Source organism: Vigna angularis, chromosome 6 (genome assembly GCF_016808095.1).
Source record: "Vigna angularis cultivar LongXiaoDou No.4 chromosome 6, ASM1680809v1, whole genome shotgun sequence".
In the NCBI taxonomy this organism is placed as follows: domain Eukaryota; kingdom Viridiplantae; phylum Streptophyta; class Magnoliopsida; order Fabales; family Fabaceae; genus Vigna; species Vigna angularis.
Window position 1 is genome coordinate 30,066,502 of NC_068975.1, and position 69,996 is coordinate 30,136,497.

General features: G+C 32.4%; 9 protein-coding genes across 14 annotated transcripts in view; 8 read left to right on the plus strand and 1 right to left on the minus strand.

The window, feature by feature from the left end:
• Nucleotides 1–519: 519 nt before the first annotated feature.
• LOC108343016 (cysteine desulfurase 1, chloroplastic) lies at nt 520–10,131 on the minus strand. 4 transcript variants are annotated; one of them, XM_052879044.1, is made up of 12 exons: nt 10,021–10,122; nt 9,907–9,927; nt 9,444–9,691; nt 8,077–8,210; nt 7,763–7,922; nt 7,287–7,473; nt 4,928–5,073; nt 4,784–4,856; nt 4,297–4,360; nt 3,453–3,552; nt 1,143–1,301; nt 520–983 (listed from the first exon to the last, which is right to left on the minus strand). In XM_052879044.1, the coding sequence occupies exons 2-12, from the start codon at nt 9,911–9,913 to the stop codon at nt 813–815; spliced, it is 1,449 nt and encodes a 482-aa protein (XP_052735004.1). In that variant the 5' UTR covers nt 9,914–9,927; nt 10,021–10,122; the 3' UTR covers nt 520–812. The 4 variants fall into 4 exon arrangements, with proteins under 4 accessions (XP_052735004.1, XP_017436510.1, XP_017436509.1 ...); XM_017581021.2 differs by lacking the exon at nt 9,907–9,927 and having other exon boundaries at nt 10,007–10,131; XM_017581020.2 differs by lacking the exon at nt 9,907–9,927 and having other exon boundaries at nt 9,995–10,131.
• Nucleotides 10,132–13,004: 2,873 nt separating this feature from the next.
• On the plus strand, nt 13,005–16,682 carry LOC108341929 (uncharacterized protein At4g37920). The gene is made up of 6 exons (XM_017579615.2): nt 13,005–13,247; nt 13,331–13,605; nt 14,598–14,766; nt 15,236–15,480; nt 15,743–15,930; nt 16,011–16,682. Exons 1-6 carry the CDS (start codon nt 13,112–13,114, stop codon nt 16,168–16,170), a joined length of 1,173 nt encoding a protein of 390 aa, XP_017435104.1. The 5' UTR covers nt 13,005–13,111; the 3' UTR covers nt 16,171–16,682.
• A 618-nt stretch (nt 16,683–17,300) lies between these two features.
• Nucleotides 17,301–18,849, plus strand: LOC108342462 (uncharacterized). Of its 2 annotated transcripts, none has more exons than XM_017580244.2 (3): nt 17,301–17,552; nt 17,969–18,038; nt 18,611–18,849. In XM_017580244.2, the coding sequence occupies exons 1-3, from the start codon at nt 17,430–17,432 to the stop codon at nt 18,643–18,645; spliced, it is 228 nt and encodes a 75-aa protein (XP_017435733.1). In that variant the 5' UTR covers nt 17,301–17,429; the 3' UTR covers nt 18,646–18,849. The 2 variants fall into 2 exon arrangements, with proteins under 2 accessions (XP_017435733.1, XP_017435732.1); XM_017580243.2 differs by lacking the exon at nt 18,611–18,849 and adding an exon at nt 18,171–18,410 and having other exon boundaries at nt 17,307–17,552.
• A 5,993-nt stretch (nt 18,850–24,842) lies between these two features.
• Nucleotides 24,843–28,635, plus strand: LOC108343105 (BTB/POZ domain and ankyrin repeat-containing protein NPR1). Its single transcript, XM_017581171.2, has 4 exons — nt 24,843–26,774; nt 27,033–27,786; nt 27,930–28,133; nt 28,229–28,635. Exons 1-4 carry the CDS (start codon nt 26,226–26,228, stop codon nt 28,492–28,494), a joined length of 1,773 nt encoding a protein of 590 aa, XP_017436660.1. The 5' UTR covers nt 24,843–26,225; the 3' UTR covers nt 28,495–28,635.
• A 3,352-nt stretch (nt 28,636–31,987) lies between these two features.
• LOC108343520 (putative E3 ubiquitin-protein ligase LIN) lies at nt 31,988–36,375 on the plus strand. Of its 2 annotated transcripts, none has more exons than XM_017581853.2 (7): nt 31,988–33,185; nt 33,299–33,437; nt 33,529–34,472; nt 34,572–34,716; nt 34,884–35,138; nt 35,457–35,769; nt 36,057–36,375. In XM_017581853.2, the coding sequence occupies exons 1-7, from the start codon at nt 32,158–32,160 to the stop codon at nt 36,185–36,187; spliced, it is 2,955 nt and encodes a 984-aa protein (XP_017437342.1). In that variant the 5' UTR covers nt 31,988–32,157; the 3' UTR covers nt 36,188–36,375. The 2 variants fall into 2 exon arrangements, with proteins under 2 accessions (XP_017437342.1, XP_017437341.1); XM_017581852.2 differs by having other exon boundaries at nt 31,989–33,185; nt 34,569–34,716; nt 36,057–36,374.
• Nucleotides 36,376–42,247: 5,872 nt separating this feature from the next.
• Nucleotides 42,248–44,708, plus strand: LOC108342013 (O-fucosyltransferase 23-like). Its single transcript, XM_052879755.1, has 3 exons — nt 42,248–42,600; nt 42,791–42,945; nt 43,021–44,708. Exon 3 carries the CDS (start codon nt 43,072–43,074, stop codon nt 44,362–44,364), a length of 1,293 nt encoding a protein of 430 aa, XP_052735715.1. The 5' UTR covers nt 42,248–42,600; nt 42,791–42,945; nt 43,021–43,071; the 3' UTR covers nt 44,365–44,708.
• Nucleotides 44,709–48,698: 3,990 nt separating this feature from the next.
• LOC108341601 (protein argonaute 2) lies at nt 48,699–53,304 on the plus strand. The gene is made up of 3 exons (XM_052879308.1): nt 48,699–49,273; nt 49,686–50,892; nt 51,700–53,304. Exons 1-3 carry the CDS (start codon nt 48,832–48,834, stop codon nt 53,141–53,143), a joined length of 3,093 nt encoding a protein of 1,030 aa, XP_052735268.1. The 5' UTR covers nt 48,699–48,831; the 3' UTR covers nt 53,144–53,304.
• A 5,471-nt stretch (nt 53,305–58,775) lies between these two features.
• LOC108340991 (O-fucosyltransferase 23) lies at nt 58,776–61,733 on the plus strand. Its single transcript, XM_052879378.1, has 3 exons — nt 58,776–59,248; nt 59,507–59,561; nt 59,727–61,733. Exon 3 carries the CDS (start codon nt 59,970–59,972, stop codon nt 61,293–61,295), a length of 1,326 nt encoding a protein of 441 aa, XP_052735338.1. The 5' UTR covers nt 58,776–59,248; nt 59,507–59,561; nt 59,727–59,969; the 3' UTR covers nt 61,296–61,733.
• Nucleotides 61,734–65,063: 3,330 nt separating this feature from the next.
• Nucleotides 65,064–69,996, plus strand: part of LOC108343247 (E3 ubiquitin-protein ligase RSL1) — a 6,062-nt gene continuing 1,129 nt past the window's right edge. The window contains exons 1-2 of the mRNA XM_017581401.2: nt 65,064–65,845; nt 66,539–67,299. Of these exons, the coding sequence (XP_017436890.1) occupies nt 65,444–65,845; nt 66,539–67,299 (1,163 nt within the window). The 5' untranslated portion in view covers nt 65,064–65,443. The remainder of the gene's footprint in view (nt 65,846–66,538; nt 67,300–69,996) is intronic.

Here is a 69,996-nt window from a genome sequence, read left to right on the forward strand (position 1 = left end):
CTTAGTCTAATTACATCAAGCATGACTCTTGATTTTCCTTCTTGTTTTTTAACTATAAATAAAAGGAATTATGTACTATAATAACGGAAAAGAATCACAATCAATACTCACGTTTAATCGCATCAAACTTTTCAGAAAATGATTTTCATATACAACCCTATTTATTTACCATATTTTATAGCTATCATTATACCACAAAATAGGAAGCAGAAATTATGTTTGAACCAGGGAATAACACCACCATATAGTATCAATAGAGAAACACCCTTGTTGACACTTAAATCACCAAGAAATTTATGGCCCTGGAATCTGAGAGGTGTCACAAGCACAGTCAGAAAGTTCTTCACAGTCTGCAGACCAAAGTCTGTTTTTTAGAATTATCAGAATGTTCTGAATTGTCTCCGCATTACAAGTCTTTGATATTTCCTTCTTTTATGCACACATTTAAACATGGGCCCTTCCAAACTATGTTCAGTGGTTTAAAATTAATTCCACAACTTTATTTAAATTTAAAACAAATGAGCACTAGACATCATATTATTCCATCAAAAAGTAAAAATGGATAAAACATTCACCTTCCAACATGATGAGGGGGAAAAATTTAAATGCTTAAGGGCATTCTCTTTAGGCATAAAAGTTTAGCTGTAGATAGGTTCTAATACTGCAATTAATGGATGCCTGGTTCCTACCATTGATATCAATAGAAGGAATGAAATTCAAAGACATTTAATTGACGCAGCTTTCCTACCAACTGAGACAGCCCTCTCATTGGCGTGTAAACAAAATTTAATATACATTAAAATACATCCTGGTTACTTGAATGAGTTGAAAAAGCTGACTGTGTCGTTGAGGGCATGGATAAAGTAGTCCACATCTTCCTTTGTGTTGTAGAAGTAGAGACTAGCGCGTGCACTTGAGCTGACTCCTAAGAAGCGATGGAGGGGTTGGGCACAATGGTGACCTGATCTGATAGCCACTCCATGCTGAAATGATACACTATCAATTAATTACCTAACAACTTCAACAGCCACCAAGTTTCTTCCACAGATTCAAAGTTCAGGCTTTATGACGATTAATTTATATATAATAAACTTCCCAAGACCAAGATAATCATATCTGGGGATAATCATTTATCCTCTTACCTGTTGGTCCAGAAATGTTGCAAGATCAGTGGGGTGCAAATTCTCAACATTGAAAGAACAAAGAGCTGCTCGTTGGACATTTTCTGAAGGCGCTGGCCCATAGATACGAATATTTGGGACTGAAAGAAGCCTTTCGTACAGATATCTACCTAGCTCCACCTATGAAAATTTGATGCTTAGTGATTGTTCACAGAATACAAATATAATCTATGTCACTACTAAAAAACATTACAAATTGATATGATATTAAGGGGGTCAATATAATTTTTGGTTTTCTTTGTAATTTTTATCATGCTTTTAATTCCTACTAATTGCATCATTATTTCCCACCATGAGAACATGAATGATTCCCCTTCTTTGACTATTCAACCTCTTAAATAAAAGCATTTATGATTGACTTTATTCGTTAATTTGAGTTTCAAATGTATATATAATATTATGTATTCTTTGCAGTATGATCTTGATAAGCTGATTTGGGGTTGGAATGAGGAATGAGGAACAAGAAACATGGGAGCCAAGAAACAAATGTGAGAATGTAGATTCAAGGGTGGAATGAAAGAACCTACATGGGGGCGAAGAAACAAAGTTTGGTGCATTAGAACTCATACCAAATTTAGTGAAAAAAAATTAGAAATAAGGTAGTGGAGAGGGCATCAATGGTGAGGAAGAAAAAGAAACAAAGAACAAGGGTAGTCATTCAGCAAAAGAAGTGATTAAGAACAAGAAAAACCTTAGCTTGATAATGGAGGAGGAAGATGTGAGAAACAGTAAGGGTTGGACACTCAGATTTCAAGGATTCCAAACCACCGACCACCATCAGAACCACTGGACTCGTATTCACCCAACACCACGCAAGTAGGTCATAATCAATGATTTCTGTTGAAGAGCTCTGGCATATATGCATCGGAACCTACAACTTGAACTCTTCCATTGAGGAGGATGCATCATCACTCAGGGACATGCCCGACAACAAACTAGATTTCGTCACCAGAATCACAAGGCCCACTCAACCACGAAGCATGTATGGTTGCTAAGATAGAGAAGGAAATGGGTTCTCTCTTGCATAGCCAAAGCATTTAACATGAGGGCATCGGTTGGTTTTTGAAGATGAACATGGGTAGAGAAGTGGTTGATGTTCTCTATTTCGTCTATGAACTGCAAATATAGAGGTCAAGGGTGAGCCTATGGTGGCCAACCAACGAGTGTGGCAAGGTCAAGAGACGAGGTGTTGCTGTCCAGCAGCCCGATATCAGTGGCATGCATTGGAATGCGTAAAGAGCTGGGGGCAAGAATAGGGTTGCAGACAATGGGCCAATTTGTTACCCTATTTAATCAAGTATATTTGTTTCATTGATCCGTGCCCAATACAATGACAGTAGTTTCTTTATTTCCCGTGCGTGCAAATGGAGCTTGCGGGATGAAGACATGCTAATTTAACGAGTCAAACCCAACAGAAGGAAGTGAATGATTACCATACTCATCATTCGATACCACTTTCTACAGTGCTTTTTGAAAGGGTTCCACGGAATCTCAGCCCAGTTGCAAAGACATTGTTTATACTTTGTTTGTATTTTACCGAAGGTTTGATGATATTTTGGTGTTGTTGCAGTGGTGGGATTTGGATTGAGCATCATGCCTACCCCAATTGAACTTTGTTTGCTGCTGCTACAGGTGAATGTTTAAGGGAGGCAGAATTGTTAGATAAATCCCATTAGAAATTAATTATGATAGGTCAGTAACCCATTAGTTGCATAATTACAGCATTGAATCACTTGGTAGGTTAGATAGTTTGAATAAGGCATGGGTGCATATAAACAAGATAGGAGAAGGAGAGACAGGTCATTTAGTTTGTGAGACAACTCGTACCTTTGGGCATTGGAAGAAGCAAACCGTTAAAATTTGCAATGTTTTTATCATTTTAATCGGGGTTTAGCCAACTTTCTTCTAAATAAGATAGAAGGTTTCTGCAATGATTTAAAGAGAGAGATAAAATAGTGATGAGAAAAGGAGGAGCAGATTCTTTCTGCAGTGTTTATTTCTTTGAAACAAAGTGCATTTTTTTCATTTTTTCTCTCATCTGCATTTATCATCCATATCAGTAGTAGAGAGATTAAGCTTTGATATAAACAAAATGGAACTATGCTTCTGGTGCCATATCACAAACTCATTAAATGAGGTGTCAAGCATAAACACAAGATTGGATATGGTGTCAAAGAGTTTTACACTGAGAGTACATAAAAGTTAAACTCCAGAAGTTATGCATCCTTGAACAAATAATAGTGCTTGTTATAAGATTGAATCTCAACTCACCTCATAATCATGTATAGTTTGCATACCAATCCCAGATAAGTAATCAATTGCTGCTCCTAAACCAATTGCTTCCCCAATAGCTGGTGTTCCAGCCTCAAATCTAGGACAGTCAAAATACCTCAAATAATAAGATACATGTAATGTAACTTGGTATGCAACAATAGTAGAGAAACTATCATAGGAGGGTGGAGAAAAACATCTAGGCATGAGGCCAGACATTGCTATTGGCTATTCTAAAGTTAGAAAAAAAAAATCATCTGAGTATGACTCCCTTGTGGCAAAACCTGTTTCTATCCCTTGACTATTTTATTAATAATGATCACTTAAATGGTTGATGCAATCATTTTCCAGGTCACAGAATTTTTTGAGTTTCAAAACACCAATAATCAAAAACCAAATCATAATAGTCTAGCATCAAGTGCAGACAAATTTAAATGAGGAAGTGAAAAAGATTAACTAAGATTGAAATGAAAAATAGACTCACAGAAAGCACATAGGATAATATCACTCAATGTGAAATTTCTTCTGAAGTAATTTCTGTGTATCCGTTTTCAATTTTCAAATTTTAATCTCACACATATCATCTCTTAAGATATATGATAATTTCAAGCGAACTTGCTAGTCAATAGAATAGCCTATGAATAAATTTGGTAGTGATGGACTGTAATTGCAAGTTAAATTTAAAGAATATAAGAAAAACAATGATAAAAAGTAGTACAACCACTAACGCTCTTATACTTTTTTAGTATATTGGGAATCAAACTTAAGATCCCTACCCAAGCCAATGTACATTGTCTACTAAGAAAAACCAAGCCTTGGTCAAACCAAAAACAAATCCACAAACCTGGAAGGAGGTTCGGCATAAGTTGAATGATCAAGATATACATCAGAAATCATTTCACCACCACCTAATCCAATTAAAGGTAGAGATTAACAGCAATACATTACTTCAAAAGTCAATCTTATTAACATGGAGCTAAACCAAACAGGAACTTTTAGGGGCTGTTTAATGTGAGAAAAAGTGCCTATTTTTATTTTCTGCTTTCACTTTTAATTACAATAAAAAAAATATTATTTTTACTTCGTTTTCTATTTTCAAATGATTGAATAGGAAAAACTGAAAATAAAAAAAAACAAACAAAAAATTCTCATTGTTTCTTATACAAATATTTGAAAAAGACAACCAAGCAAAAACAGCATGACATTTTCATAATTAAAAATGCAAAAGAAAATGCTTTTTCAAACCAAACAACCCCATTTTATTTTATTGCATTTTAGTAGGCTGTTCCTATTTAATGGGAAGATATAAGTAACTACATCTAATAACTTACCTAAAAATGGAGGCATGGAAGATAAGAGGTCTATTCTACCATATAAGAATCCAATTCCCGTGGGCCCACACATCTGAAACACATGTTTGATAACTTATTACTATTTGGTATACTTACAGTGCAAAAACATGTAAGCAATCCTACCTTGTGAGAAGAAGCAACAAGAAAATCAACATTAAGGCTCTGGACGTCAACCACCATGTGTGGAACACTCTGACAAGCATCTACAAGAACTTTTGCTCCAACATCATGTGCCCATTGTGCTATATCTCTAATAGGAAGGACAGAAGCTACATAAAAGCAGAGTACAAAATATATGAAATCTCACTCATTTCAGCTACACATTCTATTGTAAATACGAAAAAATTATAAAAGGGCAAAGAGTGGTGAATTGGGGAACTGTTGTGATAATTCATATATGCACTAAGTTCTAATGTTTTGTTGTCATAGAAGGTCTCAATAATATTCATGTGGTTTATTTGGACCGGACATGTGACACTGATTTTCTTGATCGACAGTAAGGTCTGATCTAGCTTTCAAAACTATAAATATCAGTGCCCAGTTTGTCCACATTGTGAGAATGGGATGGAGTGTTCTTCCCAACCAGATGGACTTATGCAGGAACACAAGTTTCAGGTAAGATGTATGTGAAATACAAGAATTAATAACAAACCTCCAACTGCGAATGGTTATGTCAGAAGGAAGAGGGGTACAACAGGGAATCAAAATACTGTGAATTCTAACGGAATAAATAATGGGAGTTTTGCTAGTTTGGAGGACAGAATTTAAATACGAGTGGTAGGTACAGGGAGGGGCATTAGATTGGTCAGTTTATATCAGGAGGGTCTAGGATCCTCAAATTACTTGGAAAACTTTTTTTTCTTTCATTTTCTTTAAAGTCCCCTCATTTTCTTCCCCTGATCCAAATTGTATCACAAATGCCCAAGGAGAAGCAGGCCCGAATAATTATTTTTTTTCAAACTATTAAGCGATGCCATTGGAGATCTACTCTCTTGGACAGATAAATAAAGCTGCTTACATCTTTAACTTACGTTTCATTAAACCTACTCAATTTGTCAATCATTAATTAATTTTCAAAGGCACTGCTAACAGTAATAGTACATCAATATTAAACTCAAGAACAGATGCAGCATTAACGTCCTAAGATTTTGATCTGTGTGAACAAGCAGAGATATTAGCAGACATGATCACAAAAACCAGTACAGTCACACAAGAAGAATTTGGAGAATAGATTTCTCATACATATTGTTACCAAGGAAACTATTACCTTAACTACAACCTACGAGTGCTATTAAGTTTTTATCCCAAAACCAAGGGGAAAGCTTTCACAATCAAGAAACAATATATCATTAATCTTTCAATTGTGTCTGGGAAGGCTACAAGAGATTCCTGTTTATAGGCTAAGCTAGACAATCCTTAAAAAAAAAGAGTAAATTTCCACTGACAATCCCACTAAAGATTTTTTATCCGCTAGCATTTTACTTCGACTAATATTTACTCCCCACTAAATATTCAATTCCCACTAACCATCACAATGGCTCGTTCAGTCCCAATAATCATCATCGTAATGGCTTAGGATATCTAAAGACACTGAAAACTAACCTCAAAAATATGAAAATATATCTGAACATATTCCAAGAAGAATAAAAACGAAATTACATGGAAAATAGGAAATGGGCAATAATTGGTTCTTTCGCCAAAAGGACCATAAACTTATACAAAGCTAATTTGAAATTTCTCATATGGAGAAATTAGTCATTCAAAAAGAATATTAGGTTCACATTCAAAGTGGACAAACACTCAAATGTTTATTAAATTTTAAAACATATTGAGAGTGAGATCTCACATCAACTATATTTATGATCAAAGTAGACCTTACAAACTCACTTCATGAAATAACTTTTGGGATTATGTTAGACTCATCACCCCAAATTCAAAATAGTTTCAGGGTCACCCTCAACTGTCTAAAACTTTACCCAAACGCACAATTTCACCCTATGGCTTTCTCAATACAACATAAGAATATCCTACAATCTCCACACTTGTTGTCCAATCCTTGGTGTGCAAGGGGTTGTTCAGATGTCATGTCACATTAATTAGACCAAAGTAGAGATTATAAAAGTTTGGACCTTCACCTCCTAGACTAGTTTTTGGGGTTTAGTTGGCTCCATCCTAAATTCAAGAGAACATTTAGCATGATATTATAATAGGTGCCAATTCAAGCACTCATCATGTTAGCTCGGAGATCAGTATAAATTCAAGGCAGCCAAATATTCAATATTCCAGTATAATCCTTTGAAACCTAGTGACCTTTTTGTGGAACGGTGAGTTACTTTAGAAATCAGCTAATCAACCAATGAGAATCAATGTTGAAAAGCTACAAAATTAACACTTGAGGCACCTGATCTTCAACAGCATAAACTCAAGGTATCATTAAGTAAATTGGAATTATCAACATGAACCATCACGGTTAGAAACATACCAAGCACATTTGAAACATGATGGACAACTACTATTTTGGTCTTCCGTGAGAACATATCTTTCAATTTGCCTATATCTGGAATTCCATCTTGGTTTAAATCCACAAATTTCAAAACAGCCCCTACTTTTTCAGCTACTAGTTGCCAAGGAACAATCGCACTGTGATGCTCAGCAACTGTAAGTATGATCTGTAATAGTATATAAAACTACAGATTTTAGAAGTACAAAGTTGGAGACAATACCGGTATGAACAAAAATCATTATGCTTATGCTAAATATAGAACGATAGGGTTAAGAAATTAAAAAGAAGCCCAAATGTCTCACCCTGCTATTTAAAAGTTCTACTTCAAAAAATTTATTTTTGATAGATTCAATTAAACCTTAATACTCTCCAAGTTTTAATAAAATGCATAAAATAATTTTAGAATTAGTTGAACAAATAAGAGAATTTAAAAATATAAATCTATAATGAAATACCTCGTCTTCTGGTTTTAAATTTGACAACCCCCAAGAATAAGCAACAAGATTGATAGCTTCAGAAGCATTTTTTGTGAATATAATTTCTCTAGAATCAGAAGCATTTATGAAAGATGCAACTTTCCTTCTAGCTGATTCATACTCATCTGTGGCCTTTGCACTACATCCACAAAAATTATATACAATAAAGCAATAGGTTATTTCAGTAATACCCAAATAAATTGAATATTTATTTACCTCCTGATAAAGCAAGAAAGAAATTAAAATAAAGTTTCCTCAAATTGCACGTGTACCAAATATTATACAGTACATACCTCAAGAAATGTATGCCCCGATGAACATTTGAATTGTAACCTTCATAGTAGTTTTGCAATGCCTTCAATACAACGGTGGGCTTCTGAGAAGTTGCTGCATTGTCTAAGTAAACAAGTTTTGAGCCATTTACTTCCTGTGGAGTGAGGTAAAGTATCATAACTTTCATAATATTTGTTGGAGATCTCACATCATCTAGAAAAATGGCTAAATTATAGTATACAGGTGGAAGTTTAATGTTCATGAAGTTAGCTTTTGCTTTTAGGTGCTGCTTATACATGTTGCTTCAGTTACATCAGTTTGGAAGAGGACTGAGAACTGTGAGGCCTAGAAAGGCATAACTGAAAGTTTTAGTTTTTATTTTTCGAGGTCGCCCCACGTAGTAAGTTGAGGTGGAAATCAGTAAAGGCAGTCCTCATAAGCAACACGTATATAACTGAAGCAACAAAAGTATAAGCAACACCTAACAGCAAAATCAACCTCTTAGAACGATAAAACTTCCACTTATTGATATAAAGTAGTAACACACAATAAGATATCATATCCTAGTAAAATTTGTTAAGTCTATCATGTTATCCACTATTGGGCTACTATCAACCAGCTGCATACATTCAATCTCACGTTCAAGAAGTCAAGTCATGAGCGTGACGAATGTGTTAGAGATTCTATATTTACTAAAGATATGATCAAATCTCAATATATAAGTCATTGCAAAACTTGTCTTACATGATATTGTAAAGTTTAGTTAACTTTAAAGTGTACTTTTAAGAATATGTGCCACAACAACATATGAAATGTCAAGTATACAATTAACAAATTCGCGAGCTAATTTGCAAAGAGAAAATAAGGCAAACAATTCTAGTGTGAGTGAGGCATAGTTTAATATTAAGACAAGACTGGATATTTCAACTTCACTTTGACTAGGCAAAAACTAATAGACTTTGTCCAATAAGCCAACATATTACTCAGAGAACAACAAGGCACATATGAAACAGTTAGACTTGCACTCTATAATACTTCTTGAGACATTAGCAAAGATAGGGGAATATGAATAATAAACCCTTGACTTCTGTGGTATCCAATCAAAGCAACTCGTTGTTGCTCTTATGGTTCCAAAAAAAATGAGGATCTTAAATGAGAATCCAAACATGCTATAAGTGTTTGAGACTTGACTGTCAACATTTCAATCTCTACGGCATATATTATTCGTATTTTTAAGAGGGTCTAAGCTTGTCCATCCATCAAGAATTAAATTTATAACACAATAATTAAATTGAAAGTTCAAACCTGGATTAACGAAACACTTCTAAAAATTCACAGCTACACTGAGGAAAACAAATTTGAGGATAAAATGTAATAAAAAGGACACCTGATGAAGTATAGGAAAGTGCGGACGGGTGGAGTGCCCCAAAGATGGGGTGCCAATAGCTGGTTGAGCTACAGCTTCGTTGACAGTTGATGCAAAAACAGAGAGAGACGATACGCGTCGCAACCCAAATCTTACAATTGATGAGCTCCTAATAGTGATCGAGCAGCAGTGACTGGGACTCGGAAATTTGAAAGAAGGAAGTTTTGGCAGCAAAACTTCCATTGCCAAGTTCACAACAAGAACAAAATCTGCAACATGGTAATTTATATTTGAGATGTTTTGCATCAAGAGGAAAAGGTTAAAAAAATATACCTATGTTATATAAAATAAACACAATTATCAAACAAGTAACTCTACTGTAAATTCAATTCAACCCAAGTCCAAAATTCACGAATAGGTATCCCCGAATCATAAGCTTGTCAAGTTCAAACCATTTATGAAAATAAAAAGGAAACAGAATTACATATCATCCCCGAGGTTTAGTCTGCAATGAAAAATCCCAAGAACGTGTATTAATTACAAACAAAAAAAGAATAAAAAAAGGTACTAACTATGGATGGCACCTCTCTCAGTAAACCTGTTACAGATGGAGAAAAGCCTTTGCAGGGGTCACGGTTGTCCTCTTCAGAATATGGATGGCTGCGGTTTCTGACAAAATTGCCACTGTCTCTGGAGAGATAGATATTCTAAGAAGACAGATAAATAATATATATATATATATATATATATATATATATATATATATATATATATATATATATATATGAGTTTGGTGTGTTATTAGATAAAAATATTTTAATATATTATGAATTTTAAGTTTTATGATAAATATATTTTAATATATTTAATATATTTTTTGTTATGTTTATGTTAATCTCAATTTAAAAAATCAAAAAGATTCAAAAGAGTGAGAGATGAAAGAGAGAGAAATAAGTAAGAGGAGTAAAGATTTGGATTTTTTTTTTTAAAATAAAAATTATTAAATCTATAATGTGTTAGGATATTTTTGTCTACTAAAACCCGATATATATTGTTAAAATATACAATAAACCCGTGTATATATATATATATAGAATGGGATAATTATAAGGTATGTATAACATTTTTTCCTGATATAATATATAATGTATAAACAGTTATTAATTTTCGTGTGACGATTTCATTCAATTTTTAATTTTTAATATCCCTAAATAAACTAAGGAGACAAATTAAAATATATTTTGAAAATTTGTTTTTTACAATTTTGTATTGTAATAAAATCTTTAGTATTGAAATTGATTCCGTTACAACAAGTAATACTTGTATTTTAATAATTTTAAAAAGCATAATTTTAAAAAACAACTTAACAACTTAATCTTGATTGCTTAATTAAGTTAAAAGTCTTACGTAGTTTTTTAAAACTTTGAACTGAATCTTTAATAAAAAAATTATGGTTTATTAAGTATTTAATAATTTTATATTTTTTAGTTAAGTTTTTGCTATTTAATTTTTAATATTTTTTAACAGTGAATATTGTTTTATATGGATATTGTTATTCTACCAACTTGTTGTCCCATGTTATTACATTATTTTAACAATTTTAAAATTTAAAATAGGATTAAATATGTTTTTTAGTCCCTAAACTATTGGTCGTTTCTGGTTTTAATTCCTCTTTCAAAATAAGGTACAATTTGATCTCGTTCTTTTCGAAACTTTGGTTTTAGTCCTCGAAAACTAACGCCGTTAAAAATGTGCTGATATGTCTAACGTATATGTCCATCTCCTGTAAGTCATTAATGATTTGCACTATTTTCTTAGTACAAAAAATAATCGTTTTTTTCTGGAAGAATAAAAGGGATCATGGAATGGCTACATGTTAGATGAAAAGACAAAATTCATCCGGTATCTCATCAAAGAGAATACTCAGAATAGGAAATCTGTTCATTAAAATGATAACCACAGTCCAATCTCATTCCCTTAAAGCCATTATCTCTGCTTCAAATTTCTATTTACTGCCCCTCCTACCTCAAAGCTTATATTGAACAGGAGCCTGCATTCCGACGTTTACTCTGGAGATAGATTGAATTCATAACTTAAACGACGTATTTCTCCCAATTGAATCTTGATAAAATTGCTCTAATGAGGCTCTACACATGCATGGAGTCAGAGGGTTCTCCCAGAGATCATAGTTAGGGAAAGTCTCTTCTGGCAATCTCGTTCGCGTCTGGTGAGTAACAACAACATCTTCTACAAAAGTAGCCCAACCCATGTACGGATCCCCAAAAGACTTTGACATTAGCCCTTTGTCAGGCTTAATTGACTTTAGACGGTGACCAGATTAGGGAACATATTTCTTAGTGAAGCCATCCGGTTCTGTCCACCATAAACTTTATACGGACGAATAACAAATCGTCTAACCTATGAAAGGTTACAGATTCAGCTGAATCAGAAATATCCAAATGCAGACACTCAACTTACGAACTTTCAGTTGTTTAAACCTCCAATACAAGATCCAAAGTTCTTCTTCATCGTTCTCCCAATTTCTGAGAACTCAAACCAAGAACCCACATTAGGACTAAGATTCCGATGAAAAGGGTTCAATGCTTCATCAAAGATTCAAACAATTCGAAGAAGGAGAAGAAGAAGATAGTAGAGAAAAATGAAAAACATAAATGAATAGATAAATAAACCAAAGAGAGTTGTGTTGAACTGTTAAAACAATTACACGTGGACAGAGACGTTAGATACATCAGCACAATTTTTTTTAACGGCGTTAGTTTTCGAGGACTAAAACCAAAGTTTCGAAAAGAATGAGGACCAAATTGTACCTTATTTTGAAAGAGAGACTAAAACCAGACCAATAGTTTAGGGACTAAAAACATATTTAACCAATTTAAAATATAAACTTTATAACTTTCACTTTGAATACCTTGAACCAATTATATTAAGTCATTAAATTGACTTTCTTATTCAACATGCTTACGAAAGAATATATTTATGTAATTTTCATGCTCTAAAATAATATATTCATGTAGTCATTACCTAAAACCATGTATCTCTTTGCCTATGTGTTTCCTTATGGTTCTTTAAAACTGAAGCAAATTAAAAAATACATAGGTAAACATCATTTTTCTTTTGAGAAAATAATTTTAATCCTCAAAGAAGCTAATAAAAATTGATAGCAATGATAAAAAAATAATAACATAAAGATGTTTATACAACACGTGTCAATTCTGGAGTGCTATGTCACCACTTTTATCAGCCTAGTTTATTTTCATTCTAAAATATATTTTTTTCCAAATTTGGGATCCTAATATAATTTTGATATGGAATTAAAAAAAAGAACTTAATTTTAATTTTGATGATTAATTTTTATAAAAATTAGTAATATTATTTTTTATATTTTTTGATAATTTAAATTTAATAATTTTTATTATTGATAACTTTTTTAACATATTTCATTTCTATTCAGTAATATAAATTATAGACTAATTTTTAATAGCTTGGTGTCAGAATGCTTTTTAATCAATTTTGGTTTTAATTTGTAATTATCAATTTGGGTTAATTTTTCAAATGAGAAGCATGCGTAAACCCTGCTTCTACCCCTGTTTGTCTCTTTCTCTGGCAAGTGCGAACCAAAAGAACCATATCTTCTGACTCTCTCACTCTCAATTCCAAAACCGAAGCAAATGGAGTTGTGCACCGTGAACGCGATTCTTCCACCAAGGCTCTCCGTTTCCACAACGCACGCAGCTTCCGTTCGAAACCTCAAATCCTGCGTTCCGTTCCCCCGTTTCATCATCCGCGCTCAACGCGAATTCGAGAGTAAGTACCAAGCACCAACAATTTCAGCATCTGTGAATTTCTTCGCTGTAAACTGTGTCGTTTCAATTGCGGTTTACGCGCAGGAATGAGAGGATTGCGACCCCGTGCGACTGTGAGTGACGGCCGTTCCTGTGAGGCGGTGGACGAGAGCCGAATGCATAGAGTGTGTGACAAGCTGATTGGGGTTTTCATGGTGGACAAGCCCACCCCAACCGATTGGAGAAGGTTGTTGGCTTTCAGCAGAGAATGGAACAACCTCAAGCCTCAGTTCTTTGCGCGCTGTCAAGAAAGAGCCGATGCCGAAGAGGATCCCGCCATGAAGGAGAAGTTGCTACGCCTTGCAAGAAAGCTCAAACAGGTCTCTTTTTGTTTTCAATTTGTTTGTTTATGAATGTTAATGGAATAAATTATACAACTAGGTGTCTTTTATGCAACTCTCCAATCGCGATAACGTGTGTTAACATTTAATGGAAACTTTTATTATGTGGATCATTGAGTTGAAACTCTAGAGAACACTACCAAAGTCTCTGAAGGAACTGTGTATAAATCTGTTTGCATTTTATTCAAGAGTGAACTTAGATACAGTTTTTCCTATCATGATTGGAAGGATTACAGTATTTCCACTATAATCTGCGTATGCATTAAAGGATTATGCAGATTATCGATATGAAACTTTCAATTGGAGAACAATAAAAACAGTACTTAAGTTTTATCCATAAAATACTTGGTTACTAAGAAATTCTAAATACCTCTAAATAATAGCATGAGTTCGGTTCAGTTTCCCACGAAGTTAGCAGTTATGAACCTCGCTTCAAATATTCATGCAAAGAAGTGTCTACAGATAATATATTACCCGTCAATTGGCCCTCCAGTTCTTGCTATTCCTATTCTTGAAACTTGTATGCGAATGCGTGTGAGGATATTATACTAATTAGGCAAATTATATTGCTTTATTGTGTCTATTAAATACAAAGGCTATATCTAATATTCCTGAGAATTTTTTTTAACAGAGTCCAATGAGGCAATGACGTCATGCGAACACTGTTATTTACCTCACTTGGTAGGCTTAGGATTAGGTTTTCTTTGTTGTATAAAAACTGATAATGTTAAGATTGTGTTTCCCTCTTTTGATTTAAGATTTGATTGTATGTTACCGATTTCATACGTGTAATGTGTTGTCTTGTTATTTTAAAATATTTTGCACTCTGTATTTTCCATATATCCTCCTGTGTATATCCGTGCCTACTAGCTTCTCATTATATTACATATGCAGTCTTACCATGATCTACATTCGTTGGATGATAAGAAACAAGAATAGGGATTGATTAAGGTTGGAATTCTCTTGTGCAGATTGATGAGGATGTGCAGAGACACAATGACCTTCTTGAGGTGGTAAAACAAGATCCTTCAGAAATTAGTGAGATTGTCTCCAAGCGTCGTAAAGATTTTACTGAGGAGTTCTTTATTCACTTTCATACAGTGGCTGAATCCTACTATGATAACAAAGAAAAGCAAAATGGTATGACTTTACTTTGCAAGCTTTTAGTATCTAAGTTGATGTTTGAAATAACCTTCCGGACATAGTGTCCAATTTGGCTGAATGTTTTGTCAGGTTTTCTTGTATGGTAAATTGTCAAACCATATCAGGTTCAATTAGTTCAGATTCTTTCTCTCTGAGTATAACCAAATACTGATGTTTATTTTTCCTAGTAGGACATAATCAAATTTATGACCTGCATGAAACATCAAATAATAAATTTGTAGAAGCAGAAGTACTTTTGCAACTGAAACATAATTATAAGGTCGTAATTAGGAGAAATCAGGATATTCTCTGCGTAGGCTGGGAGGAATTCTGATAGTTAGCCAAGATCATGTGGCAGATGCCATATGTTTAGAATTGTGTTGCTTTCATGGGACAGTTCAAGCTTGCATTGTAATTGATTTTACAATACTAATCTATAATGTTTTTTTTTTTTATGTGTTTCAAGAATTGGCAAAGATTGGGAACGCATGCTTGGCTGCTGTACAAGCCTATGATGCTGCAACTGAAAGCATTGAACAAGTAAATGCTGCAGAGTTGAAATTCCAAGATATTATCAGTTCTCCTTCGCTTGATGCTGCCTGCAGGAAGATAGACAATTTGGCTGAAAAACAAGAACTTGACTCAACATTGGTATTGATGATCACCAAAGCTTGGTCAGCTGCGAAGGAGACAGACATGATGAAAGAAGAGGTAATTTGATGGTGACCTTAATTTCCTTTGTGTGCTATTTCTTTTTTTAATTTCAAGAACATGGATGATAAGAAATTTTGGATGAGTGTCTTGTTGACTGTATATAACTATAGGTCAATTTGATTGTAACTAATCTAACAGTTTCAGATTTATATTCTAATTAGCTAGAGAACTATATTGGAATTTTCTCGTCATTATATACTTTACTTGATTTTTTCAGACTGTCTTATTTTAGCTTGTAAAATGAAACATTTATTTGTAGGTAAAGGATATCCTATATCATTTATACAAGACTGCTGTGGGAAATCTTCAGAGACTTGTGCCGAAAGAGGTTAGAATAGTGAAGTATCTTATTCAAATCGATGATCCGGAAGAGCAACTGTCTGCCCTTAAAGATGCATTTACACCTGGAGAAGAACTTGAAGGAAAGGATGTGGATAATTTGTACACGTATGTATTAGATGCCAGACCATAAAATAACTTGAAACAGAATTCATTTGCAATAACTTTTTGCTCAATATTTTTTTCAGGACACCAGAGAAGCTTCACACTTTAATAAAGAGTGTGGTGGATGCTTATCATTTGAGTAGAGAAGGTAGCCTCATTAGGGAAGCAAGGGATCTGATGAGTCCGGAAATCATCCAAAAATTGGAGGTGCTCAAGATGGTTGTCGAAAGGAACTTCATGTGAATAGAAGACATGCTAAGATGGCTTTCCTACTTTGAAGTGCCAAAATTCTATTCTTGAGGCATGAAATTCTCTGCCCACCAACTACAAGCCCAGATGTACAGGGGCACTGCAAGGAAATATCTAGTTACTGGGTAGTGTTTAAGGATTCGGAATTCTTTTTAACCATAGAATAAAACAACTTTTTTTTAGTGAAAAATAGACGAGCAAAGCAGGAAACAAAATATACAACAATCATAATGACAGCATGTAAGTTAGGTTTGTCTATGGTTTTGGTCACAATAACTATAGGAAATCTAAAAGTGAGTAGGGAAATGTGTTCTTTACACGTAGGAGATGGAACTATTACATATTAGACCCGTATATGAATACAGGACTTGGACTTTTGAGCCCTGGCACAGGGTGATTGTTCTACCAAAAGCCTAGGTCCTTAGTTAAGTCACTTGTAAGGTTAAAGATAGAATGTATGTGTGCACATCCTCAGGTATTTTGTTATATATTGTTAGTTTCTCAAAGTTTATTTTTTAATTTTACTGTTCTGTCTTCCAGGTCTAAGCAAATGACCACTTAGGGCTGTTTTTTCGTTTTTGGAAATGGATTTTTCTTGAAAGGACAAAAAGATGTTTGATTTGATAAAGCTGTTGTTTGAAATCTTCAAAATCTACATTTTTGTAAGGAATTCTTACCATCTTGGATAATGTAATTAAAATTGTGCAACTAATTTTGTTTGCATTTTTCTTTTCATGAATGGGCTTCCTGATCCTTTCGCGATGATATCTGAAAATAATAATTAGAAGTTACATTTCTTTTTGTAATTTTATTGAAAACGAGAACTATTTTATTTAAATTGAAAATCCCGTTTTATTTGTGCTAGGAGAATGTAGCACATTCAAGCAATTAATGTCACTCCATTTCTATACCAAGCATATATACAACTAACAATCTTAAAGTTTCTTTACAAAAAAAAATATTTAAATCAATCATTCTTCAACCTAAATATACACTATAATAAGTTACAACAAAACATCAGCCAAAATACTAACATATTTCAAATATATTCGGAATTTAATATCCTAAAGTACAAAAATTTATGAAATTACTAGTTAAAAGAAGTAGATAAAGAAATGGCTCCACACTTAACAGACTAGACTTGGCCCATAGTCCATGTAGTCGCGCTATATTATAAATTCTAGTTCCGCAAATAAACGCAGAGCTCCGTTTCGTATCAATTTTCAGTGACATCCAGTCAGATATTGTTGTAAATGGCATCGATTTCTCCTTCTTCAAGCAATTCAACTTCCACGCCATATGTTACTGATTTGACAAAGGAACTGAGGCTCCACGAAGTCGCCTTAGCCGAGCTTAACAACCACCCTTCTTCCAGAGTAACCTCTTTTTTTCTCCTTCGATCTAACTTTTTCTAACCATTTCAACTTCATACATAGGGTTAGGGTTTTTTTGTGCTTTAGTTATACATACAAACATTTAGAGTAACCATTACTTTAACCCTCCCAAGGTAGAAATCACAATAAACCATACGTTTATTTAGATTGTTACTTGTTTTAATTGCGCTAATCCGAAGATTAAAAACTACTGGTATACTCAATTTAATCTATAGTCTTTCCTTCGTTTTGGAAAATGTTTTATTAGAAGTATTAGGTGATTATTTTCAGCAGGTTCAGCAATTGCAGCATTAAAAGATTATAAAAAAAACTAGAGGTACTGTATTCTATTTATATGTTTTTACTACTCTAATTATTTCGTTGTTTTTTTTTTTTCCTTTACCTGCTATGAAATGTAGGCTGTGTATCGGAAGAATGGGAACTTATTTTTTCGCACAACCATCCAAACAGCAACAGCAATGGAACAGAGTAAGAATTCTCTCCCTTTCACACTGTTCTTCTTCACTACATTCTTGAAACAAATTAAAACGCTGAAGTGTTATACAATTCTGATTGTTATTATTAATTGTTTTTCTTTTTATCAAAATTTGTGTTGGGTAGAGGAACTTGAGTCAGCCAAATCGAAGCTAAAAGGTCTGAATTCTTCTTCGTAGTCATGCATTAGAAATTTTGATGGTTGGGAGAAATGAAGCAGTTGCAATTGGAAACTTCATTATTAAGAGCTGCAATATGTTAGATTTTCACTCCAATGATATTGTTATAGTTTTTGTACAAAACAAACATTGTGTGAATATACTAAGACACTTCCAGTCTATATACATTTTGGTGTTGTCCTTTAAACTTTACTCTTGCACAATATCCTCTACCATCTCTATGAATCTTCAATTGGTTGCACAATGTTAGAAAGCGAAATCTAGTAGCTTTTGTAAACTGTGTGGACACTTCGATTTCAATTAAGTCTACATGATTTGGCACATAGCTGGTGGCGCATCATGTAAGGATGCATAATCTAAGATACGCTGTTTTTTTATAATGAAAAGGACTAAAGAGGAGCAGGAAAAAAAAAACACTTTGATGAGGAAATCCAGTGTAGTAACACCATAGTAAGCAGCAAACTGATAGGCAAAGGTAAGAGAATTATATGGCCCTGGTATTTCTCATCCATTGTTTACGTTAATTATGCCAAATGATGGTCACTTTTAAATTTGAAGTGATAAAGGTAAGTGATTGATGTGATTTGGGTTTTTACTCATCTGGTTGAAGCAAAATAAATGTAAGTATTTTTGTAACGAAGTTATTTATTATAACGTTGGCTTTACCCTGCTCCCTCTGTCTCGTGTTAGGCTATCATCTTCTCTTCTAAACTTTGACATCCATAAAAAGTTGATTATTTAAATTTTAGCGCTGAATAAATATAGTTTTATGATGGATAACAAAATTGTGTTTCTGAGATGTGACAAGAGATCAATATATTTAAAACTAAAAAAATCTACATTCAGCGTTTTAGCCTTCTAAGTATCTGCTTAGCTATTATTCAATAGTTGTGTGTCATATGCTTCTTATACTTACTCTGCATGTCCATGCATAAATTGTTATAAATAATATTTTATCCAACAGGTTTTGCAATATTTTCATGCGTAGATCATTGTTCTTTGTCGTGTATGATAGTTTTGTGAGGGGATCTTTGTTGAACTGGCTGTATGAATTGTAGTAAACTATCTAAAATGTGTTCGATTCTTGTATACAAGTTGTTTATGCTGAAATGGGACGATGATAACTGTCTGTCCGAAAGTCATGTGTGTCGAATGTCCTGCTTCCTCTTTGTTCCGATACTCAAGTTAGAATTTTTCTCTATAGGTCTTTTGTAAATTAATAGTGAGTCAATAATGAGTTTATCTTGAAATTAAACCTTATTTATAGAGTTTAAAGGAATATGACGAATAAACTTACCTCTTAATGGTGCAAACCTTAATTGTTTAACAGTAGTCGTTGTCACATTAATTGCGCCTTAACTCTTAACGGTTGTCGGGATCGAACGGTTACAAGGCTCTTTCTTGCGCTTTGATCGCTTGGTCCTTTCTTTCCCGTATGTCACCTTATCCGATCGGTTGGCTATAAGTCAATAGTAACACAAGTATATAATAGTTTTAAGTGTGTTAAGAGGATTTAACTTCAAAGGTTCTATATTAATTGGATGACGCGATAATGGTTTATAAGTTACTGTGCTCGTTGATTATTGTTGGGAGTTGGGATAATTTCTTTTAAGTCCTTTGTGATTTTTATTTTGATGGCATCATGGTTGATCTAAACGCCCACATGTAAAGAATTTTTTTTTCTCTTGAAAATAATATATGAAATATATTGATTTGATTATAAATTATTTGAGAATTAAAACTTAGTTATCAACATTTTTTGTCAATAAAATATGCTTAATTATATTGGGCCCATTAATGGCATTAAAAGGCCCATAAATTGAAGTGTGTTATTGGGTCAGTTGGCTATAACGATGTCGTATCAGAGCCCTTGGTTCCACACTTAGCTGGGAGAAACGCGTGCTTTTCGCCCCTTTTGTGAAAAATAATTTATATGTTTTTTTAAATATATTTAGAAACATAATCATACTTAGCCATTGACCGTTGACTGAACTAATGTTAGAACTATCTTACTCACTCAGACCTAATTATGTTGAGTGAATTTCAAAACTAATTCCACAATTCAAATGAAAAAGCCATTACAAAGTTTTTACAGGAATTAAAATAAACTGCTATTCCAAAATAAAATAGAAAAAAAATTATTTCGTACATGTTGTTCAATACCTTCAAAATTTTCATTTTTTAATTGTACGTAAATAATATATGAAAAAACATTACTTGTGTTATATATTTCCCTTTTTTTTTTCTTCTCTCCTAAAAATATCTTTAGATAAGTTTTTCTTTAATGGAATTTTGACAAACTGGTGTGAGAGAAACGTCATTAGGAATCATCATAGCTATTTTGCATTGGTAAAATGACAAAATAAGCAAAGTTGACTATAGACCACGCTACACCATTTTGGTGTAATTTAACAGAAAGTCGTTAATAATCTATTGTTAATTTTCTTTGACAATTTATTAGCGAGATTAGACATGAAATTAGACTTTGAATTGGACGGGTAAAATGGGGTTGAACTGGGACGTATCTACCAAACTTTTCAACATGTTATTTTTAACTTTGAATTATATCATCAAAAACATTTTATTATCTTATATTCAACTTTACCATGATACTTTTAGCCACACATTTATTATCTTATACTACTGAGAAAAGGATAATCTATTCTTAGCATATTGCTTTCCCTATATTGAAAAGGATAATATTTTCAATAATGTCTTGTCTTTCTTTATTTTTTAATTATTTCATACCTTTATTTATTATAAATGGGAAATAAATGATAATGAATTTTATATCAAGAAATTAAAAGTTATTTTGATATTAATATGAATGTTACTTATATTTGTATCCGCCGAAATTATTTGTTTCCTGAGAATTAGATAAATATAACAATATAATTATTTTAATCGAACGGCTAACAAAATAGAAAAAGGTACATTAATTATTTACAAAAAAAAAAGTTATATACAACAAGAATATAGGAAAATATTCATTGTTTTCCAATCATAACTATTAAGTATTAGTATTTTTTATTAGTACAATATTTATTTTAAAAGCATATTAACTGTATTTTTATCGGTCGAGGACGTGGAATTATTTTTAATTAGTAATTCGTGATTACTAAACTCTCAATTAATAACTTAAAATTATGTTGTTCATTGCCGTGTTTTTCTTCCAAATCAGACACGAGTCTAACACAATTTTTATTTTCAAATTTGACGCATTTATTCATTTAAAAAAAATAAAATAAAATTATCAGATAGACATAAGATCGAATCTAACGGCACAAATCCTTCTTTAGAACAGTTTTTGCAAACATGCAAAATCAGACATGTCAATGAATACAAATAATCAGAACATTACAAGATGGTAAATAATTGCATGCGCGTCCAAAAACATGGTTTCATATTCCATAAAATAACATTTTATTGATATATCATTCAAGTAATCAGAACCATGTGGTTTGAATATTTAATTCGAACAACACTGTCATCCTTACACCAATAATAGAGATAACATGTCACCAAATATGGACCCACGTATTGTACAATTTACTATAATTTGCATTACACACATAAACATCAAGAGTTTCTAAATATTTATTCAATGTAGAAGATATACTATTAATGAGTAGGTAACCGTGACGAATATACTCTTCTAATTACAATTACTTTAAGGACACATGAAAAATTCACTTCTAACCTAAAATTTCAACTCAATAATTTTACGTTTCTTGTTGTTGTTCATTTTATCTATTTATATTTAATATAAGAATTTAATTTGTACTTAAATATTTGTCAAATTATTTCTCTTTCTTCTTCTACTTCATAAATTCACAAAATCATCTTTTTAAAGAAAAAAAATATTAACGCAATTTTATTAAATTAGTTCCAGTTAGTTTTATTTTTAATTAATATATGACTTCAAATATATTTTCTCATATTAAGAATGTCAAGTATAGAAAATGTATATTTTGTAATATAAATGAATAAAGAATGATTAAGAATTCAAGTAGTGCATCGAGAGAAGCGTTAGTTGGACAAAATTGAAAAGAGACTTTATCATATTATAACTACTGAAAAAAAAAGCTAAATAGAGATAACTAATACATTGTGAACACTTTTGAAACACTTGTTACAATTTATGTAACTTTACTTTTATTTTATTGTGGCTTATCTATGAAAAAAGAGAGAAAAATTATAAATAGGTTATTCAATTTTTTTTAAAAAGTGACAAATGATTACTATTAAGAGGTTGACATTAAGTATTTATCTCATAAAATTAGTTTGTGTAAGGTAAGACTTGAACCCACTTATATATTTAAACTAGTTTTATTATGATATTGGATTTTCGACACACCCCCTTACATAGAGATAGACATTAATTGGTGGTCCAATAACGACTGATAGTGAATGGAGCAATATGTCTAACAAACAACAAAATTCACTAAAATAAATTATAAACCATAATTTTGATACCATGTTAAAAAGTGTATCTATCACGATGTGGGATAGGCTCTAAACAACTTGTGTTGGTAAGGTTTGTATTCACTTATATACTTTAAACTGATCTTATCGTTATGTGAGACTTTCAACTCACCTCCTCACACCAGTGTATATATATGTTTGTGAGATTATACATTAATGAGTGATTTGATAAAGATTCGATACGGAGTGAAAATTAAGCAAAGAACAAATTTTGTTAAGATAACTCTAAGCCATAATTTTGATACCATATTAAAAAAATAGATTTAAAGTTTAACTAAATCTAAAAAAACTAACTTATAAAGTGATATTTTCATTTACTTATGTACTCTAAACTAGTTTTATCACTAACCGAGATTGTGAGACTTATAACAATTACAAATTAAACATTTTCAAAATGTCAGTGATAGAAAAAAAATGATAAATTCAACAATGATTGTTACAATTTGAGTTACTTTGTTAGATTTTTTTTTCCATTTATGTTTTGCCTTATTGTAATTTACATTCCTACTATTTAAGTTTAACCATTTCAATTCATCTTCATTTTTTCCATTTTCTCTACTGCCATTTAATTTCCACACACTATTTCATTTTTATATAAAACTACAAACATAACATAATTCTTAAAATAAATGATTTTGGATCTTTAATATTTATAAAATCTTTAACCGAACAAATACAACTAACACAATTATAGGTGTAATGCATAGAAATAAGAGTATATATTAAACAAGTAGCGAAAATCACGTCAATAAAGACAAAAGAAAACATAAAAAAGGAAAAAGGTTAAAGGGATGAATCAAACATAAATCGTAAATATACAATAATATTTAAAAAAGAAAAAGAAAATACAACTATGTCACGTTCCTACTAGTGTTCCTGCAATAGGGAACTATTATAAAGAAAAAAATAAAAAAGTAACAGAAAAACGTTAACTAAACGAAACACAAGACAACGAATAGAGGAAGCGTGGAGCTATGGTGTGGAATTAAAAAAAATATTTTTTTAACAATTTTTTTTTATAATATTTTTACAACAGTTTATACGATAAGTCGTGAATGGTTCGTTTAAAATATATGGATCAATAAAATATTGATTCATAATCTATTATAAAAAAAATTATTAAAAAAATATTAATCTATTATAGTCTAGGTTTAATTGATCTTCCAAATTTGCAATAAAAAAAATAATAAAACGTAATTAATTTCACTAGAGAACGGATAAAGGTCATGTGCACCACCAGAATGGACAAAGACAAAAGGTATTGTTTTGTTATGACCTTCAGACCATACCATTAATAAGGTTCAACTCACCACAAGGAAATGACAAGTTTTGATGTGAAAGGAACCTATCACTTCTTTCCATTTTCACATCACTTGCCATTTCATAAAACTTAGCTTAATTACCATTTCCATATCAACAGTATGGTTTAGACATAAATGTTATAATCCATTCAGACAACTTCTACAAAGTAAAATCATTTTTTTTTTCTCAGTGGTTGGACTATGAAAACAAAATCATTCGACAAAAAACTTCACTTGGTTTGTTTTTCATTATCTGGATTGTCCAAAATAATATAAAATAGAAAATTTTCAAGTGAAATATAGTAAACATGATTGTTTAAGAAAGTTAAATATAAGATAAATTTATCTCACTACTTTAAGAATCAGTTTTACAATATAGAGTTGAATTAAAATTTATCTTTTAAAATCATTTAAAAATTTGAAATTTAACATTATTTAGTAAATATTCATCATTAAATTATTAACAAATCATTCATATAAGTGTATACTTCATAGATAGGATATATGTAGGAAAAGAGAAGAGAAAAACAGTTTTTTTTTCTTCGATGCGTTTATCAATTTTTATTTTATTTTATGATAATATTTTTTTTCATAAAGTAACATTTATGAAATTTTATGTACACTCCATTGTTTTTCTCCAAAACAATCCAAAAAAGCACCCTATTTTTTTTTTTGTATTTCATTTTTGATTGATTTCACTTCCACTTACTTGTTGATTCATTTAAAAGGAGAAAAAAAGAAGAACAAAGAGTCAATAATGGTTGATGAAACCTCCAACTTTATACTGAACAGAAATGAAAGAAAGCTAAAGAGGCTAGAAAAGAAGAATAAAGTTCCAATGTAACAGAGTCGGCAAAGACGGAAGGCATTATTTCCATCATTCACACCACAGGCAAGACTGAGCACAGCCAAATGGGGAAGATGTGAAAGCAAAGTTCAGTAATCTTCTTTTTCACATTCCATAATAGAACAAGCGTTAGGTTTAGGCCAAACACCATTATTGCAATACCCTTACCATTATTATTCTTACATTTCCTCTCTATTTATTAAAGTCTTTAACTTTTTCTGTAAATTTAGTTTCTTTGTTTTAATCATTGATCATTGTGGGGAGAAAAGAATGGTAAGAAAATGTTGAAAAAGAAAGGAATTCAATTGTAACAGTTACAAAGCATAAGATTGGTTAGGGAAGGCATAAAGTTGTGTGCAGAAGGGTGCTGACGCCAGATTCAACGCAAGCAAACCCAAGCTGGAGAGGGTGACGTCACCTGTGGCGTCATGCAAACCACTTCATCTCTCTGTGGACACACAACGCAAAGCGAGAGAAGGCTTTGAATCATCTACGCCGAAAACACTGTTTCTTCTTCTTTTTTTCTCTCTCTTCTTTCTTTTGACAACGAAAGACGAAACTTCGGGGATGCTCTGTACCTTACCTTCACAGCCGCGTGACATTATCGCTGTCCTTTCGTCTCCGAATCTTTCTTTCTTCCTCTGCTAACATACACCCTTAACCCCTCCTTTCTTTCCCTTTCGAACCTTCCTCGTATTTGATGCTTTGACTTACAGCACGGTGATTGATTCCCTCTCTTTTTTTTTTCTCTCTCCCTCTCTCTATGTTCTTTCTGCTATCAAAGTTCGAACCTTTTTCTGATTTGGATTGATCTGATGCCGGTACTGAGTTGTGGGGTGGTGCTGTTCCTTGACCCTCTCCCCCAGTGTAAACGAAAGTTTTTCTTTTTCTGATGTTTTACTGAAGTTATTTGCCGATTTCGGTTATTCAGTTTGGGATCAGTTTTGGGTTTGGTTTCGTTTGGTTTGGCTATGCTGTTTTGGTGGCTTTGGAAGTTTGAACAAGGGGGTTCTTAGATCCTTTTTGCGCGTTCCCGGTGCTGAAATCTTGCAGAGATATAAAATATTTGTGTTTTTTGTTTTTCATGTCTGTGTATGGACTCTCTAGAGATAGAGTGAGTCTCTTTAGCTGATGTTCTTTATGTTAAGTAATCTTGTGAGGGGTTGGATCAGATGTCATGTGTCTTTGGAGTTGTGACATTAGATTTTGTAGTTAACACTTATACAGATAAGTGTTTTCCGTTTGCACGGCATATATACTTTCCTTTTTTATAGGTTGTTTCTGTTTAGAAGTCTCTGCTGGGGAATTCAGGGTTGTTGAGAGTGGAAGATATGCTACAGGATCATTAAGGTTCTCAAGTTGTTGACAGATGGCTTATTCAGCCGAACCCTCATCTTCTTTGAGCTTCACATCATCTTCCCATTTATCAAATGGCTCAGTTAGTCACAACATTTGCTCTTCTTACGGCTCTGACCCTGTACCTAACCTTGAGGTTATCAGTTTGAGTAAGCTTAGCTCCAACTTGGAGCAGCTTTTGATTGAATCTGACTGTGATTATAGTGATGCTGACATCATTGTAGAAGGAATTCCAGTTAGTGTTCATCGATGTATTCTGGCCTCTAGAAGCAAGTTTTTCCATGAATTATTCAAGAGAGAGAAGGGGACATCAGAAAAAGAAGGGAAGTTGAAGTATAACATGAGTGATTTGTTGCCTTATGGCAAGGTTGGATATGAAGCCTTCCTCATATTCCTGGGCTATGTATATACTGGTAAACTCAAGCCCTCTCCAATGGAGGTGTCTACATGTGTTGACAATGTATGTGCCCATGATGCCTGTAGACCTGCAATTAACTTTGCTGTGGAGTTGATGTATGCCTCTTCCATTTTTCAAATACCAGAGTTGGTATCACTTTTCCAGGTATATTCTATGTTTGATGACAATGTATAATCTTTCATATCCTGAACAAATCATTACGGTTGTTGATTCTAAAGGGGTATGAAATTGAACTCTGTAATTTATATATCTTGGTTTGTTTAGGCACATTCCTTAATCCTGGCATCTAATCATTGGGGAAATTACTCTGAAATCAAATTCATTTCACATCTAATCACTGGCATCATTGTGTATGTTGAAGCTTAAGGATGAAGGTACTAATGAATGCCTTAAATTTTGCAGCGTCGTCTACTTAACTTTATAGGAAAGGCTCTTGTGGAAGATGTCATTCCAATCCTTACCGTTGCTTTCCATTGTCAATCGAGTCAGCTTGTGACTCAATGTATTGATAGGGTGGCCAGATCAGACCTTGACCAGATTTCAATTGACAAAGAGCTTCCGCATGAACTCTCAGGAAAAGTGAAATTGCTGCGCCACAACCCTCAGCGAGACGTTGAAAATGATGCATCTGCTTTGGATGCTTTGTCTCTGAAACGAATCACTAGAATACACAGGGCATTGGACTCCGATGATGTTGAGCTTGTTAAACTTCTTTTAAACGAGTCAGACATTACTTTAGACGAAGCTCATGCTCTTCATTATGCTGCAGCCTATTGTGACCCGAAGGTTGTTTCTGAGGTACTTAGTTTGGGACTGGCTAACGTTAATCTTCGGAATTCTCGAGGTTACACAGTGCTTCATATTGCTGCCATGCGGAAAGAGGCATCTATTATAGTATCGCTGCTTACGAAAGGAGCTTGTGCATCAGATGTGACTTTTGACAGTCAGAGTGCTGTTAGTATTTGTAGAAGGTTGACGAGGCCAAAGGATTATCATGCGAAAACAGAACAGGGGAAAGAAACAAACAATGATCGGATATGCATCGATGTTCTCGAAAGAGAAATGCGGAGGAATCCACTGGCTGGAGAGGCCGGTATCTCTTCCCATGCCATGGCTGATGACCTCCACATGAAACTACTATACCTTGAAAACAGAGGTACGATGTCATGGATGATATTCATTTACTTGTTGCTTGTGTTCTATAAATCGTCATCCTTTCTTAAAGGAGTTCGTGTGTGCTTTAGATTCTAATGTTTTATGCTCAAACCATGAAAAAGTAAATATTGCTCTCAACTGCAGTGGCATTTGCAAGGCTTTTCTTCCCTTCAGAAGCGAAACTAGCCATGGACATTGCCAACGCTGAGACAACATCGGAGTTTGCTGGTCTCTCTGCATCAAACTCAAAAAATAAAAATGGCAACTTGAGGGAGGTTGATCTGAATGAGACTCCCATAGTGCAAAATAAAAGACTTCTTTCTAGAATGGAGGCCCTTATGAAGACAGGTAATTGCAGTCTTTATAAAGTTAGATTTTGATTTCCTTTTGTTGTTTGTCGTAATTAAGCAGTGTTTTCTTCTTCAATGTTGTGGTGGTGGCAGTGGAAATGGGGCGGCGCTACTTCCCTCATTGCTCGGAAGTGCTGGACAAGTTCATGGAGGATGATCTACCTGACTTGTTTTATCTTGAAAAGGGTACTCAAGAAGAGCAGAGAATCAAAAGAACACGGTTCATGGAGCTGAAAGACGATGTCCACAAGGCCTTCAGCAAGGACAAGGCCGAGTTTAGCCGCTCTGGCATTTCATCTTCATCCTCTTCATCTTCCCTCAAAGATTCTGTTGTACATTACAGGGCTAGGAAAGTGTAACAGTAAAACCATACATAGCAGTTTTTTATTTTCACATACATATTATATATATAGTGCAAATTCTAAAGTTTATCATGCCCACCAACTCTTGTGTAAAATTCTGAAAGAAGGTGATGTCTATGTCTTTTGAAAATAATTTCATATCCTTTATGGTGCTGAAATTTATTGTAACATTTTTATGATTGTCTGCCATTCTGTATTTTTCTTTTACTGCTGTTTTCTCTTTTTATAAGTTAATCTTTTTTATATTTTTTCTTTAATAAATTTTTGGCGTTTGAGAATATGTTTATAACTGTTCGTCTAATTTTTTAGATAAATATTCAAAAGACAATCCAATTCTCTCATAAAAGTATCTTTTTATTAAAATTATGTTAATAACATCTTAATTGTTATTCTCTCATAATTAATAATCGAAAAATTATTATTAATATTTCGTTAATAAAAGAGTTGAATTTTTAATTTTTCTCCCTTTTTCTTTCTGAATCAATTTTATATAATTCATTAGTGAGAGAGTTGAACCTAAATTTCTTTTTACTATTTGATCCAACTTTGTCTTATAACTCCAATAATGAAAAAATTGTATTTCTTAATTATTACTAATTTTATTGAGACATCGCTAGCAATATTGTTATTTTGTACACGCACACTAGCATCTCATAATTAGAATATTTTTTTCTGTTTACACAAGAACATTTCTTATGAATGTTGGAGACTAATTTCTTTAAAGTAAAATTATCACTGAGCTTCTAAATTGTAATAACAATTTTTTTTATTTATATTATCATAAATAAAATTTATAAAAACATTTTTTCTGAATTTTATTGATTTAACGTTAATTAAATCTCGGTCAATTGATTTCGGGATCAAAAAATTTAGTCACACATTATTAAGATAATCTATTTAATATAAAATTTTATGTTGAATTCCTGTCTATATAACAACTCTTTTGACTAATAGTAATTATATTGTTGCAAATAAGATTAATTAGTTTGTTTGTCGCCTAATGAACTGTGAAATAGATCTGACAGTACGTTTTTTTTTATCGAATTTAAGATACAGTCATTTACACTAAATTATGGACATCATTTACGTTTGAACATCAACGGCAGGTGAAGTTAACGTGGGAATGGAACAAAGTTTAAATGAAGGTATTGTTGGTTTGTCTAGGTCGAAGAAAAACATCACAAATCGTCAAAAAAAGCGAGTCCTGGTTATATCTCTAATGAAGACTGCTGTCGTTTTTCTTGCCATATTTATTTTTTAAGATTTAAATATTATTTTTTTCTGTTGAATTTTTTAATATTGAATATATTTTTTATTTTAGTAAATTATGTTTAATTTGATATTATATTTTATGACGTGATCTAAATTATTAAAGAAAGATTAATAATGTTGGTTAGTTCGTAATTTTTTTAATTAAAAAGAAATTGTTTATGTATTAAATCAACTTTGTGCGACAATATTAAAATCATGTGTCAAATGAGTGTTACATATAAAATTATTATTAATACTTTTGTTTCAGTATTCATTTCGTTTCAATTTTCATTTCATTTTTAATTTTCGTTAATTTTATTTAATACCATTCTAAATTTCGTTAACTCTTTTTAATTCAGTTACAATTTTAATTTTAGAAGGAAATTATTTATTATTTTAAAATTAGATGAAAAGTTTTTCATTACTCTTAAAATTAAAAGGTAAAATTTTTATTATTTTAAAATTTGAAGGACAGTACTCCATTATTTTTAAAATTAGAAGGAAAGTTCTTTATTATATTAAAAATAAAATAAAAAGTATTCATTATTTTTAAAATTAGAAGAAAAATTTTAATTTATTTCTAAAATTATAAATAAAATTATAATTTATTTTCAAAATTGGAAAGAATTTTTATTTTATTTTTAAATAAAAAGAAAAATTATTTATTATTTTTAAACCAACTCTAATCCCATTTTTCATATGTAGAAAAAAAAATCAAACATCTAATAATTATATTCTAATAATATGATTTGAGTTGATTTAAAAATAATGAAAGAAATATTTAATAAAAATATAAAATTTAATAAAATTTTAATTTGATTCCAATTTAAAAAAAAAATAGATTAAATTAAATAAAATTAATAAAAATTGAGATTAAATTGAACAAAATTAAAAATAATAAAACAAATGAAACATGTCCAAAATAAACCAATCCCTTTAACAGCTACGAAAAATACCATTTTATTTCAAATTACCACGATCTAATTTAAAAACTTCATCCAATTGGGCATGTCTAACATTTTTTTTAGAACTCAACTCTTACACATACTTATTTTACACTATATTTTGATTATGTTCTTCGAAAAGGAATATGAACCCTAATAATTCTGTCTTCATCTGTTAAAACGATGTACACTGACTTGACATACAAAAATAAGTATGTTTTTCTTTATTTCAAAAATAAAATAAAATAAAATATAAAACATTAATACATAACACTAGTATTCATTTAACATGTGACACATGATAAAAATCATTGTTTATCATATCCTTTCACTCCAAAAATAAATGTTACAAGAGAAACATGCTGACTAACTGTGATATTGATAAAGTGATAAAAAGTGAAAATTTGTAGTTGAAAAGTGTTACCAAAGTAATCCCACTCAAATTCTCAATCACTTGCACGGTCTTTCAAAAGAAAAATATATATTTATTATTGAATGAATACTTTTTAGACCACTTTTAAACGGGATTAAGAAAAAAACAAACAAAAACAAACAAAACAATGAAGTATCAGAAGTGAGCATTAACCAAAGCCACTATCTGCATGAAGGACCACGAGAACAGTCACCAGCCGTGCTTCGTAGCAGAATATAAAAGTAATAACTGATTTACAATCAAATATAAAAAGTTTTAAAAAAGGTACTGCGTTGTCAATGAACTAAATAATAGTTTTAGAATTAGTTCTTTTTGGTAGTATTAAAATCAACAATTTTGTTTTTTGTTTTAATCGCTTATTGACACAAAAGTACTTTTTCTGCATGTTATAAATAAGATATACAATTAGCAAGTGACTGTATGGAAAAACAAAATCCAATAGAGGTCAAACAAGAAAGCATCAGAAACCAGTAACTAAAGCCACTATCTGCGGGAAAAACCAGCAGAACGACACATGCCATAGAGATCACTCATAACAGAGCATAAAACAAGAGCTTGTTAAAATAAATGTACAAAGTTAAATAAAGGAAACTGTGTTGGTAACGAAAAAAACAACTTAGAATTAAAATAGTATTTTTTGTTATGATATAATAATTGTTAATTGCTATTGTTCGATGGCAGAGATGTAGTTATCATGTGCATGGTGTAATTAAACGAACAAAGCAATTTGCAATTGCAAGTGACTGTTGTTTAGATATGTGGTGACAGTTTCACTGAGATGAGTTAGCTGGTCCAAAGGGGTGTTTGCCTTTATAGAACAGAACATTATAATTTAAAATATAGCCTAAAAGATTCACCTTTCACCAAATCCAACCCTTTCCTTGTCTTCATTGCTGTGCCTCTTTCCTGCTATAGCTAATCTAGCTGTCACTGTTTTATTTCATATATTTGTTTCGTTCGAGTTCCAAGAATGTCATTGAAGCCCTTCTTGCTTCATACTTCTCTTTCAACCCATTTCTCATTCACCAGCGTATGGCTGCCTTTGGAGAATATTCTGCCCAATGTCCAACCCCGGAGAGGCCTAAACACAAACTTTCACAACATGAGAAAAAACCACTTCCTGCATATATCTGTCATGATCCAAAAGGTCTTTCTTCACCCAAGCACAAGGTAGAGAAGATTTCATCAAAAAGTGTGTCTTTTTCTCCTCAACACAAGAGGGGTGGTTCTGCTTCTGAAAGATCAAATTCTAAGTCACTGGTGTCAGAAGATTCAAGAAGGGTAGGACCCTTGATGGATGAAGTTGCCATTGGAGCAGTGATTGCTGTCCTCAGTGGCTACATAGGAAGATATGTGAAAGATGATATTTTCAGGAAAACAATCCGAGAGAAGTGTAGTTCTCTCTTGGACAGAAGGAGAAGAAAGGATGCAGGTGATGAGGTTTTTGTGAACATGGAATTGGGTATGAAGAAAATTGATAGATTGGTAGAAAGTCAAGGAACAATGGAACAGGCGAGGATGATCAAAAGGTTAAGGAGTTCCATTGAGCTTTTAAGCATAGTTGCTACTTCGAATTCTAAAACTTCCAGGGATGCTTCAACTTGTGGCGTGCCAAATTCACATCTCTCAGCTTGTGCTCAACTATACCTGGCTGTAGCTTACAAGCTGCAGAAAAATGACAGGGTTTCCTCTAAGCATTTACTGCAAGTGTTTTGTGATTCTCCGAATTTTGCTCGAACCTACTTGCTTCCTGACCTTTGGGAGCATTTGTTTCTTCCCCATCTTCTCCATGTCAAAATTTGGTACAACACTGGACTTGAGTTCCTTTCAAACGAAGCTCATGGTGAGAAGGAACGGAAAACGAAGGTTCACAACAAAATTTACAATGAAAAGATTGATAGAGGGACCATTCTGTTTGCTCAGTATTACAAACAATGGCTTAAAGTAGGTGCCAGTGAACCACCTCTTCCTAATGTTTCTTTGCCATCAAGGCCAAGTTACAGATTATCAAGAAGGTCTTCGGATTCTTTTGTTTCAAATTCCTCAATCAACCAAAACTTGTAAGTGATATGAACGTCTTAGATTCACCACCACAACCATCTTTCTGTAAGAAACAACTATGTGCGATTTGTAGCTATGTATGTGATTTTATGTTTATGGTTTTCTTTAACAGATTCAAGACAGTGTTCGGCTCCAAACTAGAGCAGCAACCTTCTGGTCTTGACGACCAAAATGGAGTGTTGAGAATTACCACAGGCCTAGAGATTGATGAAAAGTTGTATGAAGATGAATACAAAAGCAGTTCAGTTCAGGTTATCTTCTGTGCTTTCAATTCGTAGATGAAAACCGTCTGATTCAAATTATAGAATTTCACTTCTGATGTAATCTCCTTACTTTGTAAAGAAAGGCGATAGGGTATTTGTTAGAAGATCAAGTCAATTTGGCAAAAATGAAGCTCAATTATGGCCAGCATCGCAGAGATTGGACTATTTTCAGTGTCTTTCTTGCAGGTTCATACCAGAGGAAAGCTTTGACAACAGCAACCGTAGACACAAGAATGCTTCAGCTGTTCTTTCAAGAAACTTTGTTGGAGCTATTACAACTATAGGTTCATCAGATATTCTAAGTGACTGTGAATTCGCTATTCGTGTGATTACTAAAGCTTGGTTGAACTCTCCTGGTGATCCTCTAATTCAAGAAGCACTGACACAGCCTAGAGTAGTTCAAGCTATGCTTGAGGTGTTATTTTCCTCAACTAATGATGAGATTCTTGAATTGATCATATCAATTTTAGCAGAATTAATAGGAAGGAATGGTGCAATTAAACAAATTATACTGAACTCTGATCCTCAACTAGAAATATTTGTGAGGCTTCTAAGAAGCACTAGTCTGTTTCTAAAGGCTGCAGTTCTACTTTATCTATCACAACCAAAGGCAAAGCAGATGCTATCTTCAGAATGGGTGCCATTAATCCTTCGAGTGCTGGAATTTGGAGACAAATTGCAGACCCTCTTCACAGTACAATGCAGTCCTCAAGTGGCAGCATTTTATGCTTTGGACCAACTTCTTACTGGTTTTGATGAAGACAAGAACTTGGAAAATGCCAGGCAAGTACTTTCACTAGGAGGGTTGACCCTGCTAATGGCAAGGATCGAAGGAGAGGTCCACGAGAGAAACAATGCTGTTATGATAATTTCATGTTGCATCCGTGCCGAAGGAAGCTGCAGAAGTTTCTTAGCTGACAACATAAATAAGACTTCATTACTTGAACTCATTGTTGTTGGAAGTAAACAAAATTCAAGTGGCTATGCCTTGTCTGTGCTGGCCGAGTTGCTCTGCCTTGAGAAGTATGTGCTTATCACTTACCTTTCTAGATTTTTTCTTCTTGGTTTACCTTTTTTCTTCTATCTGAAAATGTTAAGAGGACTTAAATTTGATACCAGAAGAACAAAGACTTTAAATTTCTTAAGAGGACTTAAAGATGGATGGGGTGGCATAAACGTAATGCACGTTTTCTTCATCTACCTTGAGAAGGCTCCACCTGAAGAACGCCCTATAGTTGCAGTAATATTATTGCTGCTTGATCTTATGGTAATTCTTTTTCATTCAACTTAGTAGTGCTTTATGGAAATATTGGTTGTGAACAATGGTCTAAGTTCTGTGACTTTCATTATTTTCAACAAGGTAACTTATGACTTCTCTATGATTGATTTACATGTCTTGAAGAGTTCACAAATGCAATAGCAGTTGTGTTGCAGGAAGATCCTTTCAAGGGAAGCTTATATAGATCAGAAGCAATTCAGGCACTTGTAACAGCTTTGAATTGTCAAACATGTGATGATAGAGTGCAACAGCAATCCGCACGAGCTCTATACCTATTAGGAGGTCACTTTTCTCATTCAGGGGAACCATTAATGGAAAATTCTCTTTTAGAAAAAGCAGGTTTCAGAGAAATTTGCTTTGAAGATTCATATCCGGGCAAGGAAAATGTGGTTTATGATTCAATTCACAAGGTAGACTTTGGTTAAAAGCCTGTAGTTTAATTAGGATGCACTAAAAGTGTATAAAAAAATTAGATTGTCATGTCATACATATATATGGTAGGATCTTTGAATCAGTAATTACTATAAACGTCTTATCTACTCTGATTTCTAATTGATTAACAGTATAAAAATGCCTACACACGTTAAACTTAAAGTAAAAACTACAATCATTCAATGCACAATATTTAAATTATTTGTCTTTGTTCCATATATGAGAGCTTGCTTCTAGTACTCACTGTTCCTATTTTTAGCACATCAAAATTGTTGATTGATTGTGTCACTTACTAGAATGTGGAGGAAGAGGAAGAAGCAGAAAGTTGGCAAAAAAGAAAAGCCCTTGTCTTGTTCAACAATGGATATAAGAATTTGCTATCAGCACTTGCAGATACCATAGCCAATGGAATCCCATGTTTAGCACGAGCAAGTCTCATAACCATTTCATGGATGAGCACCTACCTCGATTTAATCGAAGATACAATGTTGCCACCAATGGTATTCTCAATCTTAAGACCACAATTACTACAATCCTTGGATTATGGTAAAGATGTTGAGGAAAGAGTGCTAGCATCATATTCATTGCTTTATCTTGTCAAATATTCAGGTATGAAAACTTTAACCATCTCCTAAGCTATACCAAACTGTAACTTAGATCCTGAAAGGATTAGCAGTCTCCATTTTCTCCCACACTTTTATGTTTTGTATCATGGTTTCTTCCATGAAAATAAAAGTACATAAAACTATAAATTTTCAATTACATGGTACTGGTGTAAAACCCTTTTTAACTGTTGCTGTTAACTTCACAAGAATATACCTGCATAACAGGTTCTTATTATAAAATGTAATATCCTTTTTTGAATGTTCTTTATTCTCATTTGTCCTTTCTATCAGGATGTGTCTCCGATTTACCATCATTGGACAAAGACTCACTCACACATCTCCGAAATCTCTCCCTAGTGACTTGGACGGCCAACGAGCTCATCGCGATCTTCTCAAAAAGAAGCTTGCCATTGAGACAATGATTAGCAAGAAGCTTCATTTTGTTGAATCTTCCAAAGTTCTTTCTTTTTTATTATATATGTGAGATTGTACCAATCCTTGTCCTGTATAGTTGATTAGCTTGAAAGGGAATATTTGTATCAAAGGAAACGTAATATCTGCTTTATTCAATATAGCTTATGATTTCACTTTCTGAGAAGCTTGCTTAGCCAAATATACTACTCAATAATAAGGTAACACAAAAGTGTGACTAAAATTGACTTCAGTATAGTACACTTGGGACATGTTTGGACAACTTTCTCCATAAACACTTATGCAAGAGAAAAATAAGAAACTAAAATGGAAGTTTTCACATAAGTTAAAACCACTATATAAGTTAATATCACAAAATTAACTTGTAAGGTAAGGATTAAAATCCAAAGTGTCACCCCTCTCACTTCAATGAATGAACATGATAAGCTCTAAATAACTCTGAAAACATCTTTATGGGTAAGTGTTAAGAAGTAAACTTTAAGTCTAACTCAACCTCACAGAACCAGTTTGTAAAGTGAAGTTTGCACTCATTTATATACTCTAAATTGATCTTACCTCTAATTGACGTAGGACTTCTGAGTGTAAGTTTATGTATAATCCAATTATAATGGTTAGGACTGTACTTACTTATATATTATAATTTGATTTTATTCGTAATTGACGTGTGATTTGAAAAAAATTAGACTTTTCCTTTTGATTGGAACATGTCTTCTACGAAAAAGAAGTGTTAGGACATGCTACTTAGCATGGTGTGGATCTCAGTGTTTATGTTTGTTCCTAGATAACAAAATTTGTACTAATGCCACATTGTCTTTTATTCACCCCCTCACGTGGTTAACAGAAGAAATAAAAGACAAAAGAGGGAACTTCAATTTTTATTTTATTTGTTTACACATGGATAACGAGTTATCTCTTACTCAGTTCTTCATGTGCAACTGTTTTTTCCAGACTGCAACAGGGTGAGCATCCATCTCTTCTTATAAACAGAATCTGCTGAATAAAATAAAATCTCCATTTGTTGTCAATAATAGTAGACAAACTGCATCAAATAATTTGACATGTAATTGGATCATTCATTACAAGAAACCAATTTGGAGGGAACATTTCTTTAATTTTTTTCGTAAGCTCCAAACTGAAAAATTGGCCTTCTAACATGATATGACCATTCTAAATTGTAAGAAAACCTATACCTATATAGCCTATGATAACTACCAAATATGTCATTGGTGCCTATGTAGCTGTAGTACAATAGGAGTTTACTCATTCTACCAGTATTTTGGAGCAAAAGATAAAAAAACTGATATGATAAATCCTCTTATTGAGGCATCAAGCATGATCCAATTGGGGGACCCCAAATGCATTTTTACACTGAATCTCAAAAATGAATGAATAAATGTTTCATATATGTTGATTTTGCTATCAGTTGGGAGCCATTATGATAATGGGTATCCCCATCAATACGTTTGTTGCATTGTCCTGTAATGCATATGGGAGAAACCCATGCCTACGCAAAAAAGCATCACTGCAAAAGAAGATAGCAATCTAAGCCACAATATAACAGAAAGTACATAAAAAATATCTATGGTCCCCTTTCTTCCCTCTTCCAATGTTCACGTGATCACGTGCCACTCTTTATTGCAGTTTCTTAACAATGCGGTCTCAAAACTTGGAGGATATATCAACCACACTTCATAATCGGTTCAAGAACATGGCATCTAAGAGAATATAAAGGAGGGACCACAAAAAGGGAATTGCATATGGTTAACACAAATCGTGAAAAAAAGCATTTTGAATTGATAAGTTTAAACTTTTGTAAGATTCCTTTTCAAATCACAATTCAAAGTTAGTAGAAATTCAGTCTGAGTTAAATGTCTAATATTGATAAAAATGAGTAACGTGAATAATATATAAGTGAAAAAATTCATAAGCTTGTTCCTTTTATCTTTGGTTTTGTTTGGATGATATAATTTAGATTTTATACTAAAATATTATAATTCGGATAAAGTAATTAGAAAAAATTTAAATTTAAGAAAGTTTGGAAGGAATTTTAAATGAATAAAATAAAATATCCTAAAAGATATAAAAAAAATTATTTTTCTTTCACTCTATATATAAAAGTTGAATCGAGTTGGTTTGTAGTAATGACAAAAATGAAAAGAATGTTTTTTTATCATATCTTGGAAAGGTATGAAAATTGAGAGATGCAAATAATTTTTTTCTAATACTAAAAACAGTTTATCAACCTTCTCTTGAAATTTAAGAGTATTAGACAACAATTCATGAAGAGTTACATTTATTTATGAATAATTATAATCAATGAAGAGTTACAATTATTAATGAAGAGTTACAATCATTCATGAAAAGTTATGAAAAAAATGTAATTAATCAGAATCTAGTATCTCTTGGATTTGAATGATGGTTGATCAACATCTATATAAATGGATCATGTATAGATAATAAAGAGATTTTTCTCTGCATTCCGTCGTTCACTTAACACACAAATCAATTCGTAAGAATTTTATTCTTGTTTGACGCTAATACTAAGAGTGAGTATTATCGCTGTATTTTTTCTTTTTATCTCAAAAGCGGATTTCGTGATAAGAGACGAAATATTGTTTTGTTTTTAAAAAAGTGTGTATTCACGCCTAAAAGATTATATCAAGTCTACATTGTTGTTCATCTTGTTTTAACACCTTCAATCAAATTAATCATGTATACCATTAAATTTTTACTTAAATTACTCCTTTATTTTATTAAATTGATCGTTAAATCTCTACAAATTAATAATCTACTAACCTAACCAAATCAAGGAATAGCCTTCAGATTAATCTAGAATTCACTTTAATGGGGTTTACCTTACAAGCCATATTTCCATACTCGATATACCTTCATCTCTCGCTGACAACAACCATTTTTGTTTTTCCTTTTTTTCTTATTATCTTCTTTAGATTCACAAGTTCACGTCAGATATTCCCACAAAAAAAAGGTTTTGGAAAAAATAGATGATAGGCCATTTTTTTAAAATCCAATTAATTTCTCATAATAATAAAAATTATTAATATTAAATATTGGTCTAAGAGGTGAAATCAATTGTAGAAATAAGTGTTTATTACATAAAATAATAATATTTTCAAATATGAACAAAGACAAACTTAAAATCAAGTAAAAATTATAACTTAACTTTTACTTCCTGCACCCATCAATTTCTTCACGCACCAGCTCAAATTTTCAAAATGACTATTTTACCCTAAAATATATGGTTCGGAAGTTTTTCGGAAAAAGCTTTCCTAAACAAGTTTTTTTTTCACTCTTTTTCTTTTTCTGCAGCATTTTTCCTTTTTTTTCTCTCTACAATCGTGATGATGATGGAAGCGGGTGGTGGTAATTATAAATATTTATTTATTTTTTCTTTATTATGAAAGTGCAGTTAATAATTATAAGGTGAAAAAAACAATAACCTTGTAATTTTACTGAAAGACATCCCAACAAATTTTCTCTCACTTATACCTTTCAAGGTTCAGGAATTTATACTCTCTTTTAACTTAGAAGACTCATCTTCACTTAAAGACAAAATTAATTTAACTAATTACATCTATTTTTATCATGTTTTAAATCAATCAAAACAGTTTACTTTAACTAATCATTTTGATTTAAAAGAAATAAAAGAGATAAAATTAATATTAAATCTATCAGAATTAAAATGTACTTAATTTTTTAAATATGTTTACAAATAATCTGAATAGAAAAATATATCTATTTAATGTTCAATTATACAAATATATACAACAAAACAATAAATGGTAAAAATTAAAGAAACATTAAATTATAAAACCATATATACTTTATTAGGATGTAGAAGATGTTAAACTAAAAACATACGAAACCTTAAAAGACACATTGTGTACTTTATCCGTAGTAAGAGAGTACAATACAACTAGTCCACGAAACCTTAGTTCACTACATTCTCCACTGGAACAAAATGATAAAATTAAAATCACACGTATATCTAAACATAATCCAGGAATGGTAAAAACAATATATATATATATATATATTTAAAAAAGATTAAAACAACCAAATGCTCTACTATTAAATTAATATAACTTGGTGATAAAAAAATAAGTGTTAGAATGTTTTTGCATTGGCAAAAAATAGACTATTAAATCTCAAATTAGTTTATCATGAATATTTTAAATAAATTGTTCATAAAAATGAATTTGAATGTTAGAATTAAATATAATTAGATATTATAAATATTATATATATTTAATTATTTTTTCTTTAATTTTCAGTTTATAAGTATATCTTTATTATATATAATATTTTTAAATGATACTTTGATTCATAACTAATTTCTTAACTCTATAAGAAAACGCAAATTTACATACAATTAATTACTTGAAGTACATATCATGTGTTATTTACTATTTCTGTAATAAATTATTTCAAATTATCAGTTCAATCATACTTATAAATTTATATTTCCAATCATCTACCTCTATTTTGTCTACCCTCTCTTGTTTATGTCTCAAAGTTATTTTTTTAAATGCTAAAATCATCTTATATATTATGTATTATCTATATCTATACTAAACCCTAAACCATAATTAATGTCACGCATATCTTTTTAGTCTATTTTTTCAAAATTTTATTGAAAATGCATAAAAAGATAATATCTTTAATTGCAAATACACTCATATATAAGAAAATAAAGTTAAATTAAATTTAGATAAGAGTACATAATAAATAAATTTAAGGTGGATAGTTTTCTTAAACTTAGGTTCATAAATCTTCAACAACAAAAAAAAGTATAGTAATATTATTACTGATATTATAATATTATTGTTGAAATTATAACATTCTTGGTCAATGTTAAAATAAAATCTTCATTTAATTATAATAAAAAGAAGACTTAAAATAGTCTCTTACCTGCATAGAAACTTTACCTTTTTAACTATTAGGTTTAATGTCTCAATAGGTCCAAAACAATACGTAAATCACCAATTCAATTCGAATAAAAAATCAATTACACCAGAAATCCCTAATTTCCCAATTTCAGCAAACCCTAATCCCCAAAATCAGAGAACAACAGGAACCCTAAACCTAAACTCGATACTGCCGCTACTTTCGCCAAATCACGGCGTCACTGCCCTTACGCCACAAACCGCCAAGATCTCTTTCCCCCTATAAGACGAAACAAAAACGAAAAGGAGGAGGAAGCCTCCCTCTTACGCCGCGATCTAAAACGAAGAGGAGAAAGTAAACCTCCGCCACGCCGTCTTTGTTGAACCTGACCCTTCTCTCTCTACGAGGAAGCGCTAAAGGATAGAGGAAAGAAGGGTTCTATTTGAATCGCGCCATCACTGCACCATCGGCGACGCCCTCATCGTGCACTTGCTGCCATCGCAGCGCCATAGATGATTCTCCAGGTCGGTTGCCTGCGAGATTGGGGAAGGTTTGCCCCTTGCGCGACCCACTGTGTTTCTTGGTTTAAAGCTGAACCCAAAGTCTAAAACCTTGTTCAGGATCTCTTTAAAGTGATCATCCATTAACAATAAAACAAGGAAATTTTAATTTTATTTAAACTTACCAAATCTGATGCAGAAACTAATTAGGAATAGAAATTAACATTAAATAAAAAAAATCATTTCATTAATTAATCTTAATTCTACTTTAAAAAAGTTTGTATCCCTAATCAATTTCTTTTTTCAATTATAAATAAAAAGACCTAAATTCTTAAAAAGGCCTTTTCCAACTTTGTCCTCACTTTAAACTCTATTTTTTAATTCAAAAATAAATAAAAAAAGTTCAATCACTTTTTAATTCCACATAACAAAAAATTACACAGTCAACATGTTCTATTTAACGCCGTGATTAATTTAATTCAATTTTATAAAAATAAGAATCCAATTAAGATGTTAAAAAAGAGATGGTCATGTTTGAGATTCTAAACAAAAATAAAAATAAGTACACGTTAAACCTAACTATTAATATCTTGTATAAAAGTTTCCATTTGAGTCGCTTAGCTAGCATATGAATATGGGAAAAGGAGAAAGGAAAAAAGTAAACGTGCTTAAAGCTTTTCCGTAACATACGCATCTTTGGCCTTGGTTTTTGGCTCTGTTACACAGCAGGCATTCCCTCTGCAACTGCAACATCGTATCTTCCTTGTCCTCTTCCTTCACCTTCAGCTTATTCCCTCACTTTTCCTTCTCTTTTTTATGTACTCTCTCTCCTTCTACCAACTTTTCCTGTCCCTTCTTTTCTCTTTGCAACACTCAACTCTTCCTTTCTTTCCCATCTTTCTTTTATCTCAAGTACTCTTTTTTGCCTCAAGGTTGCTCCTTTTTCACCTTTCATCACACCCCATCGAATCCTCACCTCCCAATTTTGTTTATTCAAGGTGGGTCATTGTATCGTGTATCTTTTGTTTTTTGAATTTCTGGGTCGTTACAGGAATGGGCTATGATGGTGTTTCTCATTTCTTCCTTTGATCAGTTGAACGTATCGCCGTGACTTATAGTCAGATTTCATTTTTTAGCACACAAATGCATAGCTGATTCTTGTGATTTTTCTTTCTTCTTCTTTTGTAGATATTCATCGTTGGAGGGGAACCCCCTGTTTCAAGTTTGTGGTTTTTCTCGTTATTCCTTTCATCCGTTGAGTCAGATTGTGGGGTCCTTCAAAATTGGGTCTTCACCTTCGAATTTGTTGGCATTGTTTCTCCACATCGATGATGATCAATTTTGTAAGTGATGCTGTAATCTGATTTTTTATGTTAAAGTGAAAAAAAAAATTAAAATGGTGATGCTTTGGATGGTAGAGTGAATCATTGTCATACATGGAAGTGTTGTCGAAGTTCTAGACCGGCGCAATGAATTCAGTAACTAGCAAATGTTTGATTTTGCTTGTTACTGTTTTGATTCTTAGAGCACTGATGTTTCCATCCTTCCCTGGTTTTGAAAGGATTGAATGGAGTAACCTTGTGTATATACGCACTCCATTGTTGAATTTCGATTTTGGAATCCGGAAAGATAAGTTTTTGGTAGCTCCCCAGATTGTTTGGGGATTAAACAACCAGAAGATTGCATTTGCAAGGGCCTGTCTTACTGCTAGAAGGCTGAACAGAACATTGTTGATGCCAAGCCTCAGTGCCTCGTTGTTTTACAAAGAAATTGACCTCTTGCAACCTATTTCCTTTGACAAGATATTCCAGTTTGAGAAGTTTAATACCCTTTGTCGTGGTTTTGTCCGGTTGGGGCACTATTCAGATGTCTTGAATAGAACAGAAGTGCTGGAAATGGAAAAGGGAAGTGGCAGGAGGTGGACAGTGGAGAGAGATTTGTCACAATTGAAGGAGCATGGTAAGGGCTCTTTTGATGACCACGAGGTAATTCAGATTGTAGGGAAGAATCCTTTCCTGTGGCATGATCATTGGCCTCTGAAGGATTATGCAAGGATTTTTGAGTGCCTGTATTTGACAGAAGAGATTGCTAAGGAAGTAGACAGGGTTGTGTCTAGGATTAGAGCTGTTGGAAGAAAGATAACAGGCAACACTCAAGCAGTGGAAATTCAGAAGAATATCACCAATGATGGACCTTCTTTTGAGCCCCTTCCATATGTTGCTGTCCACATGAGGATAGAAATTGATTGGATGATTCATTGTAAAAAATTAGAACGGCGATTGAATGCTAGTCAAATCTGCAGTGACAAGAAAGAGATAGTGGAAAGAGTTAGGAACATTGCTGGTTTGAAGACTCCGGTTGTTGTTTATCTTGCTGTTGCTGATAAACTCCTCAACAATTCTTCCATACTTGAAGGTTGGGAAGATGGGTTTGTTCCTTTTGAGAAGAAAAAACTTGGTGTCGATGGAATTTACAAGAAGTATCCCTATTTAATTCAGTCTGCAATCGACTATGAAGTGTGTTTAAGAGCTGATACCTTTGTGGGAAACAGTTTCTCCACATTTTCAAGTCTTATAGTTCTTGAAAGAACACAGAAGATGATAAGAATGAATGGCACCAACTTGTGTGGGGAAAATGTAAGATGGCCTTCTTATGCTTACAACATACCAGGAACATCAAATGGTCCAAAGAGATGGGTTACAAACATGTCAGAATCAAATCTTCAATCTATCAGCTATGGCACCAATCACATCTCCTGTTAACAGTGCCTTGTTTAATTAATCATTCCTGCTGCATACTTATAGAGTAGATTAAGAGTCCCTTTTTCTTGGCTCAACATTTTCACTTCTGGGCATGATTGACAACTAGAAAGAAGGATTTTGATGTAGTGAACACACATTTGAGGTACAGTTTCTCGTTATGTAAATTGAACCCACTTTTTGGGAACACGACTCTCAGGTCTGACACTGTTTTGTTGTTAAAAAACGAAACCCCTTCGAAAGGGTAAGTTTTGGTTTCTTTATACATTATGTTTATAGTTTGGGTGGTTGATTGATTGGGTTCAAGTGGGAGAGAATTGAAAAAGGTTGAGAGAAGAGTTCTATAACTGTATCCTCTGGTTGTGTCTATTTTTTTATACACTTGCGAGATCACAAAGTGGACCCATTTTAGTTATTAAAGAAAAAAAAGTGGATCATTTTTAATTTTCTTCTGTGAATGATCTTGAGAATTCCATCTTTAGAAATAATCTGTTACCATTTTATTATATTTTGTGTTTGATTCCTTTATTGATGCAAAAAGTAGTTAGTGGTTTTTGTAATCTTGAGAATTTGACTTTGGCGAGTTCTCACACTCTAACTTGTCCTTGTAGTTCACTTTTTCACGCATTCATAGAGCCATCCTTCACTCTCAAGATTCATGTATGTAAAAAGTTTAGGAAGCGTAATCTTGTTCCTGATCTTAGCCAAAATTTAATAACAAAGGAACCTATAAAAGAGTAGGAAGAAGGCTTGCTCCTAAGCTAGAGGTGCTGGGTAGTTGAATGAATTTTGGATTTTATTTACGTATCAAAGCTTGTCGCCTCATTTTATTTGAGATACCTAACTTTTCGGTGCATAAAGTTTCTTCTTATTCACACTTCAATTTAGTCACTTAAATAGAGATCGGTTTGTAGTCATTCTTAGGAAGAAACTTTTATTAAAAAAAACCTTAATAGTTGTCTCCATTTTTGTCCGAAAATTTAAATTGGATCCTAACTTTTGAAAAATCTCTAAATTAGGCACTTTTAAAAAAAACTATATTGAATTAAAAATATATATATACAGGAATTAAATTGAAATCAAGACAATGACATTTGGTTGTCGTTGGCCTATCATTTAATACTAACTGATTATATGTCATATTGTGAATATGACATGTGACATCATGTAATGTTGTTTGACATGTTAATATTATTAGTATTTTTTTTTAAAACTGACATGACTTTTAACATAGGACACAATTGAAACATTTTGAAAAATAAGGATTAACTTGAAACTTTCTTATGAAAGTGGAAACCAAAAGAGTAATTAAGTTTAAAAAAGTGATAACATGTCACCTCTTAAGAAAAAGTGTGGGACATGTCATGTATGTGGATTGATCTCCTTACTAATAGAAAAAGTATGATACATAATAAGTATTTTAATCAACTAACCTGATAGGTCGAAACGGACTAGCCGGATAACCTATAATTTTTTTTTTACTTTTTAAGTCAAACAACTCAAAAGGTCTAATAAAAATATAAAATATTAAAATAAAATTATTGCTACGACATTTGAATAATATTTTGTTTAAGATTTTATTTATGTGAACTTATCCACAAATTCATGAGTCAATCATTATGTGGGTAGATCAACAAAATTAGTTTTTAATTTTTATGTGTAAATATTTAACCAAACTCACTTTTATGTGTCAAAATACAAAATAGACTAAAAAAGATATTATATCAAGTTGTACTCTCTACTTAATAGTTTTACTTACTCAAATTTACAAATAAAAATACTTTTGTTTTTTTCCTGCTGAAATGGGACAAGGATACAACGTTTCACTCCGCGCTGGAACGGTATATGGGGGTGATCTGGTTATAGGAATCTGACAAGTTAATTTACCTTTTAATGATCATTAATGCAAACCTTAACCTCTTAAGAACAGTCGGTCATGACATTAATTGTGCCTTAACTCTGTTCAACAACTATGAGAATTGAACGGTCACAAAATATTTTCTGGCACGTCAACCGTTGGATATTCTCCATCCAATTTGTCACCGTATCCTATCGGCCAACTATAAATCCATAGTAACAGTTTTATATATTTTTTTAAAATATTATTTAAACAATTTAGTTTATTATTTGAAAGGTAATAAATGCGTAGAAAAGTCATATTAATTTATCAGATTTAGTGTTCAAGGATTTTTTTTTCAAATTTATGATTTTTTTTTATTCTTAAAATAAAAAAGTATTCCATATTTGAGGACCAAAAATAATATTCCCAAAAGTAAAAAATGGTGCCATTTCTTTTTTAGATTTTCTATAATGTGTTACCTCGTACATGTTCTATTATTGCACTGATTTAATCATTTAGTTTATTTTTTCTTGATAATGTATAATAACTAATTTCATCTCTATATCTATCTTCTCTGCTGCATTATTTTACAGTCTCTCTCTCTCTCTCTCTCTCTCTCTCTCTCTCTCTCTATATATATATATATATATATATATTTTTTTTTTTTCTAGTCATTTCTGTGTGAGAAATTCACGATCTCTTTCACAAAATAGTAAGGTACTGTATACATGCATTTAACGAAGCTTCATTCGCGACTTCATGTTATGTTCACTTTTTTCCTTTACTTTTCAATTGATTTTTTAAAATTGTCGTGTTATATTAATTTTAATTTTGTTTTACTAATTTTATTCTATTAGTAAAACTCTTTTTTTTTTCATTGCAATATTAGTTGAATTTAGTGACCATGTATTTATAATGTAAATACAAGGTGGAAATATAAGAGAAAACTAGGGGGGAAATTATAGGATAATAAATACTGAAATAAATTAGCTGAGATTAAATACATTTTTATTGTTGAAAGAACCCCACTGTGTTAATATATTTTTTAGGTAGTATTATATGTTTGTTCGTTAAATATAATTAAATTTATTTATTTATTATTTTCTAAATATCATATATTCGTAAAAATGAATCTGCTTTTTATTTTATCGTTCACTTTAATTTTTTGAATAATGTGTTTTGATTATCTATTAGTAGTGTGAATATTAATTCTTAATCTTAAATCTCTCATAAATATTATATTTTAAATGGATATTTATTTTTATACTAGATTTGAAATATAAGCGTATCATAACAATGTGTCAAACTAATTTTTACCGATTAAATATTAGACAAATTATCATTTATAATATTTTTATTATGACTTGTTTTATTATTTACAAAACAAATAAGTATTTGATCTAAATGAAGAAACTTCTTAACACAGCAATAATAAAATATATGTTTCAAATTTAAGTAACATTAATAAAATTAATTTTGAATTTTATACATATTAACTAAATATATTAATTCAAGTACATGTATATTTTAATAAAGTAAAAATTATCTTCATTTTTATTATAATTATAATAATTATTTTTAGAAGTAGATTTCTAGAAGCAGTAAAGTTTGATTCCATCAAAACCATAAATATAGGTGCATTTCATTATGATATTTTTTAAGTTGGATTACTCGATGATTTAACTTGATCCAATTAAATTGGATTAAACTCTACTCTTTTAATTGTGTTATAAACCATGCATATGTTGTATTTTTTTTAATCTTTATTTAGTTTGGAAAAAATTGTTATAATTTATTATTAGTTTATTTCCAATACTATTTTAATTTTTGCAAAAATATTATGCTATTTTTTTAATTAAGTTTTCGTATTTGGAACTATATTTTTAATAAAAAAAAATACAAAAATCTTGACACAATCTAATTGAACCTGTTTAAGAATAAATTATGTTGGGTTGAGTTAAAAAAAATGCAGAAATTCAACTTCTTATGTTCCTTTAGCAGGCTGATTAAGGAGTTTCTACAAATTCTACTCACTCATAAATACCTATACAAGCTCCGACGTTTATGAGTACAACAAAACAAAAATATAATACACGAAAACTCATTCGCACAAAAAATAAAATACAATTACTTGTAAACCAAATTACTAGACATTGTTTTCAATTTTTTTAGTTTTATTTTCTAATTAAATTATTCTACTCTTTAATAAATTAAAACTAATAAATTTCTTTATTTAATAAAATAAATAATTTACTATTTTTTATTTTAAAACACCTAAGTAACTTATCTTTTAAAATAAAAGTTACATATTTTTTACAAGATTATATATATGTATACATATTAAACGATATTAATTTTCTCTTTCATTAATTAATTATATATATTTAATATAATAAAAGCATGAATAGAGGTGTTTTTGCTAATAATATTAATTTAAATATATTTTTATAATTTGGTTGAATGATAAAATATATGAATAAAGGATTGTGAAGGAATGTGGGTAGTGTGGTTTTTGAAAAAGAAGAAAAGGGACAGGGCATTTTGGTGAGTGGAGTGAATTCCTATATAATCTCTCTCCATTTCAAATCATTCTCCTATTGTCCTTTCTCTAACCCTCACTCCTTCCACTAATGGAAACTGGTGCTGGCGGTAGCCAAGCCCAACGAAGCGGTCACACCGCAAGAGGAATTCCGCCACCGCAACCGCCTGAGGAACCGAATCTGCGGCCAGAATGCCGAGGACCAAGTGGAACTGAGCCGGACCTCATTCTGCAACCTGAATGGCGCCGTCGAAGACCAAGCGCTCCTCCTTCCGAACCTTCCAACCGTGGCGGCGAAGAGGAAATTCTTCTCCAACCAGAATGGAGGCGCTCAAAGCCAAGCGCGAGTGCCAGTGCCAGTGCCAGTGCCAGTACTAGTGTTTGGGAACCTGAATGGAGACGATCGAAAACAAGTTCAACGGCATTTCCGTGGGACCAGAATTACAGTGTTCGCAAACCTAGTGCGTCGAGTTCCAGTGGCGTTGAAAGACGCGGTGACCCTAACGACCTTTGGCGAGCTGCTCCGGCTACAGGTATATTCATTGTTCGAGGAAATTATTTGTTCCTCTCGCTACTTGCTCTCCGTGTTCATGTTTTAAGACTGCGAATAGGGATTGTAGAAACTGCCGAAAGATTCCTCTCGTGGCAGGCCAAAACATGGAGTGTTAGTGTTCACCCTATAATCATTCATTACAGTGGACACCAAGTAAATTAGCATTGAAGTCGATGAAAGAGAATATTCATTTCGTATTAGCCCTTTAAACTTGTGAAATTCTAATAAGGTTTTGAAATTGCAAACTGTTGATCATAGTAATTCCAAATTGAAAATAATGTGTACTAAGTAATAATTCTAACATATGTTTAACCAAACTGATAGTAAGATGTGTTTAGAAATTGTGTGATTATTTTGTTGATTTGTTTTTTAGCTATTTATTTTCCTTGCAGATTCCGTTGTTCCCAAGCTGGAAAAACTACAAATATCAAAACAGTTACCTACATCAACTTATACTCATGATAAAAAGGATAGAATATCACCTATTCAGAGACCTGATAATGGTGGTACGATAGCAATTCTAACTAGCAGACTCCGTGTCAATCATTTTCCTGTTAAGTTTGATCCAGAGCGTACCATAATGCATTATAGTGTTGGTGTCAAGCCTAAGGTTTCTTCAAAATTTGGTCAGCCTCAGAAATTATCAAAGTCTGATCTATCCATGATCAGAGAGAAACTGTTTTCTGACGATCCTGAGAGGTTGCCCTTGGAGATGACTGCACATGACGGTGCAAAAAATATTTATAGTGCAGTACAGTTACCAGAAGAGACCTTTACTGTGGAGATCGCTGATGGAGAGGACGAAAAGATCATTTCGTATAGTGTTACATTAACTCTTGTTAATAAACTCAGGCTTTGCAAGCTAATGGACTATCTTAGTGGGCATAACCTCTCCAATCCTAGGGATATTTTACAAGGTATGGATGTGGTGGTGAAAGAGAATCCTGCTAGACGAACTGTTTCTGTAGGAGGACGCTATTATCCCACAAATCCTCCTGTAGTAATGAAGGATCTTCACCATGGGATAATTGCTGTTGGGGGATTTCAGCATAGTTTAAAGCCTACATCTCAGGGTCTGTCCTTATGTGTAGACTACTCAGTTCTGGCTTTTCGAAAGGGAATGCCAGTCTTGGATTTCTTGCATGAGTGTATTGATAACTTTAAATTGGATGAATTCGAAAAATTTAGGAAATCTGTTGAGGATGCACTTGTTGGATTGAAAGTCAGTGTGACTCATCGTAAAAGCAATCGGAAATACATTATTTCAAGATTAACTCCTATGACTACAAGGTATGTCACTTTTTCCATTGACAATACCGGTGGATGGAATCGCCCAAAGGATGTTAGTCTTCTTACCTTTTTTAAAGACAAATATGGCAAGGAAATTATGTACAAAGATATTCCTTGTCTAGATTTAGGTAAAGACAAGAAGAACTATGTACCCATGGAATTCTGTGTTCTAGTTGAGGGCCAAAGATATCCCAAAGAGCGTCTGGGTAGTATTTCTGCAAATACATTGAAAACAATGTCACTTGCTCACCCAAATGAGAGGGAGTGTGCAATACATAAGATGGTGCAGTCTAGTGATGGACCTTGCAGGTAAGGGAATGTTATTCCTATTGCATTACTTCTTTATGTTTGGAACTTGCATTATCACATTCCAGGATTCTTAGTTACAGTTACATGTGATGTCAATGATGGATTTAGGTCACGCGTACTTATTTAAAGACTAAATTACAAGTTTCATGCCCTCTACAATTGAGCCCACGAGCAGGTTAGGCATAGGGTTTTAAAAGGTGAAAATGATCCCCTAAACTTCATACTCTTTGTGAAAAACATGTCAACCAAGCATGGAATATCTACCAGGTGCCAAGTGCAAGACCCTCAATAAGTTTGGTCCATATGCTCTGGTGGTACTAACTGCCAACGGGGAAGTTGGATAATTCTTTGGGTAGTTTAAACAAGAAACATAGTACTAGGATGGACAACCGTAGTTGGTAGCGGGAAACAATTACACTTCATTGAACCTATTAATACCAGGAAAATGAAGACTGTTCCTTGAAGTACAATAAAATTGACAGTTATTACGTGACATGAATCACACTGCTAATGCGACCCCTCACGAAATTAGGAAAATTATATTATTAAATTCCAGATGAAATACATATGAAGTTACTTTTCTTAATATTATGACAGTGGTTAATTTCAAACCAGGAAATTATCAACAAGATGCTCAGCTGTGTAGCAATTGTTCTAGTTTGCATGTATAAATGCAAACGTGCACATACTTGTATTCGTTACCTTGTAATGCTTTTGTTAATATATTCGTGGTTATATGATTGGAACACTATCTTCATCTTCTCATTTGTAGGAGACACGTCTCATTACAATGTTTTCATTTGGCAGGGGTGGTTTTACTCAAAATTTTGGAATGAGTGTCAACACAACTATGACAACTATTGTAGGACGAGTACTTGGCCCTCCAGAATTAAAGTTAGGTGATCCAAATGGAGAGACCATTAAATTAACAGTGGATCTGGAGAAATGTCACTGGAATCTTGCTGGAAGATCAATGGTGGAAGGTAAACCAGTTGAGCATTGGGGCATTATTGATTTCACTAGTCTTGGGCCATTTAGGTACAAATTAAGAGGCAAGGATTTCATTCAAAAGCTTATAGGCAAATACAAGAAATTGGGTATATACATGCAGGAGCCCATTTGGTATGAAGAATCTTCAATGAAGATACTTGCGAGTTATGATTTGCTATCTGAGTTACTTGAGAAAATTAACAACATTTGTAAATATAACCAAGTACACCTGCAATTTCTTATGTGTGTAATGGCTAAAAAAAGTTCTGGTTACAAGTACCTCAAATGGATTGCTGAGACCAAACTTGGGATAGTAACACAATGCTGCTTGTCTAACGGTGCGAATGAAGCCGAGGACAAATTTTATACCAATCTGGCTCTCAAGATCAATGCCAAACTTGGAGGCAGTAACGTGGAGCTCAGTAATGGGCTCCCTTACTTTGTGGGTGAAGGACATGTGATGTTTTTAGGGGCTGATGTCAACCATCCTGGTTATCAAGACACCAGGAGTCCATCAATTGCTGCTGTGGTCGCTACTATTAACTGGCCTGCTGCAAATCGTTATGCAGCACGTGTATGCCCACAATACAATCGAAGTGAGAAAATACTGAGCTTTGGGGATGTTTGCCTTGAGCTTGTTTCATGCTATAGGAGTATGAATGGAGTTAGGCCTGAAAGAATTGTTATTTTTCGTGATGGGGTGAGTGAATACCAGTTTGACATGGTTCTTAACGAAGAACTGCTTGATTTGAAGAGAGCATTTCAAAGAGTAAACTACTTTCCAACGATCACTCTTATTGTGGCACAAAAACGACATCAAACTCGATTTTTTCCAGAGGGCTGGAGGGATGGATCTTCTAGTGGCAATATATTACCAGGAACAGTTGTAGACACAAGAGTTATACACCCTTTTGAGTTTGACTTCTACCTTTGTAGTTACTATGGAAACCTAGGTACAAGCAAGCCTACTCATTACCATGTTTTATGGGACGAGCACAAGTTTACATCTGATGAATTGCAGAAGCTCATATACGAGATGTGCTTCACCTTTGCCAAGTGCACTAAACCTGTATCTTTAGTTCCTCCTGTTTATTATGCTGACCTTGCTGCTTATAGAGGACGATTATACCATGAAGCAAGGATTGGGATGCAATCTCCAAAGCCAGCAAAAGATGCTTCCTCACTCTCACGAACCACTTCATTTGAACAGGGATTTTACGCGCTGCATGCTGACCTACAAAACATAATGTTCTTTATCTAAAAGGACTTCAGGTCCACTCTTCCACAACTTGTGCAAAAACTTTATACCTTCTCTCTGTTTATACATGTATTGCATATTCCGCCTTTTCCGCTCGAAATAGTCAAGTTTGTGCGCGAATCTATAAACTCTGTCTTCAAATCATCTTTTTTTTTTCTATTATACTTTTTATTTTTATTCGCAAGGCATATCTGTACCATCTAATCAAACCTTATCATGGCTAATATCCAAAATACAGAAGAATATGATGATTATAGTTAGAATACTTTAGATGATATGTAATGTTTCATTTTACAAAAAGAATCCTAGAAGACGAACCTTATCTCTTGGAAATTAAACAACTAGTTAAGTTATATTAAAACCAGTCCAAACAAAATATTCTTGTAATGTTTATAAGTTCTTTTTTTTCTTAATTTTTTTTTTGTGGAAATGCTTGAGCAATGTGTAGTTCTTGTGTGTATTACCTGTGTAATTTTGTCATCATGCTCATGTGATTTGTTTGCGTAGAGATATGATCACATATATTAATAATATTGTAATGATTAAATTAAACCCATGTATGCATATATACATAGGATTGATCATATTATTTTTAAATGTCTAAGACTAGTATTTTCATTAAATTGATTAGGTCAAATTGGACTTTAAACGGTTGAGTCTCCCAAAATATTGCAACTTAATTGAAATTGGTATTTTGGTTTATATTACTTAGATAATGGATTAAATGAGCTTAGTCAAACTAATCCGTAAACTTATGAGTGGGTTTACTTTTTAAAATAATAATAATTCAAAAAATAAAATTAATATTATTTTTATAATACATATTAGAAATTATTTATTAAGTTACTATAATTTTAAACTAAAGTTAATTTCATCAATATAACTCAGTTTAAAATATATACTTTATTTTTAATAGTTAGATTAAAAACCATTTTTAGAATTTTTAAATATGTTAAAATAGTCTATTAATCCAATATAGGATCACACACACCTGATAAAAAAAGTCATAATTGATTTAAAATATGAATTGAGTTGTGGAAAAAGACTATTTGACACCCTTCTTTATTTATTATTTCATATCTTGTTAACAATATAATATAAATTAAAATATTTAATAAAAATTAACAAAAACAGACATAAGTTTATTGTATAAAGAGGACTTTTGAAGGTTACACTACCTTGGATTGTTACATTCCATCACACCTTTTATTAGACACCTCAAGTGAAGTTTCCTAGTGAATCCTATCCACTCATTTTAGAACCAATGAATCCTAACCGTTAGAATTCATTCCCAGGTGGTAGATCTCCCACCCTCACTCATCATCGTTCGTTTAAAACACTCAAAAAGTTATTTCTTAGGATTTCCGATTTCCTACGTTCGGCTACTTTCTTCCACAGATACTGCTTCAACTAAATATTTATTTATTGTTTGAGAAACAGTTTCTTATGAATACAAAAATGTTTTCTTTACCTTATATCGAAACAAACTTGAACTGTAAGTAAAAGAAAAATTGAAACAACACCTCAAATTTTATTGTTTTATTTTCAACTAAAAATATTAAAATTTAAATATTTATATAACACTAATAAGATAAAAATTCATCCATACAAAATTCAGAATATCTTCGATCTTAAACTTTAACATAATAAATTTTTTAGTTTTTTTTTATGAATTACCCAAAATTTTTCACTTTTATTCAATATAAAACTTAAATTAATTGCATTTCTAATCCAAAAATGGTTCAATACTAAGAATAGTGAAAAAAGAATTATTTGAAAATAGCATGGAAATAATTCTATTTTCTTGGAAAGTCTCTTTTTCTATAATTCGTACAAACACGATACTATTGTTTTAATGCTTCGTAACAAGTTAAATTTGGTTTTGCCCCCGACATGTTTAACATAATGTCATTATCATCGATAGCATCAGCATTTTTTTAACAAAAATTGACTATAGAAACTAAAACAAATACTTTAAAAATTACTTAAAAACGTAATGATTTTTTTTATAAAAAGTAAACACACATGTTAAATGTAAACATATTTAACTACTATGTGTCAAAACCCTTAAATTCTGTTTTAGTGGAAGCGAGGTGTAGGTGTAAGGGTTTTGAAATTCAGAAAGTGGAAGACAGGTGTGAGCAGCCGAGTGAACGATCGGTTTCGACGGTGGTATATAAATCAAGTTTTCAGATTTTCGTGTCACTTTTCTGCATGCACCGTTTCACTCCAATCTTCTGAATTTTTCCATTCTCCTCCTTCTCTCTAAAATTCTCTTAATTCTCTCTACAAATTCTTACATTTTTCTTCTTCCGATTATCAATCAGGCAACGCCTGAGTCCTCCTGGTGTCAATGACTTCACTTTGCATTGATCAAGTTGTTGTTTTGAGCTGGTAAGTTATCCTCTTCTTAGAAAGTTTGTTTCTAGCACATGCAAGCCAAGTTTCTGGTTGCATGAGTTTATTACCTCCTTCTATTAAATTCTGATCACATTTTTGGTTTTTTGTTTGATCTAGTTTCATCAATCGGTGAACCATATGTTTATAAGATTTTTGGTGGTGAGCTATTTACTGCAACTGTGAGCGTTCGGTTAAGTTAAGAGGTAAGGGAAACTTGTAATTTAATTATGATTCTCTGTTTTGAATGATTGCATGTTTGAATGATGTTTTGTTTAGTTATTTGGTTGATATGAACTATAGATGTTATTGTATGTTCGTTTGTATGTGTTTATGATTAATAAATGGTGTGAACTGGGTAGGAATGGAACTTGATCATGATTCTGCAGTATTTGTGCATAATTCATTAATTGTCACCGAGAGTCATTCGTGACCGTTCGATTTCTCTTGGTGTGTTCAGTCTTAACTGAATTCTCATTCTATGGAGAATTTCAGTTAATGACCGATCGGTCTTTTATTAGTATATTTGAAAATAAACGTTCGATCTAAGTATAGTTTTCTATTTCTACTTAGTAATCAGCCTAATTAAGGTACTCAATATAATTTAAATCTTAGATACTATATTTATCCTCAGTTATAAATAAGGTTTCGTAGTTGTGCGATCGAATCTATTTATTCATTTTATATAAGCTCAGTAGTGCTCGGTCTTGTACTAGCACTCGGTCTCGGTAGTGCTCGGTCTTGTACTTGCACTTGGTCTCAGTAGTGCTCGGTCTTTGTACTATCACTCGGTCTCAATAGTGCTCGATCTTGTACTAGCACTCGGTCTCAATAGTGCTCAGTCTTGTACTAGCACTCGGTCTGTATTGGTCATCATACTTTAAATTCTAAGTGTTCGGCCTAAGCTGATAGTGTTCGGCCTAAGCCAATAGTGATCGGTCTAAGACAATAGTATTCGTTCTAAATCATAAGGGTTCGGTCTAAGATTTAAGTGCTCGGGTTTAACTTTAGTATTTGATTGTTCTAGTGTTCGACCCTAAAATCGTGTTCGGCTCATGCTTGAGTCTTGCTCTTTAAATGACCGAGCGGTCATGATCACATATGGGTAGTGATTTTCCGTCCGGTCTTGTTCACAAGATTTGTGGATCTTTCTGTTCGATCGTTCTCAAGGGTGGTGGTGTTTTACTGTTCGGTTTGATTTGTATAAATGAAGAAGTATGATGACATTAAAGTATGATGTGATTTGTATTATATGGATATGAACGAGTGTTTTAAGGAGGAATATCTCATGGATGGTTATTCAATGGTAAAGTATGAATGTGGTTATAGCTTAACTGACGTTTATCCTAATATTCTGTGATTACTCATTCTCAACTAGAGAAGAGTAACTCATGTGTGAGAATGACAGGAGGTCCTAGTCCATAAGGTGAACTTGGGCGAGGTATAACGGACTAACCTTGGGTGACAGCTGTTGAGGGCATCCCAACTACTAAACCATCTGGGTGCATAAACGTCGTAGCTACGTTATTCATACAATCCGGATAAGTCAAGTCAGTGGTTGGTCATTGCATGTAAAATTCCTATCGATTATTGTATGAAATTGCATGTGTGATGATTTTATGCTATATGTGAATCTGTTCGGTTTTTATGACTAATTAAATTACATAAGCTTACCCTACTCTCCTGTCTTGTCTATGTTGTTCGTTCGGTCATCCTTCCTGTTGCAATGATCATCCTGTGGATGTGAGCAGAAGGGGACGAGGGTATGCTGGAAGAAGCTTTAGAAGGGGAGAATATTGAAGTTGTACCTTAGGACCGTTCGGTCAGTAGGATTAGTATTATTTTGTATCAGCGTTCGATTTAAACGTAGTTCTGGAACCGTTCGGCTTGTTCTTCTAATCTGTACCAGACTTTATTAGTTATTGTAAAGTTAAAAATGATCGACATTTTCAGTTTATCTAGAACTCTTATTGTAAATATGATAACTGTACTGTTAAAATACTTTAACAACTCATGGATAACTGGTCTTCTATATTATTATATGTGATAGATCTATAATATAGTTTATACTATATTTTGGGATGTTACACTATGTACATAGTAAAAAATATATATATTTTTTAGAGTAAAACATATATAATCTTTATACATACAATAAAAATAATTATCCATGTTATTCTTTTTATGGTAGAGCACTTGTATTTTTGTGTTATATATTTAATTTAATTAATAATTTGGTTTGCATATTCAAAATTTCATATTTAGTATAATTTTTTTTACATTTATTTTTTATTTAATTGAGTTTTTATTTTTTTCAGATTTAATGTTATTCTTTTAAATTTGTATTGTTTATAATGTGTCACGATAAAATGAATTATTTTTACTCCTATAATTCTTTTGGTTTTTTTCTACCGTTTTCCTTTTTTTATCCTCTTCACCATTTATCTTCCATTCTTTCTTTGGGTTGGAGTTTGATGTGTTTGACAGTACGTTAAATCTTAGGTTTGAGAGAATGTGCATAAAATGCTTTAAAAGGTTTTTTTGGTACTTAAGGTAATGGAACGAGATTGGATACTAATTTAATATAGATAAATAATCAAACGTTAATCAAACTAAAAACTAAACTTATATTTTTTTAATAAATCACATATTTTCACGAATTAAATTAATAATATTTTTTGTTTTTGTTTTCAATGATAAGTTATGGTTACTAATGTGGAAGGTTATCATTGACGAATCTTATAATTAAACTTTCCACGAGCTACCTAGTTTAAAGATACATTTATTTAGCGAGTTATTTTTATGAATATATCACATTATTTTAGAAATATTTTTACAGTTTTTATTTTAATATAAGTATACTGATAAATAAAACCTCCAATATAATTAATTTATATAGTTTTTTTATACAAAAATACATTTTCAATAAAAGTATACATATTAGTTTATTATTATAATTTTGGAGTCTTAAATTTCGTTGAAATTCAATGAAAAAGTTGTATAAAAGTCAAATCTCAAAATTATAATTTTGACTTTAAAATAAAATACCGAATCCAATCTTTTATAACTCTAATTAACAAAAACAAAATCCCATTTCAGAGCATCTCAAATCACACAATTATTTATTTGAAAATGCAAAATTAGAAAGTAAAAATGGCGTGGTTAGAAACTTGAAGGTTGCCATGTATGAATTTTTCTTTAGAAAGTTTAAGGGTTTTTGGCTGTGTAAAGCTGTAACAATGGCGTCTGCAACATCCAATCTGACTTGTCCACTTCATTCCTTGCTCTTTTACTTTTTCATTTTTTAAATGTTTTTGTTCCTTATCTTATGCCTTTTCCCTTCTCTGTATCTGTGCCATTGTTTCTTCCTACCAACTTTTCTTGTCTTTTCTTCTCTCTTCCCAACACTCCACCCTTCATTACTTCTCATTTCGTTCAAGCTGCTTCCTTTTGCCTCTCTCATCGCACCCATTTTGTTTTTTTTTCTCTGGGATGCTTTCTCGTGTACCCCACAGCCCTAAAACACGGTCGTTTCGTCGCTCATTCAAAACTTTCTTTCCAAAGGTGAAAAAACCAACACAGACGCTGTTATGGCTTTAACACGCCAACGAAAATCCTCATTAAATGTCGTTTGTTTTACTTCATCGTTGGTTCCACAGGACATGCACTTCTCGATGTGTCTCGTGTCTCCTTTGCTTTTCGGATTTCTGGGTGCGTGTCTTCAGCTCTTTGATATTAGCGCAGCGTTTATATGTTCAACAAGATAAGATGGAGATTAGAACCGTTGAACTGCTTAGTACTGTATATTATATATATAAATATATATATTATAGACTGTGGATTTGTAAATACTTATTTGTATAACAAAAAGTTAAATATTTTAAAATTTATCTACATCACAAAAAAGCAGCCCAAGTTGACATTGATATTAATATTAATATTAATATTAACGTTGATCTTATTAAATAGATTAAAGTGTGTTCGAAAAGGCTGGAAAGAGCTGGAGACAGGCAGGGCAGAAGAGGTATTACCTGTGATGGTTTTCTCACCAGCATTCACATGTCTCTCATTTCTTTTTCACATGCATCTAATTTCTAATTTGTATCGCTGAATATTATAATCAGAAGCCGATTTTGTAGCAGCACAATTTCATAGCTGATTCTTGTGATTTTTCTTTGTTCTTTTGTAGATATTCATCGTTGGAGGGGAACCCTCTGTTGCAAAGTTGTTGCTTTTCTCGTTATTCCTTTTGTATCATCAGTCGAGTCAGATTGTGGGGTCTATCAAAATTGGATCTTTACCTTCGAATTTGTTGGCATGGTTTCTCATGGCCTATGTTTATAAATTTTGTAAGTGATGCAGTAATCTGAGTTTTTATGTTAAAGTAAAAAACTGGTGATGCTTTGCATGGTAGAGTGAATCGTTATTTTACATGGAAATGTTGTCGAAGTTCTTGACCGGCGCAATGAATTCAGTAACGAGCAAATGTATGGTCTTCCTTGTTACTGTTTTGATTCTTAGAGCGCTGTTGTTTCCATCCTTCCCTGGCTTTGACGGGATTGAATGGAGCAACCTTGTATATATCCGCACTCCATTGTTGAATTTTGACTTTGGAATACGACAAGATAAGTTTTTGGTGGTTCCTCAGATTGTGTGGGGATTAAACAACCAGAAGATTGCGTTTGCAAGGGCCTGTCTTACTGCTAGAATGCTGAACAGAACATTGTTGATGCCAAGCCTTAGTGCCTCATTGTTTTACAAAGAAATGGACCTCTTGCAACCTATTTCCTTTGACAAGATATTCCAATTTGAGAAGTTCAATAGCCTTTGCCATGGTTTTGTCCGGTTGGGGCGCTATTCAGATGTCTTGAATAGAACAGAAGTGCTGGAAATGGAAAAGGGAAGTGGCAGGAGGTGGACAGTGGAGAGAGATTTGTCACAATTGAAGGAGCATGGCAAGGGCTCTTTTGATGACCACGAGGTAATTCGGATTGTAGGGAAGAACCCTTTCCTGTGGCATGATCATTGGCCTGTGAAGGACTATGCAAGGATTTTTGAGTGCCTGTATTTGACAGAAGAGATTGCTAAGGAAGTAGACAGGGTTGTGTCTAGGATTAGAGCTGTTGGAAGAAAGATAACAGGCAACACTCAAGCAGTGGAAATTCAGAGCAATATCACCGATGATGGTCCTTCTTTTCAACCCCTTCCATATGTTGCTGTCCACATGAGGATAGAAATTGATTGGATGATTCACTGTAAAAATTTAGAGCGGCGATTGAACACGAATAAAATCTGCAGTGGCAAGAAAGAGATAGTGGAAAGAGTCAGGAACATTGCTGGTTTGAAGACTCCGGTTGTTGTTTATCTTGCTGTTGCTGATAAACTCCTCAACAATTCTTCCATACTTGAAGGTTGGGAAGATGGGTTTGTTCCTTTTGAGAAGAAAAAACTTGGTGTCGATGGAATTTACAAGAAGTATCCCTATTTAATTCAGTCTGCAATCGACTATGAAGTGTGTTTAAGAGCTGATACCTTTGTGGGAAACAGTTTCTCCACATTTTCAAGTCTTATAGTTCTTGAAAGAACACAGAAGATGATAAGAATGAATGGCACCAACTTGTGTGGGGAAAATGTAAGATGGCCTTCTTATGCTTACAACATACCAGTAACATCAAATGGTCCAAAGAGATGGGTTACAAACATGTCAGAATCAAGTCTTCAATCTATCAGCTATGGCACCAATCACATCTCTTGTTAACAGTGCCTTGTTTAATTAATCATTCCTGCTTCACACTTTCAGAGTAGAAAGAGCCCCTTTTTCTTGGCTCAACATTTTCACTTCTGGGCATGAACGGCACACTCAAAAGGAAGGATTTTGATGTAGAGAATACACACTTAAGGTACAGTTCTCGTTGTTTAAATTGAACCCATTATTTTGAAACAAATTTCTCAGTTGTGGCAGGGTTTGGTCGTTAAAAAACGGAAGGGTAGGTTTTGGTTTCTGTATACGTTGTGTGTCTACAGTTAGGGAAGTGTTACTGTTGGTGGATAGGGTTCACGTGTGGGAGAGGTCTATAAGTGTATGCTCCGGACGTGTCTACTTTTGTTGTACATTTAAGAGAACAGAGCCTGCTCTTTAGTTATTAAAGAAAAAAAACGTGGACCCTCATTTAGTTCTTTCGCAGGAAGTGAAAAATTCCATCTTTAGAAATGATTTTCTGCAAATGTAGTTGGTGAAAAAATGAAAAAACTCAGCCCGTAAAAGAATGAATTTGATTTCTCTTGGTAATGCAACCTGAGATTCTGACAAGTCCTCCAGACCCAATTCATACATTTTCTTTCCAAAAAGAATGAAATAATATTTTGCATTATTGTTTTCCAAATTCCTGTAGTTCATCTTTTTTCTCACAGCCATGTTTGACTTGTGTATTCATGTCAGTAGAATAATTTATTTAAAAAGGCACAGGAAGTGCAATCTTTTCCTGATCTTAGCCAAAAATTAATAACATAGGAGGCCATAACAGAGTTGTTGGATGGTGACTTGCAGTTGAGGAATGAAGCTACTGTTTTAGGTGGTGCAGTGAATCTTTTATTTTAGATCTAAAAGTTGGTCTCATAATAATTATGTGAGATACCTAACCTTTCGGTTCAGAAGTTTTCTTCTGGTTGACACTTCCAGATAGTCCTTTGAAATACAAGTTAGAAGTTATTATAATCATGAGGAAACAAGAATTGAAAGGTAGATGAAGGATGACTTTCTTTTGCATTTTTCTATATCTGGTGTGATAACCTGCCATTCATAAAATTTTCATATTTTAAAACTTTTTAATGTATGAAAATTGAACTTAGGCAGATACATATATGGAAAACTGAAAAATATATACGTAAGTATTTACCAATATTAGTGTCCGATGTCACGTGGGATTTCAAACGCATTTTGTTGATGTTTTCAACATTTTGTTTTGGCAAATTACTAATGTTCTTCCAAGGTCGGATAATTCTATAAGACTAAGAATACTTCATGCTTTTAATCCTCTCTTTTTCGGTCTTTTGGATGTTATTTTTTGTTTTCAGACAATGAAGTATTTATAAAGATACCTCCACTTTCAATTAGTCTTTGATTAAAATTTTGTTGTCAGAGTGATAAATTCAATTTAGAAAGATTTGTATTTTCTGCTTATGTATTTATGCTAACATGGTGTTGGTGATTATGGAAATCAAAGTGGGTGATGGTGTTCATATTCTATAATAACGCATGCTACCCTTTTCTTTGATGAAAAGACCAAAACTTGTTCTTTATCTATCATGGCCCTTTTTTCTTTTTCTTGGTCACCTAATCATGTTGAAACTAAGTACTTTGATATTATATGATGTCTAAGTTGGTATTTGGTAACATAACATAATCAGTGAATAATTTGTGCTTATTTTTTAAATTTTTATACTGATTTTTTCATATATTTGTTTATTTGATAACTGGGGTCATAGTTTGATTTAGTGTCTCTAAAAAAACTATTCACATAAGGTTTTTTATTTGGGGAGACTTCTAACAACAAATAGTTTTTATTTGTGGAGACTTCTAACAAATTATTGAGTTAATCGAAATGTGTTGCAATCGAAATTATTTTGAAAAACTACGAAAAAATATAAAATAAATTATGATGTAGGAAATCAGATCTTGGATTTAGGAATTGTTAAAAAATATTATTCGACTTTCAAAAGAAATCTCAAAAATTATAAAAAATAAGCTAAAAATTAATATATTAATTAGGAAAAATATGTTAGTTTTAAGATAAAATAATAGAGTTAGAACATTTTACTGGAGAGACAAAGATACGAAGGTTAAATTATGAAGATAAAAATATAATTTTAAAATAAATAAGTGAAAAATCTAAAATAAATTTGAAAAAACATAAATTTGCTTATTTTAAATTGAATATTTTTTCATTCTTTACTCAGACTGAAAAAAAGAAGTTAGGTATGTCCTCGATTCATATTGTCACGCATACCTTGTAAACATGTATTTATATGTATTTTTTTTTCTTGAAAATACAATTGTATAATATATTCATATTTTAAAATATTTAAATATAACGAGATCTTATTTATATTTTCCTTGGACCACAAAACGTTAAGACCATAAATCGAATAGTTTGAGAGACTCAATTAATGGATCAAAATATTGTTTATTGTAATTATTACTTTACACTTAATTAGTATTGATCAAGTGTACGAAAAATTCAATGTTAAAAAATTAAGTATTTTGTTTTATATGCTCTAATAATCTTATTATTTTATTTTGTTTCTTAGTTAAGGTTACACCTTGTTTGTTTTACTCTAGATTTTAAGACAATTTTTTTAAGTTTATTTATTAAGTTAAATAAACTCATTTGAACTTTTTATTAAGCTTAATTATTTAAAAGTCGAATACAAAGAGATTATAAGCAACTCGTCTAAGAATTAAATATATATATATATATATATATATATATATATATATATATATATATATATATATATATATATATATATATATTCTGAACTATATTATACGTTGGTATGATATTTGACGCCAAACTAATTCGTATATGGTGTCATTTTTTTAATTTCGAGCATTATTCCAATTAAAATGACAATAAAAGTAAATTAAGTAGAGTTGAATTAAATTGAATTTACAAAATATGTTTAATAAAAAAGAAAAATAAAATGATTGAAGTGAAATAGCAGTTTTGTACATGCAGTGGAATCCGCAAACATAGGAGAATGCAAGACCGTGTTTATGTCGTCTGTGATTAAGAGACCGTAACGCCAGACAAACATTTCACGTCGATAAAATTTATTTCAAATTTCGTTATTTTTTTTGTAATTTAGAAAATATGTTAAGTTTAGCCTTAATTAATGAACTATTTTTTCTTATTACATACGAGAGCAATACAAAATTATAAGAAAGTGTATTTTTACAAATTCTAGTGTAAAAAATTCTATTTATAATAGGACATAGGTTACATTTTTTAATGGAATATAAATCATATTTATTATTAACTATATAATGTTTTTAAATTATGTAAATAGTTTTCGGACATGAATCTGTTTTTCTATAGGAGTTAAACTACATAAAAGTCTCAAAATTTAAGTAATAAATCAAATTTAATCTTTAATTATAAAAAATGTGGTTTAGAGAGAACTAGATTTAGTTGAGATTCAAGTATTGGTGAATGGAAAAGAATGATAAGAATTAAATAAAAATAGCATTAATATAATTAATAAATATTCCAAATATAATAATCCAAAATAAATCGAAGTTGTAGAATAAGTCAAACTTAAATGATATATTAGTTACTAATAATACGCCGAAAACAAGGCATTGTGCTTTCTCTCTCACACGCACTCATTGGCTGTTTTTTATATTAATTATCATTATTTTTGATGGGTATGTCAAATTAATATTAATAAATAATAGTTAATATTAATCAATCCGAGTAAGAAGGGTTGTTAAGCCGATGATTTTGTCGTCTTTTAGATTATTAGGGTTTTTATTCTGTTGCAGACACTGGTTGAGAATCACTGCTCAAAAGAATAATAACACCAAATTCTAACCAGATAAGGAGTGTGGAATTTCGAAGCTTCATCTCTTTTACATGATACCCTTTTCCTTTCTCTCTCTTCTCTTATTCTCATTGTTTAGTTACCTACCGTTCAATCAAAGTCAATGGCTACTCTCGCTCCATTTTTTATTTGATTTCTTTTTGCTCTCACAGTCTTCCCAAAAGGGCTATTTTATTTTGATGTGAAATTTTGTAATATGAGAAAAAGAAAGATCTTTTAGATCGATTTGTTGATGGGTCGGGCTGGGGTTTTGTTAATTGTTGCAATGGCAAATTGAAGTTCCGAGGGTGATTTGTTGGGGAAATGGGCGATCAGGGTGTTTTAGGTGTTAACGTTGGAAGAGAGGAGGAGGAAGATGAGTTTTGCAGTTGTTGTGGAGATGAAGACGAGGAAGCGTGGAAAGAGACTGAGGAGGCTGTGGTGGGAGGGTTGAAGGACGAGCTTGATGAATTTTCAGTGAAAATGTTCTTCAAAGGGTTGTCAATGGCTGGGGTTGAAAATCCAAGTTCTGGGTTTTCTGGAATTGGAGTTGTAATGGAAAGGTCACCAGGGCTTCCTACTATAAGGGTGCAGAAAAAACTTGACTTTTATGCGGAGGAGTCTGTGGTTGACTCTTTGGCACTCTTGGATGGTTTGCTGGAAGCTGTGCGGAAAAAGATCCGCAGGGTTTATGCTTTCACAGATTCCGAGTTGTTGCATGATCAGGTTAGCATTTCAGTGTTTGATTTCAATATTTGTTTATTTTATGATATGATTATGGCCTCTTCATAAATTGATGAAGATCTAGAAACCACGGGATGCCAAAATTGGAAATCACTTGTATGAAATATCTACATCTATTGGCATGCTATACCTCCGTGTTCTTGTTCCTTGTATGGATGAACACTGAGATAAGAATTATTTAGGCCTTGCGCTATTGTTGGGTTTGCACAAACATGGGATGGTGTTTCCATTTCTTAATTTTTATCTTCATACTGTGCCTGAGATGTCTGTTATTTACTTCTTATTATCTTTTTGTTTGTTTGGGTGTCCTTTTTGTTTTTGTTTCTTTAGCCTGTATATAAGAAATTTTAGAGGGACGCGTTTTAGCAGGCACACTGTGATTCAGTTTGAACAGCAAATACCATGATTAAATTTGAGCTGCAATTACCTTTTTCTATAACAGCTGAAAAAGGTGACTTTAATATTTTTCATTTATGTGTTTAAGACCTTTTCATGCATGTTTAACATTTAAATATTTAGAATAACGTACATTCTAAATTTGTTTTAGAAACATTGATTGACATTATTTTGACTTGTGCGAGTAAACCTATTATGATTCTTTAATGTGTTTTTGTGGCTATTTCCAGGTCACCTGTCTTTAACTATCCTTCCGTTTGAATGTGAATATTTTGACAGATAACATTTGGGAAGAAAATGGACATGCCTCTTTTGATGGCATTGAGAGAAAGGATTCTGGAACTTGCCAATAATTTTGAAGATTTTGTTTTAAAGCTTATACCGTCTACTGATCTTGAGCAGCCACTGCATTTGGCCAAAGTAGCTATTGGGCTAGTCACTTTCCCCATAAGTGGTGAGAGATTGCTTAAGAACTGTTCTATTTGCTGTGATGACAAGCCAGTGCTAATTATGATTACCCTGAAATGTTCGCACACATTCTGTTCACATTGCTTGAGGGCCTATGCCGATGGTAAAGTACAATCATCTCAAGTTCCTATAAAATGCCCTCAACCAGGGTGCAAGTATTGCATCTCTGCAACTGAGTGCAGGTCTTTTCTTCCATTCACCTCATTTGAATCACTGGAGAAAGCTGTTTCCCAAGCCAATATTGACAATTCAGATAGAATTTATTGCCCATTTCCAAATTGTTCTGTTCTCCTTGATTCTCATGAATGTTTATCAGCTAGGACAAGTTCATCAAGTCAGTCTGACAATTCTTGTATCGAGTGTCCTGTTTGTAAGAGGTTCATCTGCGTGGACTGTAAGGTTCCTTGGCATTCTTCTATGAATTGTGTAGAATTCCAGAATCTGCCAGAGGACGAGAGGGATGCTTCTGACATATCCTTGCACCGTCTTGCTCAAAATAAGAGGTGGAAGCGTTGTCAACAATGTCGTACAGTGATTGAACTTACTCAAGGCTGTTACCACATGACATGCTGGTAAGATACAAAACTGTTGGTTATTTATATTGCAAACCTGAATTCTGCTTAGATGTATGCTGTCAAACTAGTATATTGAAAGTAGAGCAATATATTATAGAAATTTACATGTTAAGAAGTGAGAGAGGGATCTGCCTATTTAAAACAGTGTTGTATGCAAGTTCTGTTTCCTTGTTTGTCTATGGTGTCTCATTTCATTTTTATGATTATGCATGAGGAAGTTCTGTGCACTAGAAAGGTAAAATGTAACTGTATGTAATCTCTAGGCCTTAGTTAATTTTCAGATTGAGTGTTAGAACATTTGAAATCTGAATGTATTGTAACTTTGAACTAAATAAAGACTGACAATTATTAAGTGATCATTTTTAGGCTCAGGAGAGAGAGAGAGAGATTGGTTGATAGTGTGATCCTGCTAAATGATAGTAGGTCCGAGCTTAACGGAGATAAAGTAAATATAATTGTTTGGCCTGAACATATTTATATTAACTCCGTATGTGTGTCTGTGCAATTTTGTCACCTCAGTATTAGTTTCAGATTGTATTCAATTTAATACATGAGCTGATGCTGCAGAATTAAACTGATCTGGTTCTCTAGGTAACAATTAGATAATGGATGCTTGAATTGCGTATATGTGAGCATAGTTTAGAATGATGAATTTTTATTTCTTTTTTAATAAATAAAATCCAAATAGTTTTAAAACAATTGAAGCAAAAAAACTAAAACGCAGTTGTCCCTACAATATATAGTCTGTTAGATGATAAATGGCTAATTGGTTTGGTTGTGGCACATGGCAGGCAAGGATGTGAGTAGTTTGTTTTAAACTATTATATAAATACATAAATTAATCTTTTACTTAGGAGTGTCAAAGTGGACCGACCTAACTCACCTGCCTCGATTTAAAAATGAGTCAGCTCAACTCGGTTCACTTTTTGTGTACTAGAAATTTTTTAACCTGGTTCAACCCACCATTGGTTGATGGGTTGACACACTTAAAGGATATTTTTGTTTTTCCAATTTGTTTTATATATTATTAAAATACAATCAAAAGTGGATTGATTTGACACTTTTTTTATAACAGTAGAATCAAATTGTTAACCTATTTCACCAAACATTATTATAAAGATACTAGTTGAAAATTATAGTGTCAACATGCATAATTTGACAAAAAAATAAACTACACATCCAAATTATTTAAATACTATTGAGCAACATTTTAGACTTTAAAAATATCAAATTGTTAACCTACATAATTAGAAGTAGTAAGTAGTTATGATAAAAAGCTTATGAAAAAATTTTAAAAAAATAATACGAGATTGTTGTTGGTAGGTTACAGGTCAATTTACCTTCAACCTGACTCAAATTTGTTTAACTCACGGGTTAAGTGAGCCTGGTTCATTTTAATTCACATTTGAAAAAGTTGAATTTTTTTCATCCTAACCCAGCTGGAACTCATCGTGAGTCGGGTTGACTCATGGGTTTGAACCCAATCTCTACTTTTACTATTTGTTTCTTGGCATGTTTAATGTTCTTATGAAAATTATAAAATATGAAATGGCCAGCACAAGTAACACATTCCTACATGAATTTGGAATTGGGAAGGGATCAGCCCTGGTGGCAGAGGTGGATCAGGTTTTAGGACTGGAAAGTAGTTTTGAAATCCAAAAAAGCTAGTGAAGGCTTTTTGGAAGCAAACCTGAAATCTGCTAGAATTCGTAATAGGATTTGTTCCAAGACAATCTTTTATTTGGTTATTTGATTTTGAAAGTTTTATTTGTTAGAGACTATTAACATGTGGGTTTGTGATGGGCTCTGCGTCAAAGTTGTAAGTTTTTCAGGCTTATTCAGCGGTAAGTCCTAAGAAAGGGGACATGCAGGCTGAGGACTATAAGATGGATCATGGTTATATGATTAAGATTCCAAATTCAAATGCTGGTAGGCTGGATGAAATTAAACCAATTGATTCTGAAGTATCTAGGATGATTAGATATTGAAAACTATCAAAAGTTCGCATTTCTTGACATGTGGAATTAACAAGTAAGCAAGATGACATGAGCAAGATAACAACCATGTGTTTATGGAAAAATTAATCTGCAAGGTTTCAATTGAAAAATATAACAAATTTGAAGATTCAGTAAACACAAAAATTAATTGGGATTCAATTGAAAATACCCAAATTTGTAAGGAACTTAAAACTTAATTTAAGTTTAAAATAATTGGTTGTTTTTAAAATCCAAAATGAAATGAATCAGTTAAATTACATCAGTCCTTGACTATTGCAATGAACCTCTATCTTTGTTAAATGAAAACCTTGGAAAAACCAGTAGACTTTCTGGTCAAAAGGGGATCAAAATTGGACCTTCTCCTTGACTTTTTGGAGGTTATATTTCTAGATCTCTCCTCCATTATGTAGCTCATCACATTCAACAGTGGGCTGTCAATTAATCCCTTTCTGTTTGCTTCTAATTATTAACCTAATCCACGGTCTTTTCACATCCACTTCATTCAAAAGATGGTAGTTGGATAAGATGATTTGAAGGGTGCTGCTGTAGATGATCAAACCAAAAATTTGATGTTGGATATTCATTTGAATCTGGTGCAAATCAATGAAATAAACTACTAATATATCAATTGGGTCTTTCTGTAAGGATATACACTTTTTACCCAGATCAGTTCTAGACCAGGAAAAGAGCCTCACAG

Excerpts from the sequence above, each read along its gene's own strand:
- LOC108343016 (XM_052879044.1), bottom strand. Across the intron at positions 4,857-4,927 it reads TTGTTGCTTCTTCTCACAAG|ATGTGTGGGCCCACGGGAAT; the intron begins GTAGGATTGCTT and ends CATGTGTTTCAG. Across the intron at positions 3,553-4,296 it reads TATGCCGAACCTCCTTCCAG|ATTTGAGGCTGGAACACCAG; the intron begins GTTTGTGGATTT and ends TGACTGTCCTAG.
- LOC108341929 (XM_017579615.2), top strand. The coding sequence starts at position 13,112 with ATGGAGTTGTGCACCGTGAACGCGATTCTTCCACCAAGGCTCTCCGTT. Across the intron at positions 14,767-15,235 it reads TAACAAAGAAAAGCAAAATG|AATTGGCAAAGATTGGGAAC; the intron begins GTATGACTTTAC and ends ATGTGTTTCAAG. Across the intron at positions 15,931-16,010 it reads GATGTGGATAATTTGTACAC|GACACCAGAGAAGCTTCACA; the intron begins GTATGTATTAGA and ends TATTTTTTTCAG.
- LOC108342462 (XM_017580243.2), top strand. The coding sequence starts at position 17,430 with ATGGCATCGATTTCTCCTTCTTCAAGCAATTCAACTTCCACGCCATAT. Across the intron at positions 17,553-17,968 it reads ACAACCACCCTTCTTCCAGA|GCTGTGTATCGGAAGAATGG; the intron begins GTAACCTCTTTT and ends TATGAAATGTAG. Across the intron at positions 18,039-18,170 it reads AGCAACAGCAATGGAACAGA|AGGAACTTGAGTCAGCCAAA; the intron begins GTAAGAATTCTC and ends TGTGTTGGGTAG.
- LOC108343105 (XM_017581171.2), top strand. The coding sequence starts at position 26,226 with ATGGCTTATTCAGCCGAACCCTCATCTTCTTTGAGCTTCACATCATCT. Across the intron at positions 26,775-27,032 it reads AGTTGGTATCACTTTTCCAG|CGTCGTCTACTTAACTTTAT; the intron begins GTATATTCTATG and ends TAAATTTTGCAG. Across the intron at positions 28,134-28,228 it reads GGAGGCCCTTATGAAGACAG|TGGAAATGGGGCGGCGCTAC; the intron begins GTAATTGCAGTC and ends TGGTGGTGGCAG.
- LOC108343520 (XM_017581852.2), top strand. The coding sequence starts at position 32,158 with ATGGCTGCCTTTGGAGAATATTCTGCCCAATGTCCAACCCCGGAGAGG. Across the intron at positions 33,186-33,298 it reads TCCTCAATCAACCAAAACTT|ATTCAAGACAGTGTTCGGCT; the intron begins GTAAGTGATATG and ends TTTCTTTAACAG. Across the intron at positions 35,770-36,056 it reads TTATCTTGTCAAATATTCAG|GATGTGTCTCCGATTTACCA; the intron begins GTATGAAAACTT and ends CCTTTCTATCAG.
- LOC108342013 (XM_052879755.1), top strand. The coding sequence starts at position 43,072 with ATGAATTCAGTAACTAGCAAATGTTTGATTTTGCTTGTTACTGTTTTG.
- LOC108341601 (XM_052879308.1), top strand. The coding sequence starts at position 48,832 with ATGGAAACTGGTGCTGGCGGTAGCCAAGCCCAACGAAGCGGTCACACC. Across the intron at positions 49,274-49,685 it reads GCGAGCTGCTCCGGCTACAG|ATTCCGTTGTTCCCAAGCTG; the intron begins GTATATTCATTG and ends TTTTCCTTGCAG. Across the intron at positions 50,893-51,699 it reads TCTAGTGATGGACCTTGCAG|GGGTGGTTTTACTCAAAATT; the intron begins GTAAGGGAATGT and ends TTCATTTGGCAG.
- LOC108340991 (XM_052879378.1), top strand. The coding sequence starts at position 59,970 with ATGGAAATGTTGTCGAAGTTCTTGACCGGCGCAATGAATTCAGTAACG.